The sequence below is a fragment of the Hemitrygon akajei genome, chromosome 8 (assembly GCF_048418815.1).
Source record: "Hemitrygon akajei chromosome 8, sHemAka1.3, whole genome shotgun sequence".
Taxonomy (NCBI): Eukaryota; Metazoa; Chordata; class Chondrichthyes; order Myliobatiformes; family Dasyatidae; genus Hemitrygon; species Hemitrygon akajei.
In genome coordinates this window covers 95489638-95561726 of record NC_133131.1, presented here as the reverse complement: position 1 = coordinate 95561726, position 72089 = coordinate 95489638, and the positions used below count along the sequence as shown (strand labels likewise).

The following is a 72089-nucleotide window of genomic DNA, read 5'->3' as shown; positions in this document are numbered from 1 at the left end:
GTGACACAGTCATGGGTTTACAGGGAGTAAAGGGAGGTCTTAGTATATAGCCCTGCAGGCTCCTGTGTTGAGGGTCAGAGGGAGGGAGCCCAGTCTTACCATCTGCCAGCAATTCAGGATCAAGCTGCACAAGGCAGGGTGAAGGCCAAGGTCTCTGAGCTTCTTGTCAAGCCTAGAGGGAATTATGATATTGAACGCTGAACTGTAGTCCAAGAATAGCATTCTCACAAGGTGTGTAGAGCTGTGGCTATTGCGTCATCTGTCAACCGGTTATGTCGGCAGGCGAATTGTAGGGGATCCATTGTAGGTGGTAGCAAGCTGCAGATGTAATCTTAGGACAGCCTCTAAAAGCTTTTGCTTATTATTGAGGTGAGCGAGACAGAACGCCAGTCATTCGGATATGTCACCTTGGTATTTTTAGGTACAGGGATAATGGTGGATGTTTTGTAGCAGAAGGGTACTTGGAGAGGGAGAGGGAGAGATTAAAAATGTCTGCAAACACACCAGCAAAGACACAATTGTTAAAATTTTATTCTCGTAATTTATAGTAACTTTATTATATAAATGGTAAAGACATTCTTTCCCCTAGGGGCCATTCTGGAGTTAATGTATTCTTTATTCATGACAAAGAACATCACATTTGCAGCTTTGGAAGCTTTGACTTCCTCAGAATGTTAGATTTCCGTGTGTCTCAAAAAACTTTATATGTACATACTGTTTTGAAAGAGCTGATAGCTTATTTTCTTGAGCACATAACTGGAAAAATACAAAAGTAATGATAAGTTAATTTTATACCTTGTAATTAAAGGATGTTAACTGTGGTATGAAGAGATTATAAGACTGTAAGACCTTAAGATATGGGAGCTGAGTTAGGCCAATTGGTCCATTGAGTCTGTTCCACTATTCCATCATGGCTGATTTATTATTCTTCTCAACCCTATTCCCTGCCTTCTCCGCATAACCTTTGATGTCCCTATTAATCAAGAAGCTATCAACATCTGCCATAATTATACTCAATAACGTAGTCTGCACAGTCATTTGTGGCAATGAATTCCACTGATTTACCACACTCTAGCTAAAGAAATTTTTCCTCACCTCTGTTCTAAATTGAAATCCTATATATCCTCCTGAGGCTCTGCCCTCTGGTGCTAGACTCCCACACTATCAGAAAAATTCTCTCCCCATACCTCTAGGCCTTTCAAAATTTGGTAGATTTCAATGAAATCCCCTTCATTCTTCTAAACTCCAGTGAGTACAGGTCCAGAGCCATCAATCGCTCCTCATATGATAAGCATTTCATGCCTGGAATCATTCTCATGAATCTCCTCTGGACCCTCTCCAATGTCAGCACTTCCTTTTAGATAAGGGGCCCAAAACTGCTCACAACACTCCAAGTGCAATCTGGCCAATGCCATCTAAAGTCTCAGCATTATATTGTTGCTTTTATATTCTAGTCCTCTCTAAATGAATGCTAAAATTGTATTTGCCTTCCTTATCACCAACTCAACCTGCTGGTTATTCTTTAGGAAATCCTGCATCAGAACTCCTGAGTCCCTTTGCACCTCTGATTTTTAAATTTTCTCCCCAGTTAGAAAAAAATCCATTTTTTATTCATTCTACTAAAGTGCATGGCCATGCACCTCCCTACATTATATTACTTCTGCCACTTCTTTACCCATTCCACCAATCTGTTTAAGTCCTTCTGCAGACACCCTGCTTCATCAACACAACCTGCCCTTCTACCTATCTTTGTATCATCTGCAAACGTGGCCACAAAGCCATCAATTCCTTCATCCAAACCATTGACATATAGCATGAAAAGAATACTCTTCACACCGACGCCTCTGTGGTGAACTACATATACCTGTCTGGACATGTCCCCCCAGCTGACTGCTCCTGTGGCTCCTCCCACTGACCATGGCTCCTCCCACTGACCCCGGTATAAAGGCGATTGGAGACACCGCCCCGGCCTCAGTCTCCAGGATGTAATGTGGTGGTCAATTGCTGCTTGTTCTTTCTTCCAGCCAATAAAAGCCTATATCTCGCCTCACGTCTCCGAGAGTTATTGATGGTGCATCAGCCTCTGGAACACCTCTGGTCATTGGCAGCCAACCAGAAAAGTGCACCTTTATTCCCACTTCTTGCCTCCTGCCAATCTTCTGTCCATGCTAGTATCTTTCCTGTAAATCATCGGCTCTTATCTTGTTAAGCAGCCTCATGTGTAGCACCTTGTCAAAGGCCTTCTGAAAATCCAATTAAGCAACATTCACTTACTCTCCTTTGTCTATCCAGCCTGCAAAGAATTCCAACAGATCAGTCAGGCAAGATTTCCCCTTTCAAAAACCATGCTGACTTAGGCCTATTTGTCATGTGTCTACAAGTAACCCTCCACCTCACCCATAGTAATAGACTCCAATGTCTTTCCAACCATTAAAGTCAGGTTAATCAAACTATAATTTCTTTTTTACTGTCTCCCTCCCTTCTTGAACAGTGGAGTGACACTTGCAATTTTCCAGTCCTCTACATCTATTCCAGAATCTCATGATTCTTAAAAGTTAATCATTAATTTTTCACAAATTCTTCAGCTAACTCTTTCAGAGCGCCGGAGTGTTCGTCAACTCTGATCCAGTTGTCTGATCTGCCTTCAGACCTTTCAGCCTCACAGGCACCTTCTGCTTAGTAATAGCAATGTCACTCACTTCTGCCTCCTGACTCACTCGATCTTCTGGCATTCTGCTCGTGTCTTCCACAGTGAAGAATGGCTCTAAGTACTTATTAAGTTCGCCTGCCATTTCTTTGTCCTCTGTTACTACCTCTCCAGCGTCATTTTCCAACAGTCCAATATCCACTCTCATCTCCCTTTTACACTTCATATATCAGAGAGAAAAACTTTTTTACATCCTTTTTTATAGTATTGGCTAGCTTACCTTCATATTTCATCTTTTTTCTCCTTATGGCTTTTTTAGTTGCTGCCTTTTGATTTTTAAAACCTTCTCATTCCTCTAACTTCCCACAGATGTTTACAATATTTATATGCCCTTTATTTAGCTTCTATGCTGTCTTTGACTTTCCTTGTCAACCACAATTGCCTCATCCTTCCTTTAAAATACTTCTTCATCCTTGGGATGTATCTCTCCTGTGCCTTCCAAATTTCTCCTCAGAATTCCAGCTGTTGCTGTTCTGCCAACATCCCTGCTAATGTCCCCTTGCAGCCAACTTTGTCCAGCTCCACTCTTGGGGAATACCTCTGTGATTTATTTTACTTTTCTGTAACAATGATACGTCTTATTTTAGTTCCTACCTCTCAAATTGCAGGGTGAATTCTATTATATTATGATCACTGCATTCTAATGTTTCCTTTACCTTAATTTCAGTGACCAAATCTGGGTCATTACGTAACACCCAATCCAGAATTGCCATTCCCCTGGTGGGCTCAAGCACAAGCTGCTCGTAGCCATTCTACAAATTCTCTCTCTTGGGAAATGGCATCAACCTGATTTTCCCTATCTACCTGAAATTCGCCGTGACTATTGAATATTGCCCTTTTTACATGCCTTTTCTATCTCCAGTTGTAATTTGTAGCCTGCATCCTGGCTACTACTTCGGGGCCTGTATACGTATAACTCCTATCAGGGTCCTTTTACCCATGCAGTTTCTATCCACAAGGATTCTACATCTTCCAATCCTATATTACCTCTTTCTAAGGATTTGTTTTCATTTTTTACTAATAGCGCCACCCCACACCCTTTACCTACCTGCCTGTCATTTCGATACGATGTGTATCCTTGTGCTAACCTCCCAAGTATGATCTTTTTTTCAGCCATGACTCAGCCAATCTCTAGTTGCACCATAAGATCAACTATATTATTCCATATACTGGGTGCGTTCAAATACCATCATCACCCTTTACAATTTTGGCCCCTGTTACACTTTAACTAACTGTAATTTCTCCCTGTCATCTGCCTGTCCTTCCTTGCAGTCTCAATACACGCTGTATCTGGTATACCGACTGTCCCATCCTCAGCCCTAACACTCTGGTTCCCATCCGCATGCCGGATTAGATTAAACCCTCCCAAACAGCCAGCAAGCCTAAGAACAATGATACTTGTCCCCCTTGGGTTCAAGTGTAACCCATGCCAGTCATTCCTTCTCCAGAAGAGATCCCAATGATCTGAACCCCTGCTCCTTGCACCAATTCCTTCGGCATGCATTCATCTGCCAAATCATCCGTCAATGGCTCGTGGCCCAGGCAGTAATCCAAAGGTTACTACCCGGAAGGTCCTGCTTTTCAGCTTTCTAACTGACTCCATGTACTCTCTCTTCAGACCATCCTCCCTTCTCCTACTGATGTCATTGGTATCAATATGTACAACTTCCAGCTGTTCACTTCCACCCTCCCCCCTTTGGAATACTGGGACCTGATGCAAGACATCCCTAATCCTAGCACTTGGGGGGCAACATACCATCCAGGTGTCTCTTTCAACTCTACAGAATCTGCTGTCTGCTCCTCCAATTATGGAATCTCCTGTCACTGCTGCACTCCTCTTCTCCTCTCCCCCCCCCCCCCCACCTTTCCTTTCTGATCCACAGATCAGGCTCAATGCCAGAGATCAGATCTGTGCAGTTACCCCCGGTAGGTCATCCTCCCAACAGTGTCCACTGCTGGTAATGGTCACAGGGGTTCTCTGCACTGGCTGCCTATTCTCCTTCCCTCTTCTGACGGTCACCCAGGTAGTGGCCTTCTGCAACTTCGGGATGATTACCTACCAATCACCTCCTTGCTCTCCCAGATGAGCTGATGATCATCCAGCTGCAGTTCCAGTTCCTTAACATGATCTCTAAGGAGCTGAAGTTTGGTGCACTTCATGCAGATGAAGTTATCACGGAAAATGGAGGTCTTGCAAAGTTCCCACATCTTACACAAGGAGCATACCACTAGATCTGGACCCATTCCCAGGACACTAGCTATTACTAACAGGAAAAAAAAACTTACTGGAAACTTACTTACAACCACTGCCTGTGCTTGCCTAAGTCTGTTGAGCCAAAGCCTGGCCACTTTAACACTGTTCACTCACACAATGGCCACTCTGCTTCCACCTGGCTCCTTTTCATTGACCCCTGCCAAGTGCGTAATAGACTGTTATAACTGCAGCCCACTGTAAATTCCTGAAGGCACCCAGGTTCTTCTCAACCCTCGCACTGGGTCACCAATAAACGACCTTTCATGGTGATTGCAGCCTGCTGAAAAGTCCCAAAAGTCCCTAAGCTCTTTTTATATAGTACTTTGCACTGTCTCACCAACATGCTGCCTCTCAGGTTGATTCCAGCCCGCTGAAAAGTCTCGAGTAGCCTTGAGTTACTTTTATACCTCAAGCTTCCTCACCAGTGAATTACCTCTAGCGCTGATTGACGCCTGCCAGCAAGTCCCAGAAGCGCCCGAGCTCTTTGTAATCCTTGTGCTGCATCACCAACGAGCGACCTCTCAGAATGATTGCAGCCTGCCAGACTTATTTTGGATTCTGTAAATACTTGCCACATAAAATATGAATAAAGCACTGTAGCAATCAAAAGTCAACTGACATGGACTAGTTCTGAATGTCTGGAGCATTATCTCAAAGTTATTGCTATCAAATAATTTCAAAGCTTTTATGGCTAAATAAAGCTGTTAAATACTTGACTATGATGTAATTGACACAAAATAATGTCATACAGGAAAATATTTTTAGAGTCTTGCAGTATCTGCGCTGCACTATGGGACTGTCTTTACAGACGTCAGTTCAGAAACGCTATTTGCTTGCGTTTACTGTTTGCATGATGTTTCTTTTTAGAAACATAGAAACATAGAAATCCTACAGCATAATACAGGCCCTTTGGCCCACAAAGCTGTGCCAAACATGTCCTTACCTTAGAAATTACCTAACGTTACCCATAGCCCTCTACTTTCCTAAGCTCCATGTACCTATATTTTTCATTGCTCATTGGATGTTTGACAGTCTTCTTTTATGGGTTATTTTTTGTTTTATTTTTATAGGCTTGATGCAGTTTTTATTCTCTGCATAATGGGTGTTTACATATATATGGGATTTGTTTTGGGGTTTCTTTACTTCTTGGCTGCCTCTTAGGAGATGAATCTCAAGGTTGTGTAATGGATACATAGTTATATAATAAATGTACTTTGACCTTTGAACTCGTACAGAGGTTTAAAATATTTTCTGGTTTATTCTAAGAACTTTGTCTCTCTACCTCTCCATTTTAAAGTGGTGCTACTGTGTACCATTGAAAGAATCACTGCTCATAGAGAAAAAATCATCCAAACAGACAGATCAGCCCTAGTCCATGCTGATCGTCAAATACCCATTTACAGGATACTAATCCTACACAAATCCCATTTGCATTAATATTTTACTTTTTCCACAGAAAACATATATCTTATGTGAATATAAATGCTATGTTATTATATGATTAGTATACAATAGTGGCCACTTCATTTAGTGCACCTGCACATTTGTTTGTTCATGCAAATACCTAATCAGCCAATTGACGCAATACATAAAATCATGCAGACATGGCAAGAAGTTCAGTTGTTGTTCAGACCAAACAGCAAAAAGAGGAAGAAATGTGATCTTTGTGACTTTGACTGCGAATGACCGTTGGTGCCAGATGGGGTGGCCTAGAGACAGCAGTTTCTCGAGTTTACAGAGAATAAATAATGCCATAAACTAAAAACATCCAGTGAGTGACACTTTTCATTAACATGTCTTGTTAATGAGAGAGGTCAGAGGAGAATGGCCAGACTTGTTTAAGCTGATGGGAAGGCGACAGTACCTCAGATACCCATACATTACGACAGTTGTGTGCAGAAGAGTGACTCTGTGAACGCAGATCAGGTCAAACCTTGATGTGGCTGGGCTACAGCAGCAAAAGACCACCATTAAGTACAGGAGGTACCTAATAAAGTAGTCACCAAGTTTATATTTTATGTTTACCCTTAGAAGAGCCAAACAGCTTTAATAATTGCAGAAAGTAACATTTATTTTCTCCATTAATTGTATGTCATTGTGTGCTAGAATTACAGTTTACTACAAGCACCTCCTAAACACAATCAAATTCAATGGAAAGGAAAGTCTTTAACAAGGAAGGTATTCTATGTGAGCTTTATTTTTGCCTCTTGGACTTATCTGGGAGGATGTGGTGGACCTTGGGTAAAAATAAATTGGCCTGTATTTTGTTAGCTTTGGCCAGAAATTGTTCTGCCCAGGAATGGATCGAAGTGAAGCCCAGTCCATCTAAAATGTGGCTTCAGTTAATTTGCAAAGCCCTCAATATAACAAATTATACCCTACTTTTCCAGTTCAAAATATTGATTTATCTAATAACCCCTGTGTAGTGTATTTAATATCTCAGTAATATTGAAGTAATACTGCAAATATGCTGTTAGATTGAGCATTCCTTGTTGTTTACATAATTCATCATGGTTTACATGTAAGATGTACATGAATGGTCCACATCATTACGCCACCACGCCTCATGTGAACACCTCACTAAAGGAAAGGAAAGTAAACTAAGTAGGCACATTTCACGGCTCCCATGTTTTACTTTCAATTAGTTTTTGGAGTTACAAAACATAACAGTGGCAACATGTAAGTTTTTAAACAAACCCGAGATGATTACCTACCTGTTGAAGTGCAATACGTTTTTCTTCACAAGGTAAGAGTTTTTAAAAAGCGCAGCACACTTTCATTGGAAGGGCAGCAAGGTGTTCAAGTTTTTAAAAAAAGGGCAGAAAACAGATGAAACTCATGGGTTCATAAACAGTGTGTACCAGGTGATATTAATAATAATAAATAAATAAAAAGCAAAAATGTCTGGCTACATTGGAGAGATCAAAATGTTTGATTGCACAACAGATAACTGGATGACATATACTGAACAATTTGAGCTGTATTTTGAAGCAAGCGAAATAGCCAATAAAAAGCAAGTGCCAGTGTTACTGAATGCAATAGGTGGAAAAACATACATTTTGCTTAGAAGTTTACCTGTTCCAATCAAACCAGCCAAAATGAGCTTTACCGATATCATGAACATAATGTAGGAACATTTAGGACTGAAATCATTGTTGGTTGCAGAACATTTTAGGTTTCATAAGTGGAATCAGAAAGAAGGGGAATCCACTTCAGCTTAAGTGGCTGAATTGAATAAATTGACTGAGCATTGTCAGTTCAATAATGGACTTAATGATGCACTGAGAGATTGTTTAGTTTGTGGAATCTTACAAGAAAGCATTCAAATATGGCTTCTAACTGAAGCACAACTCATGTTTAAAAGAGCAGTTGAAATTGCTGTATCAATGGAAACAGCAGGTCATCTCCCTCCTAAACAGATATACTGTTTTGGATACTGTTGGGGGAGATGTCTCATCAGGGGAAGGCAGCAGCAGCTGAGTTCATGGCACCATGGGTGGCTCTGCAGCACAGGACGGAAGGAAAAGGAGTGGGAGAGCTATAGTAATAGGGGATTCGATTGTAAGGGGAATAGATAGGCGTTTCTGCGGCCGCAAAAGAGACTCCAGGATGGTATGTTGCCTCCCTGGTGCAAGGGTCAAGGATGTCTCTGAGCGGCTGCAGGACATTCTGGAATGGGAGGGTGAACAGCCAGTGGTCGTAGTGCACATAGGTACCAACGATATAGGTACAATATGGGATGAGGTCCTACAAGGTGAATTTAGGGAGTTAGAGATAAACTAAAAAGTAGGACCACAAAGGTAATAATCTCTGGATTACTACCAGTGCCATGTGCTAGTCAGAGTAGAAATAGGAGGTTATTTCAGGTGAATACGTGGCTTGAAAAATGGTGCAAGGGGGAGGGATTCAAATTTCTGGGGCATTGGAACCAGTTCTGGGAGAGGTGGGACCGGTATAAACAGGACGGTCTGCACCTGGGCTGGACTGGAACCAATGTCCTCGGGGGAGCGTTTGCTACTGCTGTTCAGGAGGATTTAAACTAATGTGGCAGGGGGATGGGAACAAGTGCAGAGAGACAGAGGGGTGTAAAATGAGGGTAGAAGCAAAAAGTAGGAAGGTGAAAAGTAAAAGTGGCAGGCAGGCAAATCCAGGGCAAAAAGCAAAATGGGCCACTTTTCAACATAATTGTGTAAGGGCTAAGAGTGTTGTAAAAACAAGCCTGAAGGCTTTGTGTGTCAATGTGAGGAGCATTCGTAACAAGGTGGATGAATTGAATGTGCAGATAGTTATTAATGAATATGATATAGTTGGGATCACAGAGACATGGCTCCAGGGTGACCAAGGATGGGAGCTCAACATCCAGGGATATTCAATATTCAGGAGGGATAAACAGGAAAGAAAAGGAGGTGGGGTAGCATTGCTGGTTAGAGAGGAGATTAAGGCAAGAGAAAAGAAGGACATTAGCCTGGAGGATGTGGAATCGATACGGGTAGAGCTGCATAACACTAAGGGGCAGAAAACGCTGGTGGGAGTTGTGTACAGACCACCTAACAGTAGTAGTGAGGTTGGGGATGGCATTAAACAGGAAATTAGAAATGCATGCAATAAAGGAACAGTAGTTATAATGGGTGACTTCAATCTACATATAGATTGAGTGAACCAAATTGGTAAGGGTGCTGAGGAAGAGGATTTCTTGGAATGTATGCGGGATGGTTTTCTGAACCAACATGTCGAGAAACCAACTAGAGAGCAGGCCATTCTAGATTGCGTATTGAGCAATGAGGAAGGGTTAGTTATCAATCTTGTTGTGCAAGGCCCCTTGGGTAAGAGTGACCATAATATGGTGGAATTCTTCATTATGATGGGGAGTGACATAGTTAATTCAGAAACAAAGGTTCTGAACTTAAAGAAGGGTAACTTTGAAGCTATGAGACGTGAATTAGCTAAGATAGACTAGCAAATGATACTTAAAGGGTTGACGGTGGATATGCAATGGCAAGCATTTAAAGATCACATGTATGAACTACAACAATTGTTCATCCCAGTTTGGCAAAAGAATAAACCAAGGAAGGTAGTGCACCCGTGGCTGACAAGGGAAATTAGAGATAGTATCAAGTCCAAAGAAGAAACATATAAATTAGCAAAAAAAAGCAGCACACCTGAGGACTGGGAGAAATTCAGAGACCAGCAGAGGAGGACAAAGGGCTTAATTAGGAAAGGGAAAAAAGATTATGAGAGAAAGCTGACAGGGAACATAAAAACTGACTGTAAAAGCTTTTATAGATATGTGAAAAGAAAAAGATTGGTCAAGATAAATGTAGGTCCCTTACAGTCAGAAACAGGTGAATTGATCATAGGGACCAAGAACATGGCAGACCAGTTGAATAACTACTTTGGTTCTGTCTTCACTAAGGAGGACATAAATAAACTTCCGGAAATAGTAGGGGACCGAGGGTCTAGTGAGATGGAGGAACTGAGGGAAATACATGTTAGTAGGGAAGTGGTGTCAGGTAAATTGAATGGATTAAAGGCAGATAAATCCCCAGGGCCAGATGGTCTGCATCCCAGAGTGCTTAAGGAAGTAGCCCAAGAAATAGTGGATGCATTAGTGATAATTTTTCAAAACTCCTTAGATTCTGGATTAGTTCCTGAGGATTGGAGGGTGGCTAATGTAACCCCACTTTTTAAAAAAGGAGGGAGAGAAAAACCGGGGAATTATAGACCGGTGAGTCTGACATCGGTGGTAGGGAAAATGCTAGAGTCGGTTATCAAAGATGTGATAACAGCACATTTGGAAAGAGGTGAAATCATTGGACAAAGTCAGCAGTGGATTTGTGAAAGGAAAATCATGTCTGATGAATCTTATAGAATTTTTTGAAGATGTAACTAGTAGAGTGGATAGGGGAGAGCCAGTGGATGTGGTATATTTAGATTTTCAAAAGGCTTTTGACAAGGCCCCACACAGGAGATTATTGTGCATACTTAAAGCACATGGTATTGGGGGTATGGTATTGATGTGGATAGAGAATTGGTTGGCAGACAGGAAGCAAAGGGTGGGAGTAAATGGGACCTTTTCAGAATGGCAGGCAGTGACTAGTGGGGTACCGCAAGGCTCAGTGCTGGGACCCCAGTTGTTTATAATATATATTAATGATTTAGACGAGGGAATTAAATGCAGCATCTCCAAGTTTGCGGATGACACGAAGCTGGGCAGTGGTGCTAGCTGTGAGGAGGATGCTAAGAGGATGCAGGGTGACTTGGATAGGTTAGGTGAGTGGGCAAATTCATGGCAGATGCAATTTAATGTGGATAAATGTGAGGTTATCCACTTTGGTTGCAAGAACAGGAAAACAGATTATTATTTGAACGGTGGCCGATTAGGAAAAGGGGAGATGCAACGAGACCTGGGTGTCATTGTACACCAGTCATTGAAGGTGGGCATGCAGGTACAGCAGGCGGTGAAAAAGGCAAATGGTATGTTGGCATTCATAGCAAAAGGATTTGAGTACAGGAGCAGGGAGGTTCTACTGCAGTTGTACAAGGCCTTGGTGAGACCGCACCTAGAGTACTGTGTGCAGTTTTGGTCCCCTAATCTGAGGAAAGACATTCTTGCCATAGAGGGAGTACAAAGAAGGTTTACCAGATTGATTCCTGGGATGGCAGGACTTTCATATGAAGAAAGACTGGATCGACTAGGCTTACACTCACTGGAATTTAGAAGATTGAGTGGGGATCTTATTGAAACGTATAAAATTCTAAAGGGATTGGACAGGCTAGATGCAGGAAGATTGTTTCCAATGTTGGGGAAGTCCAGAATGAGGGGTCACAGTTTAAGGATAAAGGGGAAGCCTTTTAGGACCGAGATGAGGAAAAACTTCTTCACACAGAGAGTGGTGAATCTGTGGAATTCTCTGCCACAGGAAACAGTTGAGGCCGGTTCATTGTCTATATTTAAGAGGAAGTTAGATATGGCCCTTGTGGCTAAAGGGATCGGGGGTATGGAGAGAAAGCAGGTACAGGGTTCTGAGTTGGATGATCAGCCATGATCATACTGAATGGCGGTGCAGGCTCGAAGGGCCAAATGGCCTACTCCTGCACCTATTTTCTATGTTTCTATGTAGCAGACAGAGATGCAACTGAGTTGCTCTCAGGAATGAAAGTGAACATGAACAAAGTTGCAGTGTCTAAACAGAAACCTGCCTGGCCAAACAAATTGTGCTACCATTGTGGCAGGGCCCCATATACACCAGAATAATGCAGGTTTAAAGGCAAAATTCGCAGAAAATGCCAGAAGTGGGACACATACAAAGAGTATGTTGGACAGACAAAAATAAATGTACTGCACAGGGAAGAGATAAAAATAATAAGTCAAGTTGCAGTTTCAAAAAGAGCACTAATCTGCATGCAGTTGATAAAAATTCTGATATAATGAGAGTGATACAGGATTGAGTAGCCTTCAGATTTACATTGTGAAAAGTAACAGGAGACAAGCAATATGGCTTACACCAGAAGTGTTCCCAGTGTCCTCCACTACAACCTCGCACACAGTTGATGCGTTGAGAAACCTCTTCTCAAGGACTGGTGTTCCAGAACAATTAGTCAATGACAATGGACCACAGTTTGTACCATCCAGCTCCAAATAGCTTGGTGGAAAGGTTCATCCAGAGTCTAAAGAATGCACTGTGAGCGATGTCAGCAGGGCACACTATAGTAGCTTACCAATTTCCTCTTTGCGTATCGCAGTGCAGCACAATCCACATCAAGCAACTTGCCAACGATGCTGTTCCTGGGTCATTCCTTGCACCCACGCTTGTATCCCCTAAAACCCAGACTCAGAAGAAGTATCCAGGACCAACAGCTGAGACAAATTGAGGTCTTCTCAAACAAAAGCATTTGAAGTTTCACTCCTGGACAGGCAAGATTAGGGACAAAACTGGACCACTCTCCTATACAGTGGAGATTATCTCTAATGTCATCTGGCAATGACACACCAGCCAGTTGAGGAGAGCGAAGTCAAATGTTAGAGAAGAAAGGTAGCCAGAGCAGTCAGAACCACTTCCTGCAGTTCTAGAGTCAACTCCTACAATCACGACTGAGGAGGCCCCAGAATCTGAGATTGTTTCATGGCCACAATCTCGCGTGACAAACAGTGTGATATCCCTTGTCAGGAAAGATGCTATCCCATAAGAGTAAGAAATCCTCCACAGCGATTAAATCTTTAGGCCTGAATGGGACAGTTTAAAATTTACTGTGCCATGGATGTCTATAGCAGTTGTATATAAATATATATAAAATGACTAGAGAGCAATAAGTTACATATGTGAGTTGAGATGCTTTATATATTAAGTCGGTGACTATAGCTAAGCAGGGAAGAAGGTAGTGGATTAAATATGTCAGGTAATATTTGAGTAATATTGTAAATATATTGTCTCATTAAGAATTCTTTGTTGCATCATTCATGATGGGTTATATGTAAGACGTACATGAATGATCTACGTCATTACTCCACCACGTCTCACGTGAGCACCTTACTAAAGAAATGGAAAATAAAAACTAATTAGTCACTTTTTCCCGACTTCTGTGTTTTTCTTTCAATTAGTTTCTGGAGTTACAAAACTTAACACCCTGCAGTCCAATTAAGTTTTAATAATGTAGGTATGATGAGATATGTATAATGTGAAATGCATGAGACATGGAGTATGTGCCCTTTAAAAGGCATAAACCAGAAGAAACTACAATTTAGTTCAGCCTTTTTAATTCTCCTTCTCATGAGGAAGGAGGATTGAGTTACCTCTGAGGAACTATGAGAAAGACCACCTCGTCATCCACCTGAGAAACCTGCAGTCTGGTGACATGAACAGTGAATTACCCAATGAAGAATGGAGAATTCTTAAGAGGAAATGAGACAGTGAAAGGCACAGATATTCTGCTGCCTTCCATCACATCTTTATCCATGATGCCATCCTGGTTGAATACTTACTACCCTGAGAGACCACTTGTAGACATGTGGATCAGGTACTGTGTGTGTGTGATGGGTATGCACTGTAACATTAACTGCCATGAATGCTCATTTCAATGTCACTTCTATAAAGTTCTCTCCAGCTTATGAAGCCCACAGATGCTGCAGGCCTTGAATAATGAAGAAGGTTTCTGAGACTTTGTGTTAAGTTAAAGGACCTAGCTCTACCTGACCTTTGGTGGGGAACCCATAGAATGGATCTTCCTCTAAGTAGGTTTTTAACTTTTCAAAGTTAGTACTTGCCCTTCCCTGCTTCCCTGCTGATGTTTCCTGACCTCTCCATTTATTTTTTAGTGCCCCCTCCTCTCATAATCAAATTCTAGTCCTCTAAATGATCATCAACCCATATTGTCAAGCATTCCACAATTCAGCATCTAATTGACTGACACTGTTAATCATTTCTTTCCTGCTCATCTCTCCCAATCACAGCACCTTCCCATCTGTCAGCTTCCTAATCACCCCTACCCCAATGTTTCCAATCCCAAGACTCTTCCCCTGAGATTTCCACTCTATCTAATGATGAGAGTTCATATAGGAGAACACCTGGCATGTATAACATGAGAAGGAGGCTCCGGCATAGCTTCCATCACCATTTCCTGTTCAGTTCCATAATTATTTTGGAATTGATCATTACTATCCCCTGGCCATTAACACTGATAAGCTGATTTTTGAAGCAATATTATTCCTTTGCTTCTTGTCAATTTTGTGTAGAACTTTCACAGCAATGAGGATGCAGTGTATGAATCCTTACAGCACTGGAAATTTTCCTCACTTATTCTTCCCCCAAAGAGAATGATATCAAATCTCCTCAAGCAGAGGTCCACCATATCCTCCCTAAGCGACCAGCAACCATGCCTGCAGTACCAGTATGACCAGAACAAAAGCACTAATGCAATTTCTTTCACTGCATCAGCTGGTTGGTTTTGGTCCTGTTGCACAAGTGCAAATGTGACAACAGCAAGTGCCATCTATTTGTAAGCACCTCCTTGGACTGGCAACATCTCCTGAATCATTGCTCTACCACTATAGAGTAGTGTTTGCAGAAAGCCTATTATGATTGTCCCTCTTGCTCCTCCTCTCTCAGGATATGACTAAAGACTTTAAATTTTTGATCAGATTCTCAAATCCTCATAGTATTATACCCAGCATACTTGTTTGACTTCCTTATTATCTCCTGTAACTACATTTAGAGATGGGAGCTTGATTGCCTTCAGTATGAGTGATAGGAAGAGGAAAGAGAGGAGGAACAAGAGTTCTGAGCAGTAGGGTTAATCACAAGACTTTCTAAAACCACAATTCTATAGCATAGAGCTCAGCCGTCAGCCACAACAACACTCAGGTGTTCTGAAAATCCAATGTTGAAAATAAACCCCAAAAGAAACAAAATGCTGGAGGAAGTCACTGAATTATGCAGCATCGATGGAGGCAATGAGATAGTCAATTGTTTCACGCCGACTCCCTGCACTAACTTCCTGTGTTCCTGCAGTCAATGGGAAGCAACTGGAAAATGCAATTCAGTCAGAAGCCCAAAGTTCGTGATTGTCTCTACACAGGCCTTACACTGACTGGAAACTGTTCATCAGGCTCAATATCATTTTGGAGACTGAAGCTAATTTGGCAACCTTTCTTAGATTTATGGAAGGAACATTGTTACATGATGGTGTGAACTTTCGTTCCTAATGATGGGGGGGTGAGGGTGTTGCCCTGATGTCATCGTTAGTAGTTGGAATGGAAGAATCCTTAGACATTGCCTGGCTAAGGTTGGTGAAAAAAAACTTCAATGGGCAAAAGTACCTTTGAAACAAGATCCACCTCAAGCTTGATTCCCCTAATATTCAAAATTTTTTATTTCTATGATGAATGCTCAGTGATTGAGCCTCATTAATCGTCTTGGATAAAGAATTCCAAAAGCTCACTACCCTCTGGGTGAAGAAACCTTTTCTTATCTCAATCCTGAATGGCCAACCTCTTAATTTGAGGTTGTGACCTTTGGTTCTAGATATCTCCTCCAGGTGAAGATTTGTTTCTGCATTAATTTTGTCATTAAAAACAGACAATGCTGGAAGCATCTGTGGGAAGGGGAATAGAGTAAACATATCAGTTTGAGGACAGAAAGATGAGGGACCAGGGACCTGAAATGTTCTGTTGCACTTTCCATAGATGCCACCTGACCTGCTGAAGATTTCTAGTTTTTCCTATTCTTCAATGTCCGGTATCGGTAGTACTTTTTTCTTTTGATTTTCAATTCATGTAAGAATTGTATATTTCAATGAGACTCCACCAAAGTAAAATACATCATATGGACAACTTGGTAAAGTCACATTCCTTTTTCTCTTACTCGCTGATTTCCATTAAATGTTTTACTTCACGTATCCAACTCCCTTTTGAAATCTACAATTAAATAAGCTTCCACCAGGCTTTGAGCTAGTGAAATTCAGATCTTAACCAATAGCCACTTTAGTAAGATTTCCTCTGTGTCCATTTGATAATTTGCAAATCACTTTAATCTACAGCTTGAATCCTTTCTTCCAGTAGATATAGAACATAGAACATAGGAATTTGCAGCACATTACAGGCCATTCGGCCCACAATGTGGTGCCGACCATGTAACCTACTCTACAGACTGCCTAGAATTTCCCTAGTGCGTAGCCCTCTATTTTTCTAAGCTCCGTGTACCTATCCAAGAGTCTCTTAAAAGATTCTATTGTATCTGCTCCCACCACCATTGCTGGCAGTGCATTTCATCCACCCAACACTCTCTGTGTGAAAAACTTACCCCTTAAAACTATGCCCCCTCATGCTAGCCATTTCAGCCCTGAGAAAAAAACCTCTGCCTATCCTTATATAACCTCTGGCACAACCTTATATACCTCATCAGGTCACCTCTCATCCTCCGTCACTCCAAGGAGAAAAGGTCAAGTTCACTCAACCTGTTCTCATAAGGTACACCCTCCAATGCAGGCAACATCCTTGTAAATCTCCTCTGCACTCTCTCTATAGTATAACCCCAACACCTAGAATCAATCCTACAGAGTTTCTCTGGGCCAATAATGTGCTCCAACCATCAAGCATCCTACAGTTTTCTATTTTATACCCAATATTCTCATTAATTTCTCGCACATTCCACTCACTAAAGCGATTTACCTTGGCCGCTTTACCTACCAACCCCCGTGTTACTGTGAGGTGGGAGGAAATCAGAGCATAAGAAATGTATTAAAAATTAAACAGGTAGTGCAAAAATAGAGCAAAAATAATGAGGCACTCTTTGTGGGTTCCTTGTCTGTTCAGAAATCTGATGGGGGGGTTGAAAGAAGCTATTCCTAAAACCTTGAATGTGTGTCTTCAGGCGCCCGTACCTCCTCTTGTCCTTGGGGGTAGTGAGGGTAGACACCATGATGGACTTGCAATAACGATGTGGAAAGTGCAGATGGACCATCTTGACTACATACATTCTTGAGATCATTAAACTTCTCACGGCACTATGAATGCTTCCTGGAGGGTTGGTAACTTCTGCAGCATCAAGGCAGAGGAAGAATTTGTAAAAGGTTCCTTCCCAGAGTGTCTTATTGCTCACATTGTAATGAAGGAAGAAATAATAATTTGATTGTAACCTTAAATATCACTGTAATATTATTGATTTGAGACATTACTGGCAGGTTTAGCAACAGTCTGTAAACGGTAATGTTATATTGAATAGAAATGCTTCTTTCTTTTTGCATTGCTTCAACTACATTTTTGCTTGGGTCTTTCCTGCCTGGTGAGATACATTACATTAACATGCACTAAAATTCAAATGCCAGCTTAGCATTTACAGTTCTTAATGCAGTGCCATTCTCATAAGCATTAGCTTATATTAAAATAGATTTCCTATAGTTCCAGTCAAGGTCTATTATAAGTTTGAAAAGATTTCACATAATACAGCCATCAACTACAACAACTCGCTCTTTATGGAGAAAAGAATAATTCTCAAAGTAAAAGTTGCCCTTTAAAGAATTCCGTTTTAAGCTTTATTTGGAAGAGCAGCAAGATATAAGTGGTGGATGATCTTTCCCTGTAGGTCGATGTCATTCTGAAATCATATCCATATGTATAAAAAGAAAGAAATGCTGACTCGAGCAGGGACTGAGGAAAAAAACGACGACTGTTCCCATTGTGTCCGGCTTCGGAATCTATCGTAAGATATAGCGGCCGTTCGGCCCGTCGAGTCTGCTCCGCTATTCAATCATGAGCTGATCCAATTCTTCCAGTCATCCCCACTCCCCTGCCTTCTCCCCACACCCTTTGATGCCCTGGCCAATCAAGAACCCTCCATCTGGTTGAAAACTAATTACAATTAACAGCACCTCAATACTAATTATTGCTGGAACCCATGCCTTGCCATCAGTGAAAGTGACTCAACCCTATATCTTTACTTTAATCTTCAGGAACGATAAGAAATCTAGCTGGCAACAAGGAGCGGATGGGGGGTGATTTCTGTTGCTTTATCTACTTGTCCGGACATGATTTTTCTTGCCCGGTTTCTCTCTTGTTTAAGTAAAATAGATCTCTGGTCGTTGTTTCCATTAGGCTCAGGTCCCGTGTGAAGAATTCGCAGATAAAGCGGAGGATCTCCAGACCAAAGCCAGGCTGTAGACCTGCCTCAGAGAACCGCAAAGCTGCCGATGTTAAACACTGCGTTTTTAACTAGAAAACTCACTTCAGGGCGATTTTCAACTAAGACATGCAATACCAGAGACGAACAAAATATTACAAATACACCAATGTGTGATATTGATGTTGTATCTGATACCTCAATAGACAGAAAGGTCTGTAGCCTTCAGGTCCCGTTAAGGAGCCGTATTGACATCTCAGACACGGGTGCGGAAAACGCCGTAATCTATATAGATATATATATCAATATATATATATATATTGCAAATCCAGACAAGTCACAGCTTAGAATTACTGGTTCTCTCATAATAATATATACTTCAAACGAATTTGCATTGCTAGTAAAATCCCTACGCAGAGGACAGGCTGCATTCGATTTTAAAACATTTTGGACATTTCCCTTTGGAAGTTGCAGCGAAACCTCCACAACGCGGCACTCCCTCCCCCTCCCCCTCCCCCCCGCACACAAATATAATTGGGTTCATGTGGTGTAACTTGAATTTAGGTCTGTAGTCACAACTCGATAACTTTATTAAAAATGCTGAGAATTAAATGATAAACACAAGAGATTCGGCAGATGTCCATGAAGGATTTCCGATGAAGGGTCTCGGCCCGAAGCGTCGACTGTTTATTCCTCTCCATAGACCCCACCTGACCTGATAAATTGCTCCAGCACTTTGCTCGTGTTCCTAACAATTAAATGCACTTCCGCCAAGCCACGAGTACAGTTTGGATGTAGTCTGTCTGACGAGAGCGAAAGGGTTACCTTTTACGAATGCAGTTTAAAAGATAACACTTGCCACACCATCAAAACGAGGGCAACACCAAGAGCCGCTGGTTTTTCAATTATAAGTACACCCGGACAATTTTAGCAGCAACATTATTTTTAAAGAGAAATATGTGAGCTGTTCAGGAGACTATGTGCGTTAACCACACTGAAAGAATTTAGTTGTTTTCCGAGAAAATCGACAGAACTTTGGATTAATTAATGTTGTCGACATTTTGATAGAAGGACGAAATGTTTCTCATCTCATCGAGACTGATGAAAGGATTTTGTTGGTTATAGTCCTGTGTAGTATTGCAATCAGGATGTATCAAAACGATAATGGTGTAAATTAAAAAGGAGATTCAAAATTAACCGCGTGTGTATATTTCTTGTGATTTTATGTAGGTTTTGCCTCCTTTTGTTTTAAGATACACTTAATATCTAATCCGCTCCAGGCTGCAGATCATTTGTTGCCGATTTGGTGACAGCGAGAGAGAACGAGAATGTCCTTTTACAATGCACCCATATAAATCTTTGTCAACTGTTCTGTACAGAATCCGTTCCTGTATCGTGCTGGTTTGTAATTTTAGCTGTGGGCACCTGCCATTCAAGATCTATAGATATGCAATTAATACAATGTAAGAATTAAAAAGTTAAAGTTGTTAAGACTATAAAACTGAATGCCACACAGATTGAGATCAAGGAGCCGCTGGAACTCTTGGGATAAGGGCGTGAGTCTATGTTTGGCATCGTCTGAAGCCGTTGTTCTTTCTCCCCACTAATAAGTCGAAGCTTCGACCAAATCCGCTGGAATTTGGAGACTGGCAAGCCGCTCCCACAAACACCCGCTCTTTCCGATGCAGGTTGTTGTCGAGACGCCGATGAACATAACTAACATGCACACAGAGCGAACAATGGGACTCTCAGTTCCTCGGGTTCACACGAGAAGATGCCCCTGATTTCTAGTCTTGCTCGGATACTGCAAGTCCCGGCACTTTGTTGACATGGTCTCCCTCTTTAGAAAGTGGGACAAGTATTAAATACCCCACCACAGCCCCCTAGCGAAGTGAAGCCCGAAATGGCAATACTGAGGACTGGATTCAATTAAGTGTTTCTGGAATCGTCAATCCAATGATGCTGTGCCAGTAATCTTCTGGCAGGCAGTGCGCATTGGAACATTCTCCTCCAGTGGATTTGTTGGGGTTGAAAGTGCTGGGCCATTGGGTTTCTATTGGTTAGGGGGATGTCCTGACACGCAGACAGAGATCCTCCTGTACTATAAGAAGGGTGCATCACGCTTGAGATTCGACAGGAGGGGTCTGTAAAGTCTGGAGTTATCATCGCCTCTGTTTTATGCTTGCTGGGTAAAAGTCTGGGCTATTTTTCACAAGGAGTCTGCATGTCTATCATTTAGACATGCTCAGCTTTGTGGATACACGGATTTTGTTGCTGCTTGCAGTAACGACGTTCGTAACAAGAGGCCAAACTGGCGGCGAACGTAAGTGCCCCTTTTAAATCTGACAATGTAATGTATGTATTTGTTTGGAGGCTTCAGCCCAGTAAGATAAAGCATGCCAGATTCTTTCGGAAACCCTAAGTTCAAACTAATCAAAGCGTATAGCCTTGAAACAAGAATAATAAAAAGTTTTAAATCCCGTTATAAATCCTGTAATTTGCAACGAACAATCTCTCTTGGACAAGTAACCAATACAATTGCAATGTATTCGTCAAACGCATCCGCACCTTGCTTACTTCGGACATACTTTTTTTTTCTTTTTAAAAGTTCGGAACTATATGTGTAAAATGTAGTTCGTAACGAAGTACTCAGAAGCGGGTGAGATAGATTTTGGAAATCCATTGAATGAGCTCTGCGGGGGGTACTTTTGCTGCTGCATTGAGCCCAAGTGATAGAAAATTATGAAGTTAACTTCAGACAGAAAAATAAGTCGGGCTTTGAAAAGGATCTGTTCTGGGCTGGGTGGAAGGGAGAAATTAAATGACAACAGATGTAAGAAATGTTTTTTCCATCACAACGTTGAGTTGGGCAGAGGGAGCGAGTAGTTTGCGGACAGCGCCACCTCGATGTAATGTGTTCACTGTGTTGCTTCCCCGTCGCGGTCGAATTTCAGAGGTTTCAGCAGTGCAAAGGGGCCAAGCAGTGTTTCGCGCGGGTGGGTTTTCATTTCTTTGATTCCGCCCATATGATGTGGCTACATTGCCCCTTGGAATTATTGCAGAGCGACCTGCGATGTGTCCGGTCACGACTTTTGAATAGTTAGTTTCGAGCAGTACTTTTGTAAATCTTAAGAAGGCGTGGCCTCTGCGTGGAGGAATTCTGGGCGATTGGTAGAGAGAATGAGGGAACATCTGGAGAATCTCAGTACAGATCCACTTCAATATTTCCCTAAACTGTTTAGATACAAAACGTGTGGTGACTTTTTCTTCGATTGAATATAGTCGGCAGATAATGCCTTAATATACAAAGTATAGTACAATGGAACTAATTTTGACTGTCTACGTATACTTGTACCTTTGTACCCAACCTTGGCACGATGCAAAGATCTAAAATTCAACACTTTGGAGCCTCCTGCTGGTGGTTTGAAGTAGTTGCCTCGTTGGCCCTTGTTGAAGATGAATTTTGTAAAAGTGGTGGGAAAAAGGAATCTTCACGATTGTGAATTGGACAAATTAGCTAAGCAGATATAACATTACAATTTTTGACGTTTTCATAGGAATCATATTTTTTCTATTTTAACCAGATTGGGATACTACCCCATTTTTTAATATATTTTGTGCCACATTTTTACAATCCAAGAAATTTATTTCTATTTATTTCTAAAATTAATCTAATTGTTGTCCAATCTTTAATATTATTACTAGTCATAACCTTCTGGTGTGCAATGTGTCCATGCTGTTTAGTGCATCTTGAAGTGCCATTTACTTATATCAGTGCAAAGCCGATCCACATATTCAAAACCAGATTAGCAGAGCAAGCTCAGCTCATGTTCCTGTATGAGTAAATCTTTCATGAGACATCTATTTCAATGAACTTGGCACAGAAACTCTTTAAACCATTATTTGGCATAGTTGCGAGTATGTGGTTGAACAGTTAAAATCATTCCGACCACTAACCAAGTAGGTATATCCTGTTAAGCAGCTAATATTTGTGTACTGTTAAGCCTTTTTAGAATTAACTTGGTATTATTCCATTGAAATTGTTTGTGTGTGTATATATGTACATGTGGTTTGTGGCCTTTTGCCATTGTCGTCCTGTTGCAGGGCAGACCTAGGAATGGAGCAGGGTGAATCAAAGTGCAGGAAATTAAAGGCAAGGAGGTGTGGAAGCCTCAGCTTGGTTGACTGTGTTTGCCTGTCAGCAAACCTCCTGGCAACAGCATTGTTGAGTCAGCAAGGTCACTGCCAGAATCAGGGGGCAGAACTGCCACCCAGGTGGCAACTTGACCCAGCAGCTCAAGTTTTGGTTCATGTTCCAAACAATACATTGTTCGTCCTTCTCCCATTTATTAGATAATTAATGTCAACATTTAAGCTGACTCTAAGCTAAATGTACTTAATTGTTAAAATAATTTGCTACTCAAATTTAATTGTTTGCATTTAGTTTAACTACTACTAAATATGAACAAATCTAATTCAATAAAAATGTGGAAGATTTGGTGCCCATTTAAATGCTCTTTATAGTCTTACAATAACCATACAAGAATTAAAGTCCATTGGCTAATGTAAGTTGTTTCCTGTAATTGCAACTTTTGAAATGAATTCTGAAGAAAATGGTTGGACTTGCTTTTCAAAAAATGAACTTAAGAAAGAGGATGGTCAGTAAAAATTAAATTTATATTGTATTTAAAAATTAACTTTATTTGGACTCATATAGTTTCAAATCAAGATATATATACACCATCTGTTAACTTGTATCAAATAATACAATCAAAAATAAATAAATATTTAATTGATTTCCCGGAACATTCAGATAATTAGGTTGAAAATGTATTTGCTCTTTCATTAATTTGATAGAAATGATGACATCAGCTTCAGTTAAAAATGAATTTATCTTATATATGATATTGTTTATCCAAATTCATGGTTGATCCAAATCTTAGTTATAATAGAATCTAAAAGAATATCTGTTTTACCATAGTCTGCTTTAGAGGTACTTTAGGTCCCTGCATTCAACTTTAATGAAATGAGTTCATAATAGTCAAAAGAACTAGCAAAGTTCATTTCCTTTCAACTATATTGTCTTTGTTATTCTCTTGGCCCCATTGTCAGTAAGAACACTATGGTAATTAAATTTAAATACTTCCAATTTGGATGCAGATAACACAATCGTCAAGTCTTATCGACAAACTGCATTGTTATCGAAAGCACAATTAATTATGAGAAGGATCTATGTGTGGAATTCAGTCATATCGAATAAAGTCTGTCTTCACCTGTAACAAACTTGATCTCTGAGAACTCAATGTAGGTGCCAGAAAGGAGGAAATATTTTATTCTTCTCTAAATTCACCAAAAATATATTTTTTAATAATATACAGTACTTGGGATTCCAAAAGTTGCTTCCTACAATTGTTCCATTGTCAAGCAGTTAGTTTAGCCTTTGTCCAAATTACAGTTCAATTATTCATTATCAAATTTTGGCTAAATTCAGACATTTCCTCACCAATATAACAGTAAGAATGATTTTTTTGTTTATTTACTGAGCTTGAAAGTTTAGCTACATTTTTATATATTTGAAAAGGATCACAACAGATTTCTCAAAATTTTAAATCAAGTAAATCAAGGATGTATTTTCCATATAATCACATAGCAACATCCACTATGTAAATTCTACTGATTAAATCAAAAGGGTTCACAACAGGTCATGAGTATTTTTTTATAAATCTGGTATGTTGTGTGTACACAATGTATTATTAAGTATGCAGATTTTTATGGAGCAAATTCCTAATTAATGTTTCTTGTTGTTCTTTTTCTTCAGTCAATGGAAGTGATGTAAGTGGTGAAATGATTACATTTTAATTCTCAGAAATTCAATTATGTTTTGACAAGGTAAGGTAATTAAATTTATTTATTCTTTCTTATTGCAGTATTACCCAGATGACGTAATGGTATGTATAATGATATAATCATATTATTAATATTGTGTGCTCTATATATCATACCAAATGCAAACATGAATATTCTCACCTTGTTTATATCATTCACTATATATGGTCCAATCAAGCTAACTCCATACCTTCCCCCACTTAAACATAATTCCACACATCAGTTCCAATTTGTTTTCATAAGATTATGGTTACTGTCAAGTCAATTTCTTGGAAGTTCAAAGGAGTATCTCCATTATTTGTGATCAGATGCACTGTGTACTTTTGTCTGCTAAGGACTACTATGCTCCTTTAGAGACCTTTAAGTGTTTTATTTTAAAACTCATCCTTTTAATGGAAAGCATATGTTGATCCATGAGAAATGATTGATGCTTGTCTTGTCACAATAGTTAATCGTATCAATTTCATGCATGAGTTCATTGAAGTCAGATAAATAATAAGCCACAGATTCTTATGCTCTGCCATCTATATAGTGTGTTTTGCCAGTTTGTTATAAACAAAAAAGAAGAAAAAAGTAAGTTAAAAAGACTAAATAACAAGAATAGGCTGTTTTCCCCTTAGAATATGCCCAGTACACTATTTGAGGGTTTGCTCATAGTGTCAAAAGCACTGCAATTCCCTCCAGTAATTACAGCAATGTAAAACATGAATCTCCATGTTTTCCGTTGTCTGTTTTTGCTTCTGCCTCCTTCATATGACTCTCCTCTCTCACGTATCTTCTCTGGCCTGGATTGCAAGACTGTCTGCATTACAGCCTTGTGGATGGTGTCTTCCAGAGACAGGAGACCCATTGGATGAGATCACTTTGTTTTCCTATTTCTGCAAAACAAAAGTCCTCATACAGGGATAGGCCTCTGCCTTTTCTGACATACACTGAATCTTACCTTAAGGATTTATGTTCTGGTACAAGAACAGACTCTGGTATTGAGCCTCCTCAGTCAAGCATTTGCTGGGCAATTAAGAAGTGCTGGTGTAATGAATTACAGTATATTATCACACTTACCCAGTTTGTTCTATTACTTATCCTAATATTTGGGAAGTTTTATTTTTTGCTGCTAATCACATTATTTCCACACAATGTAAGTTAGAGACAACGAACAATACGGGACATCAGAAACAATTTGTTAGTCTATTTATGCTCCTTTAGATCTCTTTATTTTAAACACATTATTTCTATTTTATGTGAAACAAACAACATTGCAAAAAATGCCTGTGAATGCCTTTCAACATGTCTGTATGCACCTGTTTCAATGTAAAATAATTATCTACTTTTGACTTCACGGTTAGTTTACATTAATATTCTTGCTCTGAGCTTCTCTGAGGATAGCCTTTGTAAAATTCTTCAGCTTCTCATGCTCGTTAAGACTCTGTAATAACACTGCTATCTCAGATCCAGTGAATGGCCCAAACCTCAATCAACTGACTTGATAGTATGATTTACAATGACATTTCAGTGCATTTCAAGGGAGTATTGAACTGTCAGAAGAGTTTAAGTTTGAATTATCATAAACTGAGATCCATCTACCCTCATATAAATGTAAAAGATCCAATTTTATTATTCAGATATGTTCAGAGAAGTTTCTCAATTGTCCTACTCGCGACGAGCAGCACTAAAACTAAGGTGGAGAATCTTTTTATCATAGTTGTTTACAAAACGGGACAAAATAACTGCTTGTTTCCTGATTTGGAAACCATTTATATAGTGCCTTTCATGTTCTTTTCAGGCTGTACAAATGTACTTCAGAAGTTGAAATGCTTGACTTATATATATTGACTGATAGATAGGTTTTGGTCAGGTAAGAACAAGATTAGCTTTCCCATGATTCTTGGAAAAAGTGGTATGACATCTTATAAACCTGCCTAAGAAGCTGGATGGGCCTTGACTTAACATCTTGCCTGAATTTCTGGCAGTTCCAGTTGAGACTGGTGTGTTGAAACCAGAACTTGCTGACTCAGAGATGAGAGAGCTACTTACTGAGCCTTCCAAAGTCCACATGTGACTGTAAAGAGTTCTAGGATATCTTGCAGATTTGAAAAAAATGTTATATAAGTGCTGGTTTTACATTCTACCTTTCTCATTCAGAATGTTGATTTAGTAAACATATGAACAGCAGAACCGTAATACATCAAAGTGGTAATTATGTGAATGAATAACATTCCAGAACAGTATGAATTATGCTGCAATTTTATCTGCTTAACCTGATCCAAACGTTTTCTTCTTTAGGGACCGCAAGGACCCCCTGGCAACCAAGGCCCATCTGGAGACAGGGTATGTTTACATTCTGATTAGTTTTATTTTCTTCATTTTTTTTGTAATTAAACTTAATTGAACTTGGTTTTGAGTAAACCTTTCTGCTCTAGAACATTATTTGACACTTCTTCATTTAGTTAACATTTGGCATCCATTCAACACCATGTTGTGTACCACGTTAATGAAATTATTTATCCTCAACATTCATGTTGTATTTATTGGGCCTCCCAGTGAATAATCACAGTCTACATTTTGTCTATCATAGGGTCCACGAGGACCAGACGGTAATGATGGACTCCCAGGCAAGCCGGGCCTTCCTGGACCACCTGGACCGCCTGGCTTAGTAAGTTACTACTGATTAAATTCAATATGGTGATGATTTTTAATTACAATCGATTGTTGGGCAATTCAGTAAGCTGAAGTTATATATGGAATCAAGTAATGCCAAGCAATTTCTACTACCTTATTACTGAAAAGGGTCAACGAAGTGAGCTAAATACTTCACTTTTGTTTTCTCTGTACATTGTAATGATATAAATCAAGAGTTATCAAAAGAAATAAAGTGTGTTTATTATTGTCCAAGCCATATTCAGAGATCAATCCTTCCAAGTTATGGGGTAAATTATAGGGTAAGAAGTCTCCTAAACCATTTACAATATTGGGCATTTGTGCATTGTACTGTACTTTCAAAATCCCATTTCACTGAACTGAATGGAGACAAAGTTTGGAAGTGGAGTGCAATGTTTGGTGCTACTGTATTGAGCATTTAGAGCTAGTGACTGAGGACAAATTCCTCCCTTACTGGTGGAAAGTAGAACTATCCCAGCCAAGCCACACCTTGTCATTGCCTGAAATAGAGAAGGCATGGAATACAGGAGTTGAGACATTACATTGCAACTTCATGAAATACTGGTTAAGCTTCACCTGGAGTATTGCAAAATATACAAAATGCTGGAGGGACACAGCAAGTCAGGCAGCACCCATGGAAAGAGATGCTTCAGATCAAGACCCATCATCAGGACCTGATGAAAGGTCTCAGCGTGATACTTTCCTTTCGATAGATACCGCCTGACCCATTGAGTTCCTCCAGCATTACTCTGTATGCGTTACTCTGGATTTCCAGCATCTGCAGAATCTCTTGTGTTTATGACTTGAAACATTGTGTTGCATTCTGATAAGCCCAGTGCAGTTAGATGTGATTGCACTTGAAAGGGGTCAGAGGAGATTCACCAGGATCTTACCTGGTTGGAGGCCATTAGTTATCGGAGAGATTGGGTAGGTCTGCATCCCTGGAGTGAAGGAGACTGAGGGTGACCTGATAGAGTATATAAGATTATAAAAGACATTGATAGGGTAATTTATCGAATTTTTTTCCTACGTTAGGGTTATCAGAAACCTGAGGCCATAAGTTTAAGGTAAGAGTGTAGAGGTTTAAGGGATGTGAAGGGTATTCATTTAACACAGGGTGGTTGATATCTGGAACCCAATACTAGAGGAGGTGGTAGAATCAGATGCAATTGCTTCACTTAAAAAAAACATTCAGACAAGGTATAGAAGGATCAGGTCTAAAGCCGCCAAATAGGTTTACTATAAATGCGCAAAAAGGTCAGCATAGATGCAATGGCCTAAAGGGCCAGTTTCTGTGCTGAACAACTCTATATGTCCATGAAAGGAAATTACATACTGTATGTCTCCAGATATTCAGTGTAGAGATGGGAATTGATCACACTGATTCCATCCTATTGTATATTAGTTCTCCTTTACCAAGCAAGCAATTAATTTTTGCCTCCACCAATTTTAATCTAAGGATGAATGTTTAGTTAACTACATTTTTTTATTTTGTTTGATAGTTATTGATTATCTTGAAATTGACCCTCATGAAAACAAGAAGAGATTATTTCTCTCTTTAACTAATACCCTGCCCCCTATTCTATACCTTCAAGAATCTGGTTAGTGGGAATGTTAGTTTTGCTTTGTATGTAAGAATATTTTATATTTATATTTTAACTGTTAATTCTAAATGTATATGTGCATGTGTTTGAAGCATTCTGCAACAATGTAGCTACTATGTTCTTAAGATGGCACATATTCCTGAGACTTAAACTCATAATATTGAGGCTTTCAAGTAGTAACATATTTCTGTTTTCTTTTCAGAGCTTTGCTGCTCAATATAAGCGTGATGACCAAACCCCAGGAATAATGGTACGTACTTACAACCTCTTCTATAATCATTATAAAAAACTTTATGCCATCTTTGAAGATCCAATTCCCCCAGCAGAGAAGCACAATGATATAAAATGTGAGGCCCAGAAAAAAAAAACCTAAGTTCATTGTTATGATTATTCAAATCAAAGGTCCTGTAGGTGTGGTTACCCTGATAGATTGTGATTTTATAGATCAAGCTTTCACATAACTCGGTTTCTGCATGTGTTCACCTTAATGTCCTGAAATGAATATTGTTTTAAGGCTTTCTTGCTAAAAGTGAAATCATTCACAGCTTTTCAGCAGAAACAAAGCTCCCAGAGAATTAACTATCGCAAGAAATGTTTACAACACAACTTGAATCGGTGAACTGCCAGACTATACCAGAGCATGTGATTTTAAAGCTCTAAAGCTATTACCGTACCTTATTATTTTAGAAGTGATAAATAGCCCATGTGTTATACAGAAACATTATTGCTGCTGTATCAGATGTTCCACGTAGTCAAGTCACTTTAAAATACCGTCCTAAAAATGACTATATTGAGAACACATTCAGTATTCCCCAGCTATGTAGGTTCAAGGCTTATAGAAATGTCTTTCAATTTACATAAAATCCTTGTTTTGTCACTGTGTTATCCTTGGATGCATTTCTGCTGATTAGTTCTCCATATATTCTAACTCCCACTCAATGTAACAAATTCAGTGAAATAGATTACAGTCACCTCAAAGATTAACAGCCCATGTAAAGAAGAATTCTGAAACATGAACCAGACTGGATGCTGATTCAATGTGGTACTTGAGCAAGCAAATGTAAGTAGAATCCAAAGTGCATCCTTGTGCTAACTCTGTCCAAGTATTAATAATCTGCCCCGTTAGTCCATATCCTATCAGTCCCTTTCCAAATAAACGTTAAGCAATAATGTCCAATAAAAGTTGCCCAGTAGAATGCTTAATTTTCGTAGTATGGTTAGTTGGCTGGCTGGTGGCATAATGGCATCAGTGCCGGACTCCGGAGCGAAGGCTCCCGAGTTCGAATCCAAGTTGGGCCACCCCCTGAGCACGCTTTCCATCCGTGCTGGGTTAAGCGTTGAGCTAGCCACTCGGCCTCATAAAAAAACACAAGGGTTGAGTCCGGAACATTCATATCGTGACCTGGTTAATCCAAAAAGGAGACCAATCCTGACACTACGCACCAGACAAGAATGGCTGACTGTCTGGTGCGACACGCAAAAAAAAGTATGGTTAGTAGAATGCATAATTTAAATTAAATTTATAATTCAAACGCAACTAAAAATATGACTAATAATGAAAGTCTCATGTGTAACCTCTCTATTATCAGAAAATCTGATTCTATTTTCATTGAGACTCATTGGAACAACGGAAGAAATTTTGGTCACTCTAACTTCACAGCAAATTGTTTTGCTCTGTTTTAAGCCTCTTCAACATATATTTGTTATGGAAAACATAGCTTGGCAGGTAGCTTTCCCCTCAGAGGATTTGAGCTGCACTGCAGGACTTCCTCAAAGTATCTAACCTCACACTTCATGCAGTTCTCAGGAGTGTTGTGTTGTCAGAGATGCTGTGCGTCTGGTGGGACCCAGCTATCAGTTTCCTTTTCTCAGGGCAAAAGTTCTAGGTATTGTTTATCTTGAACAGAGAGCTCTATCAATGTTCTGGCCGATCTTTCCTTCAACCTACAATATCAAAAACCAATTAACTAGTCCAAAAGCAAATATTGCAAACACTGGAAAGCAAATTTTATTTAAAATCCTAAAATACTCAGCAGATCATACAGCAGCTCTCAAGAAAGAGACAGACTTAACATTTCAGGTCAGGATCTCTCATCAGAACTCAAGAACTTCTCAAACTCTGTTTCTTTCTCTGCCAGGCAAACTGAGCATTTCCAGAATGTTCTGTTTTATTACAGATTAACTAGTCATTTATTCTATTGCATTACTTGGGGAAGATAATTGGGTGCAATTCTTATCAATGTAAAAATCTCGCTGATCTCCAATTTCTGGCAAGGTTTGAACTTGTGAAACATGATAAAGTCCCTGAATTAAATAACACATTTATATTTATCTTTAATTGTGAGAAAATACAACATGCAAACATTGATTACATTGAATGAAATTTTACCAGTTAACGTTCTTTCATTAACTTTTATTTGTCAACTTATAATCATTAGTGAGTTACTGTTTGATGGCTGAGATTTTAAATAGGGGCCATCTGCTTTTAAGTGCTAAACCTACAGACAGATAAAAAGATAACACCATACTATCTATTATTTCAATAATCAGTCTAGCCTTCTCTGCAGAATTGTCCTTCTTTACAGAGTTTATTTAATTAAATATGCACTTTTAATCATGATTATGTATTGTGTACTAATATAGGCATATTGTATATTTTTCAGGGCCCAATGGGAATGAAAGGCCCACAGGGAGCCCCTGGAGCTCCTGTAAGTGTAACATACTGTTGGTATTTTAATCTTTATCAATTTATAGCTGAAACTATGCAACACCTTGTACTACCTCCTTTTGACTTTTTCATGTTTAAAGTTACTTTTGAATAGTTCATGCTAGAACAGTTATAATCAAAAACGTGCCTTCTCTTTCAGGGTTCCCCTGGCTCTCCAGGTCTTCCAGGCATTCCAGGTGAAGCCGGTTCTTCTGTAAGTGCACTTCAAAGCCAAATTTTTCTTTAGTCTAAATTAAGTAATGGATCCTTTACTTAGTATTAATTTTGATTGTCTTTCTGTCCTTTTATCCTCTAGGGTCCATCTGGCCCTCGTGGTCCTCAAGGTGTAGCTGGCAAGCCTGGTGAAGATGTAAGTATTCATCATGAATGCAGAAAATGTGAATCGTGATATCGTCCTTAAAGTGATCACTTCTCAACTGCAAACATTTAGCTGATATGATAAGGAGAAGGAACAGGAGAAGACAATGTAACCTGTTGACCCTTCATAGATAGCCATCTCAGTTTTGTATTAGGGATTCCGCTGAAAATTTTAATAGTCATGACTGATCTGGTCTTTGTATTGTTCCCACTTTCCTCTCTATTCCTCATAACGTTTGGTTCTCTTGTGACCAACAATTTGTCTGTCTCAGCCAGGAACTCAACATCCAGAGCTCCCTTGGGTGGAGAATTCTAAAGATTCACACCCCATTAGTGAAGTAGTTCCGCTTCATCTCGTTTAAGTGGTTGTCTCCTAATTCTGAAAACACAAACCCTTGATCTAGTTTCCTCCTTAAGGATCCTTAGCAACCACCCAGTTAAGTCCTCTCAGATCCCTTATTTTCCAATTATATCACCTCTCATTTGTGTAAATGCCAATGAGACACAACCTGCTCAACTTTCCTTTCTAAAGCACCTTTTTCATGTTTACCTTTATTTGCAAACTTGGAATGTCCTGCAGTCTTACCTTATCAGAAACATGTCAGAATCTCTGGTCCAAAACTGAGGTCACTACTGTGAAAGGAGAAAATATTTTTAAATACTGTGTATGTAGTCTTAGATTGATATTATGTGGAACTAAGTTAGAATTACCTAGTTTTTATTGCCTTGGTGTTGTAGCTTTTCACTTAAGAAAAATTTTCATGGATTTTAGGGGTCAAAATGACATTAAGATGGAGTAACAACATTGTCAACACAAAGATAATATAGCACCTATGAGATTAAAGTCCTTTTCGGCAAGCATCTGATTTTGTAATATGATAGAATATTGACACAAAAGCCACTGGAAGAACTCAGCGTGAAGGGTCTTATCTCAAAATGTCAACTATCAGTATCCCTTTACAGATGCTATCTGATCTGTTGAGTTCGTCTAGTGCTTTTTGTAAAGAACAGAAGGCCATTTATGTCCTCTTTCCTGATCTGCTGCTCAACAAGATCGTACCAGATTTTTCACTTCAGTGCTCCACAGTCCTATCCTTTCTGAAACAATTGTCTACATACTTTTGAAGTGCTAGTGTTTTTTTAAATTACGGTTAATTACGTTAAAATTCTTCATGGATTGCATATGCCAAGCCATGTGCATTCTTTATTTGACTCCAGTGCATTTAAAAAATAGTAATGTAAATATGCAACTGTGCACTAAAAAACAATAACACATTACCAGAATAGTATGCCCTTCTAAAATGCACACAATTAAGAATCTGTTTCAATTAGAATATCTTCCATTTATTGTCTAGTTGTATGGTATTAGATTCCTACTAGAGAACTTTCATTAGTAGAAGGTTAAATATCTAGCATCTCCCTTACAGTGCAAATCTTTCCAGCCCTGGGAGTCAAGTCAGGCCTTGGTGCAGGGGGTATCCCTCGAAGCAGAGTAGTCCATAAGCAGTGACTAGGCCACAGCTGATAGATCTGACACTTGAGACTTGGCCCCAGAGTACCTGAATGTGCTTTCAAAATTCTTTCCTGCTACTTTTAAACATTGGCTAATCAAAACTATTTATAACCAGGGAACCAGAGTATATTTAAATAAGTTTTTTTAAATTATTATTATTAAAACAAAAAAATGTATTTTGAATTTCTTTAAAGTAATATAAATTAATTAAAATATTGATAGTAAGTTCAATAAAAATAATCAAATTATTTGCACTTGCTATCCAGGTCAGTGACTTCAGTTAAATTAATGAAGTTGTGCCACACATGCTAGACATGGCTGGATTAAAGCTTGTAAATGGCTCCTCAGCTGGGCACAGCTAATTCCATCCTGGAATTGTTGTTGAGTGCAGAGTTGGATTAGAAGCTCATATGAACCGGTCTCTGACCTTCAGCCTCCTTCCTGAACTATGTGCTGCAAAGTCCAAACAAGGAAATTGGGAATGTATGAGAATCAAAGTTTCCCATTAAACTATTAGAGAAGCAGAGTGGACACAAGTCAGTCCTCTCAGTGAGGGGGCTAACGTTAGTTGTTCTCCATGTCTCTGCAAATAGGCATGGATGGCAGCAGAGGTGTCTGTGAAGCTGTTCTGAATCCATCTGCCAGGCAATAGTTCTAATGTTTCCTATTACAATATAACAGTTTATTGTAAAATGCTTCTTTCATTGGCATTGTTCTAATACCAAGATATCATCTTTCTTTGTAGGGTGGAAATGGCAAGCCTGGCAAACCAGGTGATCGTGGTAATATTGGATCTCAGGTAAGTCATGCTACTGCATGAAGTTTATCACTATTGGCTATGAAGACACGGGGCCATCAATCAAGTGCAATTGTTTACTTTTTTCTTTCCTTAATAGGAAGCCGTTACAACGTCTTTCCACATTGATAATTTTGTTGTATTCCCTTTCAGGGAGCTCGTGGCTTCCCAGGAACTCCTGGTCTTCCTGGCAGAAAGGGACACCGCGTAAGTTGAATATTATCTTTTTCATATTCTTTATTGCAGTAAATAATTAGCATCATTCTGAGTAACTGACATTCATTTTATAATATTTTTCATTGGCATACAGGGTTTCAATGGTTTGGATGGAGTTAAGGGAGAGGCAGGAGCTATGGGTTTAAAGGTAAGCCCTTAGCAATGATCACAGTTAAGTCAGTTGAAACTACCGTAGATTCTGGACTACAGAGCGCACCTGATTAAAAGCCGCTGGCTCTAATTTTAGAAATAAAATCAATTTTTTAATTGTAAAGGCCGCACCGGATTTTAGGCCGCACCGGATTTTCGGCCGCAGGTGTCCCACGTTGTAATATGAGATATTTACACAGAAAGATATTACACGTGAGGATTTTTTAACTTTTAATTAAATCCATATGGTAACAAAAACAAATACATATTGCAAATGCTTTTTTTCGAACCGTGCCCGTAATGCGGCTACTTTTAAATATACGTTGCGTATACTTCTTTACTGAACAACATTCCAATATCTCCTAACGACTGGTAAAAAATATATATACTGCAGCCTACCAGGAAAAATTATTGATCGCCTTTAACTTAAAAGCAGCGTTCGCTCAGATCCAAAGCCGCTCGCGTAATGTGCTCCCCCCCTCCTTTCCGTTTATCGCAAACGGCATTTTTCCCACAAGACACCGCGAAACCGGGTGTGACGTCATAGCATCCCGCGATGTAGTACAGAAAACAAATATAGTTAAAACTCTTCTAACTTTAACTAGAAAATGAATTACTAAGCGAAAATATTATAAACTAAATAACTGCCATAAGGCAGCACAATGCTTCGAGTGTTTTCCATGTTGATGAGGGTGAGTACAAATGACTGATTTACAATAATTTAATTGTGAAAGTGCGCTTGATTTATCGTACAATTTCATTGGACCTCTGTGAACTACTCATCAATTTTATTGGTCTACTGTTACGAGGCAAAATGTTTACGAGGCGGCATGAAAAAAATCATGTATTAGCCGCTCCGTATTAAAGGCCGCAAAGTTCAAAGCTGTTCAAAATGTGGGAAAAAAGTAGCGGCTTAAGATCCGGAATCTACGGTAATATTCTTTTCCCACTAGAAATATTAGTTTTTACCTCACTTCTTCCCTGAGCTTTCCATTACATTTCTGACATTTGTCTCTGGTCCATTTTCTTCAGTCATACATTAAATAATGAAAACTAATTATGGATAACATATATACTGCTAACAAATTTGGGCCTGTTTTGAAATTTTATGCACAATGGGTGTACAGGAGAAGCAGTTCATCAATAAAATTCATGGAAAAATCAAAATATAGCACCAAAAGTTCTGTTGCTTGCATACATGCCTTAATCATGAAGTGACTTATGAAATGTAAGTACAAACCAGATGTAAAATGTGACCATTTTATGAGTCATGATTCACTCTGTCAATGAAAACTCAATTAGGCTTCATAGTCATATGTGACCCAGTACTGAAATTAGAAGCAGATTTATAATTTTAGGTCCAATAATTGTTTCTATGACAGAATACAACCCATTTATACAAATTATCTGTTAGCTGCTTCATCATATCGTAAAGGAAAGGTAAGTTGCCTTGCGATTTTTGAAGTTGCACTGAATAGTTAAACGTAGACTTTCTCAAAACTGATGAACATGAGAAAACAGCAGATGCTGGAAATCCAAAGCAACACTAACAAAATGCTGGAGGAGCTCAGCAGGCCAGGCAGCATCGATGGTAAAGAGTAAACACTGGGCATTTTGGGCTGAGTCCTGATGGAGGCCTTCTGAGTTCCTCCAACATTTTGTGTGTGTTGCCTTGTCAAGATTAGCCTCAGCTTATCTTAAATAAATATTGAAGTTCATCATAAACCACTAAGACAGGGCTAGGACTTCCCAAACTTTTTTATTCAACAGACCAGTGCCATAAAGTAAGGGGTCCATGGATTCCAGGTTGGGAACTATTGCACTGAAACAACTTCTCAAGCAGACATGTCAGGTATTGGTTCTGAGTACAAATGAAGTGGTTTACATTTTTTAATTTAACCATTTCAGTTTTATAGATACAACTGTATCTCACAAGAAAAAAACTTGCATTTTCTATTGTAAACATAACTCACTTATGAAGGATAAATAATGTGGCTCCATTGAAAAGTCCAAAGACAACACAACTTTATCAAAGGTAGTGGCAGATCATATTTCCTAATATCAACCACACAAAAATCTCTACATCCACTTAAATCTCTTTGGTAAAAACAAATCTATTTCTCTTCCCCATCTTCCACCACATCAGCAGTTCCCTACTGTCCTTCCACTCCAAAAGATGGCTGTCAAGACCTTCTGTCAAGTTTCCAGTCTCTTTCTCTAATGACTATTCAGTATGAATGAATTGAGAAATTAACTTCTAATAATGATTAGAACATACGTAGTTATTTTGAAATAGTCTCCAACCTAAGTCTACAATATTTCTACAAAACTGTCTAGTGTCACCCATAATCCTACACCCAAACTCCAAAAATAATTATTATTTTATCTTGAATTGTTCATCACAGAAATGTTTGGCAAACATTAACTGAAAGTTATCGCAGAAAATTTAACAGCCTTTTATAACTGCATGCTTTTGACACTTAAATCATTTCCTTATAGACATTGCTGATTTCTATTACTTTATTATGCAGGGTGAACTCAAGAGTATTTGTTAGATATCATTAGACTCTGAGTTTGAGCTTTCATTTTGAGGTTTGTTTTTGTCTGCAATCCATAAGTTAATCACTTAAAACACTTGATAATATGAAAAAAAAACATAGCTACCACAAAATGCACCTTGAAATAGGCTGGCACATGTTTTCACATCTTCAGATTTTGAAATTTAGTGCAAAATTAGGAGAGCATTTTAATTCTGTAACTAACTTTTGTAAGGTTTTTTATTGTAATTCTGTCATTTGTTTGTGATGCTCCAGATTAAATAAGAATCAGTACAAAAGCTTAACCACATATGTCCAGTTTGTTGTGTTCACAAGAAATAATCCATGCAAATTTCAGCCAAGTCATTATTTTTCTTTTCTTTTAATTGTTCATCTCAAATTATCTGATGATTCTATTTCTATTGGTATTGAAAGTAGTACTTTGGTTGCTAAAACTCATTGGCACTCATTAAGCTGTGAGATCTTTGTTATAAGGTTAAGTGGAATTGTCACAGATTATATACTGTTATACATGCTATGGAAAGCAAATATTAGACTTCACATTGTTTTATTTTATCCCAGGGTGAAACAGGCAACCCAGGAGCAAATGGCAGCCCTGGACTCATGGTACGTATCATCTGTTCTAAATGAGGAATGGTTTTATTTTGCTTTGTATGTCATGACAGCTTAGTTTTACAAATTATAGATTATTAAAAAAAGTTTTAAAAAATTCGCTTGCAATATCTCAAATTGCAAGAAATCAAAAAAAAGGTAATATAAACATAGCAAACCTACAGCACAACACAGGCCCTTCAGCTCACAAAGTTGTGCCAAACATGTCCCCACCTTAGAAATTACTAGGCTTACCCATAGCCCTCTATTTCTCTAAGCTCCATGTACCTATCCAGGAGTCTCCTAAAAGACCCTATCGTATCCACCTCCACCACTGTTACCGGCAGCCCATTCCACGCATTTACCACTCTCTGCATAATAAACTTGCCCCTGACATCTCCTCTGTACTTACTTCCAAGCACCTTAAAACTGTGCCCTCTCGTGTTAGCCATTTCAGCCACACAATCAATGCCTCTCATCATCTTGTACACCTCTATCAGGTCACATCTCATCCTCCGTTGCTCCAAGGAGAAAAGCCCGAGTTCACTCAACCAATTCTCATAAGGCATGTTCCCCAATCTCTGTAAACATCCCTGTAAATCTCCTCTGTACCCTTTCTAAGTGTTTCCACATCCTTTCTGTGGTGAGGTGACCAGAACTGAGCACAGTACTGTATGTACTGTTATTTTACAATTTAGAATAATGAGAAATGATAAGCTGTTTACCTGTGTGTGCTTAACTGTCCAATCATGGCTTAAATGATGTGTTGGGTGTGTTGCCCATGACTGGTGTTAAGATCAGGAGCTGGATGTGAAGTGCTGCCAGTGCTGATTCCAGCAGCAGAGTGGATAATCAGACAACCTGGCAGTTGACATCCTACTACTCCCTGCCTTCCACATTTCGATGTATAAGCATCGAAAGCAAATTAAAAGTGAGCTGTTCAGAAACCAGTATGTTTCTTGCATTTGTGTTTACAGGGAAAAAAAAGCACTCTTAGCGAAAATAAGCTCATATTTTCTCTTTCGTATACAGGGTCTTCGTGGTTCAACAGGTGAAAGAGGTAGTCCTGGACTTCCTGGTGCAACTGTGAGTTTCCATTTTCTGACACTCTTTCCGTTTGGTCATTGGTAATCGGTTTATTTTTGTCACCTGAACCAAGATACAGTGAAATACTTTTGTTTGCATGCCATCCATTCCATAAGCACATCAAGGCAGTACAAAGGGAAAAAGAAAACATCAGAAACAATGGTGTTACAGACAATTTGCAAAGCAAGTAGACAAGTATCTTGTATTATTTTTTGTAAATAAAATGCAAAAGCCATGACAAGGTAAACAGAGATCAGGAGTTCATCTTTAGAATTTCCTGTATTATTACTCTTGGTGGAGAGCCTTATTTATTGGGTCTGGTGGACAGTCATCCGATCCAATTGGAAGATTTTCCAATTACTGTTTGAAAATCTTCCTTCCCAGTAATTGAGGCCCTGTACCAAATCTTCATCATATATTTGTACTAAATGAAAATGGGGCTTTAAATCCGATTGTTAATTTTACTTTAGAGGAGTCAGTAACGCACACAAGTGATTTGTTTCTGTAGTGTTGTGCTATGGTATTCCATTTTGTTACTTTTATGGAAGAATCTATGTCAGTGTTTTAATATAATTGATATCTCATAATGATCTCTCGTTTGATGTTGTACAACCTCGGGTTTTGGTACATTTATTAACGAAGGTTTTTGTGCTTTATTGAAGGGGAGTAGAGGAAGTGATGGAATGTCAGGACCTGTAGGCCCTCCTGTAAGTATGCATCTTGCATAGTCAGAGAGAGAGAGCATAAAAACCAGCCTTTCACCCTACTGAGCCCATGTGGACCATCAACTACCCAATTGCACAAATCCTACTTTAATTCTATGCATTTCTTATTCTCCCCATATTCCCATCAACTACTCCACAGACACCAGAGAATATATAAACTCCATGCCGACGGTGCCCGAGATCCAGAATGAATCTGAGACTCTGGGGCTATGTAGCCAGTTGTACCTCACACTGATCTTTGGGTTATCATGTATTTAACATTATGCAGATATCTTTAAGTGGAAAATTATGTAAGAATTCTGCAGTTCAGTGGCTCCTGTGGAGAGCTATTCTCTTTGAGAGTTCAGTTTGGAAAGACTAAGCTATAATTGTTTCAGCTAACATAAACTATAGCAAGTGGAACTTCTTCAACTGGAATGTGATTGTGGTTCATATACTTCCCTGTACCCACAAGAATAACAGGAAACCCTGATATTCAGTTAAAGATATGGTATATGGGAGGAAAAAAATAGCCTTAAGTGTTAAGCATAGTGTTTGTGCTTACCCACTGTTGTTTATACTCACCTCTTATACATTCAATTTTTGTTTTCTATAGAGTGAAATGGAGGGAGATGGTTGTAACTGTCTCCTATCCTCACACTGAAGCATTTCTGCAACAGGTTGCACATTATTAACATAAAAGTATAATATCAAATGATGTTAGCTGATAAATAACTTTGATTTAAATTATTATTCATGGTCATCCATTAAATGATTGATGGCATAATTTGGGATAGGAGAAGGACTATCTCTGGAATATTATCTCTCTAGGCACATACATCTGATCTGAATTTCTGACCTTAAATGGATTTAACTATCTTCTCCATTGTAACAGTCTTTAGCAACTTTGCTCAGGAAGATATTTGAGAAATAATGAGTTGCTTGGCATATTGCATTTGTAAAATGATTAGAAGGTAAATGTGTTTTGTTGTTGTTGGTTTCTAGGGACCCATTGGTTTAGCTGGTCCTCCAGGTTTCCCAGGCATTGCTGGTCTCAAGGTAATTCAATATTTTATATTCTCACAAATTGTGAATTTCTGAGTGATGTTATTTGAAAGTGAAATTTAATGGTACATAATTATAATGATTGAGGGATAGGTTAAATTTTTATATATAAATATTAGAAACCATATCTTAAATAAGTTATTTACAAATCTATTAGTCACCACTATAAAATAGTACGTCTTTTAAACATTCTTTAAATCATATCTTGATTAGAGTTCACACAGTACTGTTGTAAAGCAGATGGTTCTTAATAAATTACAATAACTGATTCTATTACTCGAATAGAATGTTACACAGACCAAACGTTTAACTTTTTACTACACAAATGTAAAAGTTGTTGCATTCAATATTGTGTTAAGGTACATAAAGTACAATACTAAGTTGTAAATTCCTTAAGTAAGGTAATTATGAACATTTTATCTCAAGAACGCTTTCTAGAAAGGCTAGTGCAAACAAGAATAATTATTTGAGTTTAATTTTCGGTGAGCCACATGGGAACCAATATGACGTATACCACTACAATCCGAGGAGCAATACTCAGAAGCTGTAATGTGGCCTCTGTTTATTAATTAGGTTTCTCAGCTGCACCAAGTGTTCTTTCTGTGCTTCCCTTTTCGATGATTCTGAGGTTACATAGCTGCTTTGCATCACTGGTGCATCACTATATACACTAATATATACACAGACACGCCATTTTAGTGTCATAATTGTAAGTTAACATGTGTGTAAGATAGACTCTCATAAAATGTTAAGTCACGACCATCCTTCAATTGGTAACTGTTACAATATGTTAGGAAATAGATATTAATAATGCAAATCTTACACTTTTATTAACATTCTTGGGAAAACTTGTTGAAACAACAAAACAAAAAGTGATTATTTCTTGGTGTGGGTATTCAAAATTAAATTAGTTATCATGTTCATGTAGAAATTGACCAAAAAAATTATTACTGCTATACACACAAAATGCTGGTGGAACACAGCAGGCCAGGCAGCATCTATAGGGAGAAGCGCTGTCGACGTTTTGGGCCGAGACCCTTCGTCAGGACTGCTATACTGCTATAGCTTATTTCATGTTGTGAATTATCAAGGCTAGCTCTCCATAAAATTATTGTGTTTCTCAGCTAGTCGCTGTAGAAGTTACAGATTTAATTTTCTACTACTACAGATTTGACTTTTTTCAATACTCAGAACCACAATTAGTCAATAAAGTGAAGGATTCATATATGATTGTCCATATATAAACCAAGGAAAGGAGACTTTATACATTAATAAATTAAATTATTGAACTTGAGCAACATAAATGTATAATTCTATGTCATTGCCCTGATAATTAGGTTTCAAATAATTCGGATTGCTAAATAAAACCAAAGGGACACCTTTAATGAATTGGATTAAATGTTCTTCTAATGTTTTGAAACTTGCAGTTTGGTGGCTAAAAAGACTAACAGTAACAATATAATTTATTCCAGCTGTAAAACATTTTAAGTTTTAGGCCATTTTCTGGATGCTGGTGAAATAAGTGTTATGTACTGATTTATATTTTTATTAGGTACATGAGATCCACTGTATTTATCATTCTAGTTGCTTTGGAGTTTTAATAAAAACAAATTGAGTAAACACGATAGGAAATAGTAATGCCCTTTGGAAAGCAGAAATGGTGAGTAGTGTTCAGAAGTCATATTACAGATAGAGGAGCTTATTGTATAGCAGACAAGCCAAGTACTTTGTGAATTAGCAGTTAATAAATACTTTATACCTGTGATTACAATCTACAATGAATTCACAATCTGACTTGCTTTTATTTCTGTGTAATATAGGGTGAGGTTGGCCCGGTAGGTCCAACTGGTCCATCTGGTGCTCAGGGGGTGAGAGGAGAACCTGGTGTTGCAGGTCCTGTTGGCCCAATGGGTCTTCCTGTAAGTACTTGTCATTGCAATACCATTATTGCGTTTTGAGACTTGACTTGATGCAAATGAAATTATTCCTCTTGCTATATTCATTTTTTTTAAATCCTAGGGCAATGCAGGTAACAACGGTCTCGCTGGATCAAAGGGTGCAATGGTAGGTTTACATTGGGCACACATCTTCAATGACTCTTCAATTGCTTTCTCATGTATGCAATATTGTTCTTGTGTTTTCTTTACACATAGGGTGCTCCAGGTATCGCAGGTGCTCCCGGCTTTCCAGGAGCCCGTGGTCTGCCCGGCCCTGCAGGTGCTATGGGTCCCGCAGGTCTTAGAGGGCTCCCTGTAAGTAAAATATGCAAAGTAACTGTATAAGTACTTCACCCAACTGGAGGCAATAACTGTATTTGTAATAACCCTTTTCTTTTATTCTCCTTAGGGTGATCCCGGTCCTCAAGGTATCAAGGGTGTGACTGGTAATAAAGGCGAGCCTGTAAGCATTTTTTGTCTTATGTGTTCATTCTCATATAGTTGGATATTTTATTCTGTAATTTTGATTGCCTTGAAATTCCCTGCCGACTGCCAGTAACGTCTGCACTTTTCTGTGAAAATCAGGGTGAAGCTGGACCTGCAGGTCACCATGGTCCATCTGGTGAACAAGGCAAGCTGGGTATCCGTGGTGAAGTTGGTCTTCGGGGACTACCAGGAATTCCCGGTGAAAGGGTACAGTTCACTTTAAACTTTAAAGACTAAACTATAATATATTCAGATCTTTAATTTTATAAACTAATCAACAGTTTGATACTGTAATTCAATAGTTTTAGTTACGTAACAATATAGTTGAGCTTCTATTTTCTGTTTTCAGTGAGCAAAATGTTTCTGACCTATTGAACCTAGCATTGTTAAGAATTTCAGAATTCTCACAATGTATTTTTAATTTTTTTAATACTATTGATTGTTTTAATTTTTAACTCTTCATGGGACTCTTTAAGAAAGACTGAAGGGTTTTGTTTATGCTGATCACAGAATGTGTTGTAATTTTTGCCTGCCCAACATGAGGCTATGCAATTTGTAATGATTTCACGCACTATAACTAAAAAAAATTAAGGTAAATGGGAAAATATTTCTGGATTATTGCTGTTTATTGGCAACTTCCGAGTAAGTTAACACTTGTAAAGTTCAAAAAGAGATATGGTTAAGTAGATAACAACACACACAAAATGCTGCCTGGCCTGCTGTGTTCCACCAGCATTTTGTGTGTGTTGTTGTTTGAATTTCCAACATCTGCAGATTTCCTCATGTTTGCTGGTTAAGTAGGTTTTCATTCTCGCTTTGAATTTTATTTTCAGGGTGCCGCTGGTAGCCGTGGTCCTTCAGGTCGTGATGGAGCAGCTGGTTCCATGGTAAACTTTGCTTTGTTAATACTAACAAATCAAGTAAAAATGAGAAATGTATTTTCTACAAAGTGATACTTCTTTCTTCTTATTAAATAATTAGATAGGTACATTTACAAAAGGCATTCAGAATAATTCCATTCTTCTTTGTCATTTCTAGGGTGCGGCTGGCAGACGTGGTGAAACTGGTCCTGCTGGTGTCAGAGGGCCTCCTGGTGACCAGGGTCGTCCTGGTGAAAGTGGTCTGCCTGGTCTACGGGTAGGAATCAACTAGAACCGTTAATACTTTACTAAGCAACTGCAGTATTAAGAGGCTCAGTAGAAATCAATAGAACTAAAAGATTATGGAATAATATTTCCTTTTATTTATATACTTAATATAAAAAAGTCTTCCTTTGATATGATTGTAGTTTATAATATCTTAAATTGATGACAGCATGTTTGTAGCCACTTTCAAATTTCTACTGAAAAGAAGAACAGGAAAATATTTCTATTAAAATCTGTTTTATAATTTAGATGTTTTAACTCGTGTTATAATTTTTTTCTGCACGATTATCTATTTCTTATCTTGGACAGGTATTCGATTGTGTTTTACATTTTTATATCTTAAACAGTCTTTGGAGTATCCAACTTCTGTTTTTGCCGATGAGTTATCTTCATTCTAAATTGAATTTAACTCTTGAAGGATTTTCATAGTTTCTTTAAATGAACAGATAAATTCAATGAAAACTTAAAATAATATATCTTAATTGTATATGTGATGGAATGAGATATAAAAGATCTTTGCCTTTCCTCACTATTTATAGGGTCGTATGGGACAAGCTGGTAGAACTGGTAGTATGGGGAATCCAGGTGTTCCAGTAAGTTTTCTCACCTTACAGTAATGTGTTATTTTTCAGGGTCTCGTAGGTAGTACTGGCAATATAGGTGCTCCAGGCAAATCAGGTCCTGCTGTAAGTTGGTTTTAGGTTTTATGCTCCCCATTCTTGACAGCTTATTCAATCTAATAGATTTGAATAAAGCATGGCAAATTGCATGGGAATATTACACTCGAATTATTCCCAGACATTTAAATAATAATTGGGCATTAATTATTAGGTTTTGCTAACCTTTAATGTAACATTATTTTATAAAAATTCCATTTGAATAACGTAATTTAGTTTTGGTGCAGTAACGGCAACTTCTGTGCCATTTAGTTCTACTAACGATTACTTATTTATAATACAATAACATTGTATACTCATCACTACTTAACCAAACTAAGCCCCTGTAACTTGAAACAATTTAATCATTGTTCAGCACAACAATTACAATTCTTAATTAAGTCAAAAAGGTGACTGTATTGTATCAGTAATTTTACAAAATATTAAGAACATGCAAATCATAAATATTTAGATTTGTAGATGACCTTTTAAAATGTTTTCAACAGCACAGCAAGAAATTATCTACGACTGGCAGTAAACAAGACAATTAAATTTCAGAAATACCTGAGGCAAAGCTTTAGAAAAGTCTTTTTAAGAATGTTTTGCCATTTTGGCGATTAGATCCTAATTATGCTGCAAACACAAGGAATTTAAAGTCACAATAATGATTGCTATTAGCTATCTCATTTTCTTTGATTCAGTCACAATGCTTATGTGCATTTCTGTCTGGTCATAATTAAGGTACTATTATCATCACAGTAACCCAAACCAAACCCCTCTGTTTCAGTCCAATATACTTTATAGATTAAAATACAAATCTGCTGACATTTATATATAATTGCAGGTAATATCAATAGATAATTAATGTGGATAGCTTCCTAAATTGATTTTCATATTTTGTTGACTAAATTATATTTTCATACAACATATAATTTGGCTCTCAGAATACTAAAGCCTACTAATGTTTTTGGTTTATGCATTTTACCTTGTACTACAATACCAACTACTATGTAATTACAAATTAATAACAAATAGAGAGTTTTTATTCAAATACCTTTGCATTTAGCAATAACATGCATGGAAGTAAAACCATAAACATTATAATTAATAAAACCATTGCAAGAAAAATTCATAAAGACTTGTGAAGAGCATTGTTTCATCGTCTAAGATTGTATGTTTCAGGGTGCAGTTGGTGAGGAAGGTCGCACTGGTCCCATTGGTCCTGTTGGCCCAAGAGGTCAGGCTGGTATGATGGGCTTCCCCGGTCCAAAAGGTGCTTCTGTAAGTAATAAAATCATTAACCTATCAGCAAGTATACTGATTGTCAAACATCATATCATGACGTTTTCTGAGTGGTTTTTACAATTGTGCTACTAATAAACCCTTTCCAAATCCAAATTTTTCAATATTACTGCTTACCTTAATGTCTAAATATATACTGCATAAAATTGGTTATAACTATACTGCAGGAAAGACAGCTTGATATTTAGGATCAATAAACAATGATTGGTGATTATTTATATATATATATCAACTGTTATAATCAGAATTAAGTAGTGCTCAGTATAGCCTTTTGTATTTACATCATAAAAACCAGCTTGTTGATCCAAATATATGCATTGATATTTCAGTCATTTTTAACAATGTCATCTGTGTGTGCGTGTGTGTGTAAAAGTAATAATATAATCCATATGTGTCTGTACTACATATCTGTGTGTGAATGTGAGTGTGTGCATGTGTGTGAGTGTGTGTGTGAGTGTGTGCGTGTGTGTGTGTGTGTGTGTGTGTTTGAGTGTGTATATGTTTCCGTTGTATGTGTGCATATTTGTTCATGCATGTGTGTGTGTGTGTGTGTTTGAGTGTGTATATGTTTCCGTTGTATGTGTGCATATTTGTTCATGCATGTGTGTGTGTGTGTGTGTTTGAGTGTGTATATGTTTCCGTTGTATGTGTGCATATTTGTTCATGCATGTGTGTGTGTAATGCTTGTTTGTGGGGGAATGTGTTCGTGTGTAGTGTTTTTCTGTGTGTGTGTGAATGTGTGTATGTGTGTTTACCAACCAGACTTAGTGTTGACCATATCCTAACATGGCCTGTGGGCTTTTCTCTGGCATTGTGGTCCCTGTCCTATTTAGTTCAGCTGAATTACAGAAGTGCTGGATGTTAAAAACACTTATTGATCGTCACCTGCTCTGTGACCATCAAATGTCTCAGAATTAAATTGTGAATTTTCATTCAGAAACAAATCTTGTTAGTTATGTCAGATAATTAGAGAGTCAGAATAATTGGTAGAAGTTTGCTTTTGAAAAAGCTAAAGATTAATGAAAACAATTTGTCTTATTATCCAGGGAGCACCTGGTAAACCTGGTGACAGAGGAGCTGTTGGTTCTGCTGGTGAAAGGGTATGTTTAATGACATAAATATCTCTGATGATTAGTTGCATGAACAATGCATAAACTAAAACACATTGTTTAATATATGCACTGTGTAAAGCTTATACACAATACAGTCAAATGTCATTGTTCCTGTTTATCTACTTTAAGTGTAGTAGCATATAAGGATATAAGCTACTCTTCTGATACTAAATGCCTTTATTTTCTCTTAAGTTTCTCAGTCTATATATAAAGCAGAATATTAACATATTTTAATTAGATGGACTTATTTAATTATTAGCATAGAGTTATTGACAAGATCGATACAGGTGACTTCTGACCATTAAAGTTTGAAATATTTAGACAACTTCACAAATTTCTCCAGAATTTATGTTTTTACTTTAAAAGAATTTAATCACATTTGCCGGAAATGCAACATATCGACTTCTACAGAAATAAAATTGACCATCAAAGTAGGAGAGGGTAGACTTTCAGTCATGTGAATCAGGATTTATATGTCATTATTTCATGGCATAAATCAAGTGATTTTCTTAATTTCCCAAAAAAGTGAGTAATTCCTTGGAAGCATAGGGAGTAATTTCCATTTCATGCATTGAGGTTGCAGCTGCTGCCTCCCTGAGTCACTAAGCACCTATTATTTCCAGCTTTGCACCTTATTTGATCTTTGCTGCTCAGAAGGGATTCTGTAGATGCTGGAACCATTGAGCAACACAACACACACTAAGTGCTGGAGGAACACAGCAGACGAGGCAGCATCTATGAAGGGAAATGAACAGTCAGAATTTTGGTTCAACACCCTTCTTCAGGACTTTCCATGAGTATTGATGAAGGATCTTGGTCCAAAATGTAAAGAGGTGAATGAACCCCCGCCCCCCCAAACATCATAAGAACCTCAGAACTGAAAATGTATTTATTACAAGTCTCTCTGTGCAAATAGATTAAGCTGCCTAATGCTTGTCATATCTGGGGCATATTCCATTCATATTTTATTCAACATAGCAATCATCCTCCTAAATCTCTAATTTACATATATAAATAAACTCTTTTTACTTAGGGGAAGAAATGCTAGAGACTACTGGGCCACAATCCTTCAAGGCAATGGACAATGATTGAAAATTGTCTCCAAAGCGTAGGAGAAAGGGAAATCATTCCCATTATCTTAAAAAATTGTTCTTAAAAATAAAGTTGCTGAAGCTCCTAAACCAAAGAATAAAAAAAGACTGAAAGTACATTTACAAAAATGCAGAAAAGAATGTTAATCAGTTATACCTCAGGAAGATCAGTCATAGAATATAGTAGCAGGGAGATCTCCAACAGTGACAACATTAATTTTACCAATTCATTCTGACATTTAAACAGCAGCACTAAACATATATACAATAAGGAGTGACAATAAAGAATGTTTAGTGATATAATAATTGCACTAACAACATTTTCCTCTGGTTACTTTGTGCTTCAGGGTGCTCCTGGCAAAGATGGTGAGACTGGAGCCCAAGGTGCTACTGGTGTTGTAGTAAGTAAATCATTACTGATCTGAAAACTGTCCTGATTTTAGGTGGAATGTAAACATTGAAATCATAGAGCATGAAAGATGTTGTTTTAAAATTTGTTTTTAGTTGCACATTATGTTTATTTAATATATATGTTCAAGCAAATAGACATTGATAGTAATGAACATCAAATTTGATGTTGATTTTTAATTACAACAAAATGACAGATTTTGTTAATGACAACATAATTACAAAATTGATTCATTTAATTTTTAACTTATTACATGCATATATAGATGTCACAATAAAAATTTAGCCAATACTTAACTACTTTGTAATGCAAACGGTTTTATTGTTGCTACCCTTAGGGTCTTACTGGTTCTAGAGGTGAACAAGGACCCTCAGGCAGTGCTGGATTCCAGGTTTGTTTCTGAATATGGATTTCTTCCTACTGACAAGGGTAAAGATAGAATGTTGTTATAAATAACACTTTCATATAATGAGCATAGAATAGGCAAAAAGATTTTATCATAGATGTATTGTAAATATTTAAATGAAAATAAAGACTTGTAGGTCTTTGCCCAAGTAAAAGGCAACAGATGATGATGTGTGTTCCTAACTGAACATGGCTTGATTTTCTGTAGCAAATGCAACAACACTATTTGAATCATTTTCATAGTTCTTTTGTTTTGCTTTGCAGTAGACATTAGATTAATACTGTCAATTATAATATCATTTTGTAAATTCTGAAACTGCAAGTTCCAAATAGGTAAACAAATGATTACCAAGTCTGAATCTACTCAGCTAGTTGCAGGCTGTAGTTAGCTAAAGGTATAACCTCTGCTACCCACTTGGATTCCACCTAAAATATATTAACTAACTCTTCATTTCATTAGAATGCAATAGGTTTTTAAATGAAACAGATATTCCTGAGAAACAGCACTAATGAATTAATTAGTTCTTGAAATGACAAAAAGGAATATTTGAGATTAAATATTTGCAAAATGTTAAATATAGCTGAAGGGCAAATGACTGGTGACAAAGATGAAGAATATCTGCATTGATTAATACTAATGATGGGCTGCATGCTCAATAATATCATTGTATCATGCTCAGTTTCCTCTTTGTTTAGATTTTTGTTCCACTGACAGTATTAGAGAGTTGGATCTGATTCCATAACTTATGTATTTTCATCTTTAGCTATATTTCTGATAATTTACAGCCTTCAAAATTTAGTACAGCTTTTTAGAAAGATCTGACATGAGGCAATTTCTCATTTTTCAATTCTTAAATGAAAAGTAAGTTAAAATATTTTATAAATGTAGACTACTAAATGATGTTTAAATATTAAAATCTTTAGTATTTGGAGTTAATCTCAGCAAATATTAATGTCTAGTTTTTATTTCCTCTTTCACTTTAGGGTCTCCCTGGTCCTTCTGGTGCAGCTGGAGAACCTGGTAAACCCGGTGATAGGGTAAGAAAACAACTAACTGACTAATCTATGAAACACAAATATAACACTTATTATTTGAAGCTGAATGATTTGAAAGAGCGTACAAAGTACTAAAGTAATGAACTTTGACAAATACCGCACAAAATCAAGCAACAAGCATTCACCACACTCATTATTGGACCAGGCACCCAAATCCTGAGAAGAAATATTTTAAAATTCACAGGTAGCCGCCTTTAAAATATTATTGGTAAACTACCTACAGATTTATTCACTTGGTCCTCACAATCTAAGTTAAGCAAATGTCAGTATAATTTTTTAAGCACCTCTAAAGTCAAAGTAAATTATTGTAAGTACTCACATATCACAATATACTACACGAGATTCATTTTTACAGGCATTTATAGGAAAATAAAGAAATACAATAAAATTTGTCAAAGACTATACATATGTAAAACTGACAATTACCCAATGTGCAAAAGAAGACATATTTGTAGATATATTTGCACATTATTTGCATATATAAATAATACTGAGCACATGAATTGTAGAGTGCTTGAAAGTGTGTCTGTAGGTTGTGAAATCATTTTGGAAATGAAGCGAGTGAAGTTATTCAGGAAGCTGATATTTCTAGAGTAATGATTGTTTCTGAACCTGGTGGTTGTGACTTTTATACCTCCTTCCCAATGGCATGGCCTGAATGGCTTGAAGATAGATGCTGTTTTCTTGTGGAAGACCTCTTTGTAAGTGTGCTCAACAGTAATATCATAAAAGCTTAGTGGACTGACCAGTTTATAGAAAGTTCCCCTGGGAGCGGTTGCATAGCAACTTCATCACCGACTATAGAATTTAGAGTGCATTTGCTCCAAGTATGCTGTAGGGCCCCTAAGTGCTAATAAGGCTGTAATGGTACACAAAATTCCAATGGAGCAAATGTCAGTTTATAAATCTGAGGTTCTGATCTTATTAAGATTAATTTCATATACAAAAATATTGAAGACAGAATTTATCCTGTTACATCTAACTAGCAATCATGTATCAATTAACCTTTCCTGTTAGCCTTTCACCACTCATTTACAGTCAATGCACTATAACACTACTTAAAATTATACAAAGTAAATTCTGATAAAGAAATTTAGTTTAGATTTTTATGATCACTCTCCATGTGATTCAATAGAATAGAATAGAACCTGTCTAATTTTCAGTGCTTTATGTCAATAGATTGAAAGTCAGATGCTTTGCATAATCTACACTCTATATGCTCTGCTGGATTCCAATTCCAACTCTCGGAGTTAAAATTTGCCTTTTATATTTGTGATATTCACACCAAAGACTGACCACTTTCTATATTATTCTTCACTATACCCTTTTAAGGGTATGGTTTCCTTCTCGAACCACCTCTCATAAATTTAAATTGCTCGTAGTAATTCAAGAGGAAAAACATTGTAATGGACGAGTTTGTTTATTTTTTAATATGAAATTGAATTTTACCATGTAAAGTGATACTTAAAAAAATTCATACATATTCTCCCCTTTTCGTTTCATCACAGGGTATCCGTGGTGACCCTGGGAGTCAAGGCACTTCTGGCTCAAGGGTAAATTGAACACTCTTCTGTGATTTTGAGCCTTGAGTTTAGCTAAGATTACAAATCATGACTTAAGTGCATACTTCATGTTTCCCTTTTTTAGGGTGAGCGAGGTGCTCCGGGTGAACGAGGCCATCAGGGTGCTGCAGGTCCTGCTGGGCCTCGTGGTGCCCCAGGTTCCCCTGGCAATGATGGTGCTAAGGTATGTTGAAAGTGAAACAATTCCACTGTTGCCTGTTTTCCAAAAGATTCTGAATAACATGAGAGATTTTACATTTTGTGTTATGAAATCTAAACATGGATATCACAACTATTCATATGATGTGAGACAAATCCACAAAACAGCTAATTAGTGATTTGAGTTGCTAAATTATTTTTTAAGAACTTTCACAATTTGATAGTTTCATTGATAGTTCACTTTGATGAAGGTTCAACTGCAATTTGATACAATGTTTAGTTAATCTAAATCTGTAGTATGGATCAATATTAGGCCATCATAATTTGAAGCTTTTTTCCTTCAGTCTAAGAATCATGATAAACATATTTGACATAGTAGTTTACAGAAAGTTGAAAAAGTTATTTGAGTAAATACATATCTGCATAACAGAAGAGAACTACTTAGCAGAACATTATACTTACATCCAATCAGAGATTACTGCATTTTGAAAAGTCCTGATATTTAAGGCACTTGTCAATTTAGTTGAGTGATATTCCTTCATTAACATCATATCAGACTAATTTGATCAAGGAAGCATAACCTTAAATATATGGAAAATATTGAAAGAAAAATAATTTATATTCATTGCAAATTCAGTTTCAGCAAACACATGTATAAATCATGTATAACTTGATTAAATCATGCATCAAACAAAAAAAAACTGGCTCCCGAATGAAGACTGACAAACTCATCACTCTCGCCTTTGTTTTTAGGGGTTATGCCACCCCTCATGGAATTGAAGCTGCATTCCCAGCATATCTGTATGAAGTCAAATACATTCCAGTGAGCTCATAACTTAACACCCTTTACTGCCAGGGAAAGTTAGAATATAAACATTGTGCTTATGAAAAATACCTGCAGGTTAATTTTAATATTTTCTAAAAAAAAAATTCCCATATTTTATACACACTTTATCAAAGGGAGAGAATGTTCACATCTTTCAGTTTCTCTGGCTTTCATTGGCCAGATCTTGTGGGGAAATCATGGCAGGCTCAAGATATGCGATCACAAATGCAGAATTCCCAAACCTTTCTCTGCTCTTCTGAGAGTCTAGAACTGAGTTTACTGATGAAGTTCAAAGTTGTAGTGATTATACGTGGTGCAGGACATTAAATCAGTGCAGTAGGATGTCTTCAAGGGGATAAGCAATGTATATATACTTAAGACCTCTTTAATTGTTTTAAATAATTTGATTATTTATAATTTATCATTTTTAATTTATTCAAATATTTAATTTTTTTTTCAACTTTGGGGTGGGGATGGGGGAACATCATACAATATGGATACAAGCCCTTTGATGTAGTGGGCTAACCATCAACCACCAATTTAAAATTAATTCCATTTTATTCATCCCTCATCCCCACTGACAGATTCTACCACTCACCCAAATTGTGGGGGCAATTTGTAGAGACCAAATAACTTATGAAAATACATAAGCACCTGGGGAAAATCCATATGCAGTCACAGGGAGACCGTGTAGATTCAACACAGAGATCAGGACTGAAACCGATTCTACTAGTTGAGCCACGTGCCAACTAACTGTTTAATACTTCACTGAGAGTTTGAAATGGCTTCAATTTTTAATTTTAATTCATTTAATGTTAATATAATTATTAAATAGTTTCATTTTTATTTATTTACTTATTGAGATACAGAATGGAACAGGTCCTTCTGGCCATTTGAGCTACACCACTCAGCAATCCACCAAGTTAATCCTAGCTAATCTCGCCACAATTTCAATGAGCAATTAACCTACCAACCAGTATATCTTTAGACTGTGGAAGGAAACCGGAGCACCCGGAGGAAACTCGCGTGGTCACGGAAAGAACGTACAAACTTCCTGCGGGCAGCAGTGGGAATTGAACCCGGGTTGCCCATACTGTAATTGTTGTACTAACCACTAACCTTTTTAACAATTAATGTTTTCAAATACGTAGTTCTTAAAAGCCAGCAAGATTCATAGCTTTTGATTACTTTGACAGTCAGATAAGTTCAGGGCATATCTTTGCTGCCTATTACTGTTTTAGTCAGTAATTCTGATACTAGCTTTGCCCTCCACTCTCACTCTGAGTGATCTGACACCTGTGCAGAAGGTATAGCCTCACCACTGAAGTGGGAAACTGCATCTTCCAGCAAAAGATCTACAAAAGTATGTGTGGACTTGATCACTGGATAGCAGAAAATGTAGCAGGCTCATTATTCTCTGCAAGGCTAGGGCCCATGCTTCAATCTTCCATGTGCAAATTGCATTTAGTTTTGTCTGACTTGATCATACTGATTGGACTAATTTTTAATCAGCCAGAACACTAATAGCTTTTCAAATACCTAATTTGCATTTCAAATGCCTTTGTGAGAAGAAGAAAGTGGGCTGTAGTGATTGGAGTACAAGATACCAACTAACGCTCAGCAAAATTGGTTTCTTGTTTCTGATTAGGGTGAAGTTGGTGCTGCTGGTCATGCTGGTGCTCCAGGTCCTCAAGGTTCTATGGGTATGCCAGGTGAGAGAGGTGCTGGTGGAACTCCTGGTGTTAAAGGTGAAAAGGTAATTCTTTTTCCATATTTGAAGTTTTTTTCCCTAAAACTTTACAATGTTCTTCATTTCTTTTATTTCTTCCTGGCTATAGTACACAGCATGTTATTCACTATTCTGAATGATAACTCTTGCAACCTCTTCTATGCTTGCTATTGTTTGTTTTGTGACTACGCCTCATTCAATAGGCGGATTAAAAAATCAATAATACCAAGCTGTCCATATTGTGTTGGCAACACTTTGTACTTCACATCTGAAATTCCATTCTACTAGCTTTAAAAGAGGCAAGTTTCGAAGGCAGGACACAAGCACTGCTGTTTCTCTATAGCATTACCAACCAGAGATGGATTATTTTGTCTAGACACAGTTCTGACATATAGTTTTGTTTTTCTTTAAGATTTTAAAATATTTTCTAAGATGGACATGTAAATCCAGACAAGTGTAGCTCATGGCTAATTCATATTGTCCAAAACTATGCAGAACTATTCACATTCTTGAAAGCAATTTATTAAAGAAATCGTAGATATTAAGATGCAATAATGTGTGTTGTCATTTCTTATTTCTGTATTATCCTACGTTCAGCCTAACTCATCATGCATTTATTTTTAGGGTGAGCTTGGTCCAAGAGGTGCACAAGGAAATCCAGGCATGGATGGCCCACGGGTATGTGGTAGTCGACAATTCTTTGCCATAAGTTTGGGTTTTTTTTTGTTTTTCATATCACTCCTATGGCTTATTCGCTGTCCTATTTTATAGGGTGCTCCTGGTTCTGCTGGTGCTCCTGGTCCCGCTGGACCCCCTGGTGACAGGGTAAGTTTCTGAAAAACGTTATTCATTGCTGATGATCTTTACTGTACCCGTTTCTCTTGACAAGTTCTCATATAACTTTGCAAATATTTGCAAAAATTTGTCAGGCATACCCTGACAAACCTAAATTTAATTTGGGAAACTGCACTTTATTTTGTGAGATTTATTTAAAATGTCCAAGAAATGTGTGTGGTGGATTATAAATGAAAAATAAATTAAGATGGATTGAGAACTGACATTATTGAGGGGTGGTCTGCAGGCCCTTGCAAGTAACAAGGCAGGTGAATAAGGCGATTAAGATGGCAAAAGAGATACTTGCCTTAATATGTCAGGGTATAGAATACAAAAATAGGAAGGGCATAATAGAACTCTACAACACACTAATTGGCTACAATTAGAGTACTCTATACAGATCTGATCAATATATTACAGATAACACAGAAGATACACATAGTGGCCAATCAAGAATAGTACAGCAGTATAGCAATATCTTACATGGTACAGCACTACCTCTCAGCTGCAGGGACATGGGTTCAGAATTGACCTGGGTGCTGTCTGTGTGATTGTCTGCATATTCTCCTTTTGACAACCGGGGTTTCCACCAGGTTTTGAGGTTTCTCCCCACATCCTAAAGATGAGCTAGTAGGTTAATTGACTGTTGTAAATACAACGCTTATAATGGCAAAACACTAATGGGAAGTTGATATGAGAGAGAGAATAAGCTGAAGGGAAAATTGAAAGGGGAATGGAACTGTTGGGAGCCAGTATAGACCAATGGCTAGGGAATGTTCGCTATGACTAAAATTGCCTAAACCGAGAGGTTTAAGTGAGAGATATAAAATTATGGAGATTTCTAGACAGGTGAATTCCAATACATGATGAACAGAAAGATCAAAAACAGATTTAATTTCCCTAGTGAAAAAATTTGTCAGTATTTTGGGAAAGTTTCTTTCACCTAGTGTAGCAGGGGTCTAGAAATTACTTCTTGTAAGTGTGGTGGGGAGAAAGTCAGAGGGATTATGAATCTCCAAAATTTACTAACCCAGAGATCTAATTTATTAAATGAATGGAGATATAATATTAAGTTTTAGTAGATCAAGGAGTCTGTGGAACCTATAGGAATATGGACCCCAAGACCAGATCAGCGATGAACCTCTGGAATAGTGCAATATTTACTTGCGCCCTTATAAACCAAGAGCTGAAAAGAAAGAGTAACCTAAAGGCTTCTTTTATTAGGCAGAATGAACACAGTGAGCTTAATGGCTTTCTTCTAATTTCTTAAATTTATATTATTATTCAACTGATGGTTCTTCCATAACTGCTGACATAAATATCACTCTTCATTTGAACTGTAGTCAAGATTTCCTGTGCATGATAGTTTTCATTCTGTAACCATTTACTACAGTGATCAGCTGACCTCTGTTTTTATGTTCTTCAGGGTGAAGCTGGTGCTTCTGGCCTAGCTGGCTTACCTGGTGAACGTGGTGCTCCTGTAAGTAAATAACAGAACGAGTGGTGAAAATAATGTAGACTGTGTTCTTGTATTACTCCGTGTTTAGTGCTGTGGCTTAGAGCTTCCTTGGGGCAAATTAAATGACTGGGTCAGGTGCACCCAAGACTTGTGCTTTCCTTTGCAACCTGGACTGGAGCAGAACACACAAAGGCAGTTAGGCAGGTCTGATGCCTTGACTGATGCTGATAAGCATGGGCTGAGAGGCCCAGAGTTGGGTGAGGTCCTGGATCACAAGGAGGACTCGAGATAACTGGCTACTGATGATAACTAATGGTGGCTGGAAAGATGCCTGTGTTTAGGAAGACTGTCTAAATGGGTAGGAAAGCATTTTAGCTGAATGATTGGTGGGTGTGATGTTGCAGCAAACAGTTCCTAGTTGGGTAATTTGTGCATAGGGATGATTCGTAGTCCTTGGGCTGCATCAGTGTGAAGGGTTAGATGATCTGTGATCAGTAGACATTAATGAGTGTGGATTGGGTCACATAGGACATAAAATTGGGAGGGATTTGAGGAGTAGGTATATTTGGTAGAGTTGGTGAGATCCAAAAGGAGAACTGGTAACTTTGGATTCCAAACCACAAATAGAAGCTTCACATTGAGGATTACTTTTCTGGAAGCAGACACAGGTCTGGCAGAGCGTTGGAAGCCTGTTTCTGCAAAGGTATCTTGAACGTGAATTAAAATTCCTGAGGTGGTATCTAAGCATATGTTGCCTGCCTTTGGACACCCAAGATGCTTTAGACACCACTTGTCTGAAGCAAGAGAAAACTCTGAACATACATTATATATTTCATGGTTCGTACATTATGCACTTGATTTTCTTTTTTTTAAGTAGATCATGTAGACCACAAAGTTCCAGTTATAAGTTTTTATCCAAATGATGCAAGTGTAAAAAATGTAACTGGATTGTAATTAGCAACATTAGTAATTAGCAACGTTTTATTCATGCTGCTCTTTGAGATGGCAATAATAATAACACTGGTTTGCTCTTCCTCTGCCCAGGGTGAACGTGGAGAAGCTGGACGTGCTGGTCCCACCGGATTTGTTGGACCTCCTGTATGTCTGAAAACTTTTCTCTAACTTATTTATTTATGTTTGCTTCTTTTAAAACCAGGCTCCCACATTTTAAATTTTATTTATTCTTTCTACTGTATAGGGTGCAGATGGACACGCTGGAGCTAAAGGAGAGAAAGGTGTTACTGGTTCCAAAGGAGATGGCGGTTCTCCTGGTGCTATGGGTCCTGCTGGTCCTACTGGTCCTGCGGTAAGCCTCCAAACACAAAGTCATTTGACTGTAGGGAAATCCTAACCTTATTAATTGCCAATTATGGAATATCTCTTCTTACATGCAGATGATTATTTCAAATGATAAACATTTGTTCTAAAAAAAATGGGCAATGATGTGGTTTGATGCTTTCAGATCCAGTTTCCTGTAGCTAGCAACTTCTGTTGCAGTTACTAAAACTATGATAAAATGGGAAAGCATTCCCATCCTCTTGTCACTGATGTGATGCCTACAGTTCTGAGATTGAATGACTACCAGAATCTGAGTTTCCCTGCATTAATTTACATTGAGATAAATTGTTGAGATGAGGAAAGGCAAAGTTATCCATGTGACTTCATATCTGTTTATCAAATAATGAAAGATGATATTCCACCAAACATTTAAATTTTATGCATGCCTCAACACACTATCCACAGATCTTACCTGGTCATTGTTAGACATCCATGCATGGCATAGATAGAACAGACTAGTATCTTCTTCCCCAGGATCGAAACAGTGAGGTGAGAGGGGGAATCTATACAGATGAATGAGGATTGATTTTGTATTTAGAGAATTTGGGGGCTTGAAATGCAATTGTGAGGAGTGGTGGTAGAGGCACAAAGCATAGGAGCATTTAAGAGACTCTTGGACACATGAACATGCAGAGAAGGGAAGGATATTGTTAATGGGTGGAGACAAGGGATTAGATTAATTAGGAGTAATTGGTTTAATTAGTTCTGCACAATATTATAAAGCAAAAGGTTCAACCTGTGCTGCACTAAAGATTTTGTGATATGATCTTGACAGTAACACTCTTGGCATTGAAGAAGAATTAGATGAACGCTGTTTTAGCATTGTTTAGTGCATTAAACAGTGCAGAGCACTCATCAGAGGTACTAATGGAAAATTAGCTGCATTTTCTGTCCAGCTCCTGTGTAAAATCCTAAGTACCCAGTTACAGCTATAAAAATTACACCTGTCATCTCACTGCAGCAGTTTTCTGAATTATTCCATTGGATTCATCAATTACCCTGTTGCAAGAAATTAGTGAACAAATGGATAGCATCCAGCACAAGGAATATATTCCTGTACAGATGCGCTGGAAGTTTTCCAGCCATTGAAAATTACACCTAAATCTTTGTCAAAGTATCTTGAATTCTAGAGTAAGCTACATTGCAGCCCACCACACATTGTGTTCCTTGTAAATGGCAGTTGTTTCTCATAACAAAGCAGCTCGTGTCAACTTATGTCTGTGGCTATGGCTGTTAGAATAGTGTCATGAGCAATATTGATTTAAGAGGAATCTACAGCATTCTTCAAACATTAGCATTACAGTGAACTAACTTAACCTATATGTATTTTGTGACTAGCCTGAGAAAAGACCATTTTCTGGTAAATTTCTGCATTGGTGATGTCTTGCCAGTTGCAGATCTATTCAGGAAAAAAAGGATGTATAGCATTCAATTGTGCACTGTATTGACTCCAACACCATTGTTGGAAATGGTTGGAAACAAGAAAGGAATAAAATTGCCGGTGGGCAGAGGACATTAGATAGGTTTAGCAGGCCGGTGCTTTTCTCTGTGGATAGGTGGATAAGGGTGAGTTAATAGAAGTGTACAAGATGCTAAAAGGCATATATAGAGTATAGATAGCCAGTGACTTTTTCCAAAGGCAGAAATGGCTAATATAAGAGGGGATAACTTTAAAGTGTTTTGAGCAAAGTATCGGGGGGATGTCAGAAATAGGATTGTTTTTTACTCATTGAACGCACTCCGAAGGGTGGTGGTAGAGATCATACAGTAGGGACTTTTAAGAGACGCAGGCATATCGATGAAATAAGAATGGTGGGCCATGTAGGAGGGAAAGGTTAGATTGAACTTGGAGTAGGTTAAAGAGTCGGCATAACATTGGGGGCTGAAGGCCCTGCACTGTACTGTTCACACTGAATACATGAATGTGGTTGTCCTGGTAAGTCACTGGCTACAGATATTTACATTAACAGTGATTGCAAGAGACTTTTCCATGTATATAATTATTTGCCTGTCTCTCTTTAGGGTGCTACTGGAGAACCTGGTCTACAAGGAGCTATGGGTTCAAGTGGTGCACCAGTAAGTTCAATATTAATTGCACTGCAAGTATTCAATTGAGTTAAAAGGTTTATATTGCATGCAGTTAGAAAGGATGTGGTTTATCTCAGTAAAGATTATTAGTATCTGAAAGAATTTGTTAGAATGGATGCTATTATGACTGAAATATTGAGAACTTGTGTCTTAATCGAAATGTTTAGGACGGACATGGTTGTGAATGTTCAGTTAGTGGGTGTATTTAAGCTAAAGCTTGTACACAAGGGAAATATAAAGTTCTAAAGATGAGGCATGGAAGTAGTGTACAGCTATGATCTCAGTGAATTGCAGAACAATTTCAATGCTTGTATAACCCAATTCTTCTGCTACCTCTATTATGCTTGAATAATGTTAGTTTATTTACAAATAGATAGTTTCAAAAACTGTTTTACTATTTCTAGGGTATGACTGGCTTCCCAGGTCCTGCTGGCTTAATGGGTGCTGTAGGCCCAGCTGTAAGTAATATTTATGCTTAATAATTAACTTCAACAGTTTGATAAATCTGGTATGCAGTATTCAGGTGCCTAGTGTCAATGTTAGAAGTAATAGCTCCCTTACCTGTACGTAGAGCAATGTGGTTTTACATAGAGTCAGTGCGATGGTTAGCAAATCCAAACCAAATTTCAGTATTGGTGTTATTATTTCCTAAATCACAGATAATTTATTTTTACATTTAATTACCAAAGATTGGATTAATGATAATTAGAAATATAATTGGATGGATTCTTTCACTTCATTTCTTTATTCTGGTTGACCTGTAATTCTCAGCTGCCTTCAGCAAAAGCTGATCTTTGTGTTTACTCCATTCATTGTTTTCTCAATTCCCAAACAAATGGGTGAAAATTAATATCATTCTAGTATTCAGCTCCAGCGGGCAAGCAGAATCACAGTTCCTTGAACCGCAACCCAGAAAATATTTGCACATAATAAACAGTATGTACTTTACAGGTTGTCCCTGAAAAATGTATCAACCATAGCTTAAACTGCTGGCTTAATTGTAATCAAGTAGGAAACTCACTATTAAGTGAAAGGGGGAATAAAAAGTGAGGAACTGGATGCAGAGAAGGATGCCCTATCCAGTTCTTTTTGACAAAAAGCAAAACTCTACAGATGCTGGAAACCTGTATTAAAGCAGAAAGTACTAAGAATGAACTTATAGGCAAGTTCAAACAATTCAATGTTTCAATTTCATGACCTTTTTCTAAACATTATCAAAATGTCAGAAACCTAAAACATTCCTTCTTCCATGTAGCATATGATGGGGTGGATGCTTCACACATCTGCAGTTATTATTTCAAGCTTGTTGCCCATGAACTGTTTTTTTTCATTTGCAAGGCAAACAAAGTCAAAGTAAAAATCTTTGATAAATACCTTCTAAAGTTATTATATCCTTGGAGACATCAGTAGGAATGCATCCTGCCAAAATATGTACAATAGCAGAGGAGGCATCTGTATGTTTTCTAGAATAGATATCAGAATCATTGAAAGGTACAGCATAGGAACAGGCCTTTTGGCCCATTTAGTCTGTGCCCAACCATTTAAACTGCCTACTCCCATCGACTTGCACAGGGACCATAGCCCTCCAAACTCCTTCATCAATGTACCTATTCAAACTTCTCTTAAACATTGAAATCAAGCTTAGATGCACCACTTGTGCTGACAGCTCATTCCACACTCTCATGACCCTCTGAGTGACGAAGTTTCCCCTCATGTTCCCCTAAAACTTTTTCAGCTTTCACCTTTAACTTATGATATCTAGTTGTAGTTCCACACAACCTCAGTGGAAAAAGGCTGCTTGCATTATCCTATCTATACTCCTCATAATTTTGTATACCTGTAGATGTTGATCAATCTCAGTTTATGAAATATTGCTTTTTTTGAAACATATGTTAAGTGTACATTTCTTATAAATTTTCTATTAATGTGGAAATAAATAAGCATCAAAATTGTGCTTAAGAATATCATTGTATGCTGTTAATTCTTTTGTGCTTTTTTTAGGGTCCTCAAGGTCCAGTGGGGCCTGTTGGTGCAGCTGGTAATTCAGGCCCACAAGGTGCAAGAGGTGACACCGGCTCACAAGGCATCTCAGGATCAACAGGTCCTACAGGTCCACGTGGTTACCCTGGAGAAAGGGGTGCAACTGGTGACACAGGGGCTGTTGTAAGTAACTTTAAAATTGTTTCAAAATACTTTTTTTTAGGACTATAGCATTTGATTTATCTATTCTGTTGATCCTTCTTTGCAGGGAATTCCAGGAGGTCAAGGTCCTCAAGGTTTACTTGGTCACATTGGTTTAATTGGTCTACCGGGAACAAGAGGTGAATCAGGTCCCCTAGGTATCACAGGTCCAAACGTAAGTGTAATGCTTTTATCAAGCCGTTAACAAATATACGTCATAATCACAATACGTTCATATCTTCCACAGATCTGTTTGAACAAATACCATTTAAAATATTATAAAATTAGACTAAACATTCAAAAACATTGCATAAGGTGGCATTGTGTTTAGTCTTAATGTCAATTAATCCTTAATGTTATTCAGAAAGTTGGGTGAAAGTTGAAAACCATAAGAAAGGAAAAGAAATGAAGCTATAATTAGGTGCTAAAAATTTGGACTTAAAAGACAGTAGACTGTATTAGAGAGCAAATGTTTGGAGAACTGTCATGATGTTTGAGGCCAAACAAAAAATTAATTTGAAATAAAGAAGAGATTGCATTTTCTATTCGGATGTGATAAGAGGTTTGTAATTTAAATTTTAAAAAAAGAGCAGTAAGCCTTTGGATTGGAAATGTGTTTAAAAACTAGCTAAGTATGACAAAATTGATAAAGGCAAGAAAATAGAATAATTTATTAAATAATATAAAAAATGTTAGAATTTGGACACATGCTTATAAAGAACTGGAATTAAAATAAACAAAGGTCCTTAGAGCAAAGATTGGAGTCAAATCTCAGGAGGAATATGAAAATGAACAAGTTGCTAAACTCATTTTGCATTTTTCTTTGCATGAGAATTCAAACAATACATCAGAAGTTTCAGGGAACCAAGTGGGCAAATGAGTATGCAAAACTGAAAATCATTACTGTAAAGGGCAGTACAGCAGATGTGATGTGGGACGTAGAATAGAGACGTAGAGCCTTTCACTTAGGATTCTATAAAAATAGCTGTAGAGATAATGGATCAGTGGTGATCTTCTTAAATTCTTTAGATTCAGTACAGTTTCTATGGTGTAGAAGGTAACTCAAGAATAGGATGGAAAAAAGGAGCTACTGTCTATTGGTTAAAGGAAACCAAATGATTTTTAAAATGTACTTAATAAGGTAACAGGCATAAGATTATTACATAACCCAAGATCAAAGAGGGTAACTAGCTTGGCTGAAGGACTGGTATAAACACAGTAAGCAGAAACTAGACTATATGGACCTCTGTGAATTACTTTTTGGTTGATAAACAGTTAACTCATGGAAAACTTTCAGATATTTACAATTCAAAAGAAAGGACCCTGATTTATCTATCTAATTGTCCGATAATACAAAGCTAAAAGAGAAAGTGAACAAAGCAGATACTACGGGGAACAGGTTGTGTTAGAGGGCAGAGTGTGTATAATGTGGAGAAATAAAAGATTATTCACTTTACTAGTCAGAGTAGCAAAATATGGTTTTGTGAGAATTTAATTAACATTCAGACATAGGAAACGATTAGGAAGGCAAATAGCACACAGTTCATTATTCTGCAGAGATTAAATTAGAAGAGGAAGGATTCTATTAGGCACATGAATAAAAGATAAATGAAGAGATATGTAGGAAAGAAGAGTTAGAATGATGTTAGAGAAAGTTAAAAGTTCCATACAACATCATGGGCCGAAGGATCTGTACTGTGCTGTTATGCTCTATGTTCTATGAAATCTTGTTGTGACTCTACAAGGTGTATATGATAACATCTCACAGCAACTGTGTGCCAATTTAGTCTCTGTAGCAATCAGAGTAAACCAAAGAATCATTAGATTGATTCCAGGATGAAGGAGACCTATGATGAGAAATCTGTATAGGAGATCAATGCTCATTCACATTTAAAAGTCCAAAGGAAATCCTGTTGAAATATTAGATTTTTAGTGGGACTTAAGGGAAAATGGAGAGTTTATTCCTTTAATCAGAGGAGTCTAAAGCTTTGGACATTATCTAATGATAAGCCACCAAACATTTAGAACTGAGCTGATGAAATCTTCTTTTCATCTGAGATTGTAACTCATAAAAATTCCCAATGCCAGGGTAGTAATGTGATGGTATTGGGCTTGTTGTCCATGAAGTGCTGTAGTCAAAGATCTTAAGCCCTATCTGATATAGATAGCTGCAGGTATGTTGGCTAAAGGGAGGTTATACTGTAGCCACCCACTCTTCAAAGGCTATATTACTTCCCAGTTTATCCTCCACAGTGAGATTAGCTGCAATCCGCACTACTTGAGCAGCCCCCTCCCTACCAAGGTTGAGATACTTTCAGCTAACGTAATAGTATAAAAACAGTTAATTTATTTTTAGTGATACACATTTAAATTTATATAAAACACATTTAAAACTCAGAGGTTTTCTACCTCATAAAAGATTTCCAAATTACAAACGATTTCTAAAACACAAAGGATTTCCAAAGCACAAGTACAATTCCTATAAGCTAAAAAGGCATACCAATGAATTGCATACAAACAAGTCCTCTGCCACAGAAGTCAAAAGCAGAGGAATGGATTCCAGTCGTCCAGTTTTTTCTATCATTCTTCTTGTCATTCTTTGACAATTCCTAACGAGCCTGACAGCTCTCAAACATTTGTACTGTTTTTTACTACTTGATTGACTGACAATTTTAAGTTACATTCATCAGGCCAGGTGAATGCATTGTTTAGTTAAGCTAAAGTGGCCCCTATTGTTTTCTCTTGATTAAATAATGGGCCAACAACGACCCTATAGTTCATTTGTTTAGGACAAGAGGCTGAGCAACAAACATTTGTTGAAAGTTTAGCTTACTCAAAAACAACTATTTGGCCCCTGGAAGGGTCAGCTGCTGTGTTAGAAAGGATGGTGAATATCCATCATAATAGACACTCACTTGTTGGGTATTATTGAAGACTGAGACAGACAGATGGACTGTTGGACAGCAGGACCCTCAAGCCATGTATGGATTACTTAGGGTTGTAGGTATTATTGGTAAAAGGAATAAGGTCAGCAGCTGATATTTAGGGATATTCCCTATCTGGTAATATTTGAAGTTGTAATTATACTCCATAATTTATCAAATGAAGGAAGCTTTTAGTGCAAGAGTATATTTCCCAAGAGATAATGACATTTTGCAGCTATTTATAAGGGGTATAGAGGTACATTGGTTGTTATTAGCCTAAATTCCAGAAGCTTACACTATTGATCCAGAGATCTGTTTGAGCCCAGAAAGCTAGCTGGAAATTTAAGTTCAACTACTAAAATTAATCTGGAAATTTAAAAGAGCCAATTAGTGTGGACAACAAATGTCAGTGTTGCTAGTGATGTACACAGACCCTGAATGAGAAAATTAAAAATCTCCCCTTCAAAAAATAATGGTACTGAAATTTCAGAGAGGAACGACTGATCACCAACTGTAACTCGACATGCAAATTGGCAGAACCCTCAGAGAAATGCCATAAACACATCTTTACAGCAGCATGTTGTATTTTGCTGGACCTTCCAGTTACTTGGTGAAGGAATGCTGTCACCTCAACTGAATTCCTGTGGAACCCTTCTATGCTTTTGAAATGATCAGTTTGCTGTCACCCATACATTCCTTTGGGATTTAACCTTTCTTCTTTGTTATTTATTTCCAGGGTAGTCCTGGTCCAACTGGTCCTGCAGGTGCTCCAGGTCTTCGTGGTAAAGCTGGTTCTGTTGGTCCAGTTGGTCTGGTTGGTCAACCAGGTGAAGCTGGCCGTGATGTAAGTACATGACTAACTCACTATTGCTTGTGCTGCATTACGTATCTTATAACACAAAACAATAGACAATTTCCTGCACATCATGTCATCTTTTTTTCTTTCTTCATGTTTTGCTTTCCAGGGAAATCCTGGTAATGATGGTGCTCCTGGTCGTGCTGGATTCCCTGGGTCCAAGGTAAGTGCAGTCCTGATGACTACTCTCAGAAAGCCTTTACCTCCTACCACAATGTTTCTTTGATAGTATAACTGGATCATTTTTCTTTCTCCAATATTCAGGGTGAGCGTGGTGAACCTGGCAGGTCTGGTAATCCTGGGTCACTTGGTGCACCTGGTGCTCCCGGTCACGTAGGTCCAGCTGGCAAGACTGGCAACCGTGGTGAGGCTGTACGTTTGCAGTTCAGTTCTTAAATAATGGAATCATTTGTTAATTAATTTAATTTTTCATTTTATCAAATGCACAGGAAAGTAATTCTTTGTTCCCTTTACCTTAGGGTCCATCTGGTGCAGTTGGTGTTACTGGTCGAATGGGTCCCAGAGGTCTTGCTGTGAGTACATCTTTAATATTCATATTTAGCCATTATTAGGCTGACTTAGACTTCAGCATCTCCTCAAATGCCCAAGGAGCAGTTATTTCATCAGAAAGGGTTAGGGAATCCGTAAAAGCACTTGGGGATCTCTGGACCTTCCCCAAGCTTGCATCTAGGTTGAGGCCTGGGTTCTTTCTAGCCCCTGTGCTAATGTGAGTAAAAGCGGTTTCAGCTCTTTCTCCTCCATTCTTTAGATAATCTTCAAGATATAGCCACCTATAGTTATATCTAAACACCCTGCTACTTGCTCTCATTCCTGAATCTCACTTAGACCAAAGCGTCTGAGGTAAAGAATCTCCTGGTAAAGAAGTATCAAAAGAGAAGTTTTCTTTAATTTGTAGGGACGTTGGGCTGTGCCTCCAACATCCCTACTGCTTTGTTCCTGTAGCAATTGGAAGACTTCTAGACCAAAGCCCGCAAGCCTATCAGCTTTGCAAGCCAATTAGTTTCTCATTGTAATTTAATTTGTCCCTTTCTTACATGATATAATCAATTTTAAAAATATTTATTGGTCAATTTGTAGGGTCCACAAGGTCCACGTGGAGAAAAAGGTGAAACTGGTAACCCTGGTTCCAGAGGTCTGAAAGGATTAAGAGGACCTGGTGGCCTACAAGGGCTCCCTGGTGTTTCTGTAAGTAACCATAATGAATTTTGATTCTTTGTTTTCCCCTCTTCCCCCCAACTCTTTTTCCCCATTGTTCTAGACAACAGAAGTTCCTCATTGATTTCCTTTTCTTAACAGGGAATTTCTGGTGAACCTGGTGGTCATGGCCCTGCTGGACCTTCTGGCCCAAGAGTAAGTAAAGAACTATTGTTTCATAATTCTGCTGATCTGTTGTTTGAATAAATACGCTATCCAAAGAATAATCTGCTCTACTTGTTGCTTCCAGGGTCCATCCGGTCCTTCTGGTCCTCCTGGCAAAGACGGTTCCCCTGGACATAATGGTCCAATGGGTCCTGTTGGTCCACGTGGTAGAGATGGTGAACGTGGTGCCCAAGTAAGTTGATGTTTAGAACTTAGACAATATTTTTCATACACAGGAAAGTATTTGAATACTAATGTTGCCTTTCACAAATTCTTAATTTACCAAAATGGTTTACAGTTAAAAAATTACTTATGAAGTGTAGTCACAACCGCAATGTAAAAGAGGGGCCAGCTTTCTACAAGCATTTCCCTACACAATGAAAATCATGTAAAACTTCTGAGGAGGAATAATATGCACCATGATATGAGTTGGCAGGAAACGGACAAATAATTTCTGAACCTTCCCCTTTCTCAGGGTCCTCCAGGTCTTCCTGGCCCTGCTGGATTTGCTGGTGTTGCTGGCGGTCACTATGAAGTGAGCTATGACCATGAATATTACAGAGCTGATCAACCTGCTGCAAGAGAGAAGGATCTCGAAGTTGATGCCAAACTGAAAGTTTTGACCAGGCAGATTGAGAACATCCGCAGCCCTGAAGGCTCAAAGAAAAACCCTGCTCGCTCATGCCGTGACCTGAGACTCAGCCATCCTGAATGGATTTCAGGTATGCCTCTGCAGAAAGAAATTACTATTGTCAGTTTTCTTTAAGATCAAAAGCACTGAAGATACCATGTAGGTTGTCTGACGCAGGCCATGAAGCTCAATTACTGATCCCTCTGAGTGAACCATTGTGGAGAAGGGAAAAAAAGAAAAGTTGCTCAATATTGCAGCTCCTGTCTGGTGATCCCCAGTGAACAGATAGAGACCCCTGATTAAGTGTATTGTTATCCTCTAGCTTAGATAGCAATCATTATGTAGATCTCACATAAAAGTCAGTCAGTAAAGCAAAGTATCAAGAGTCTGCCAATACCTAGAAATTGAAATAAGCAATTAAGAACAGAAAAATTACCATAGACACCACTGTTAACATCGCTTATGGAACTTGAATAATACAGTATAGAAATTGGATTGTGTCCATTGTTTGGTGTGCCTATGCACATCTTTGCTTAGTGCAAAAGCACACAAAAATGGCAAATTCAGATGAAGTCCAATATGAATTGGTGTAAGCTTGGCTTATATCCTGAAACAAGCACTAAATCAGGATCTGCACCATTCCCTGTGGATCTTTTGTACAGCTTCCAACACTGCGACATTCAGAGAGAGGCACACCACATTCCCTCTGCAGGCACCCGGTAGCAACATATTCTCTGGCTTCCTTGGAGACTACAGAGCAGTAGGAGACGGCCCCTAAAATCATTCTGAGGAAAATTCACCTTAAAACCATGTGCAGTATAGTTGTACCTTGATCACATGACATTCAAGAAATGGATGCTGCATGATCCAGCATCTAGGTCAAGGATTTATGTGTTTATTCCTGATTAATACAAAGAACATTTTCACACATTGCATGAACACAGACAGATTTCATAAAAAGCAATGCTATTAAATGATGCATTTGGATTGCTAACCAAATTTAATGTCCGAACTATAACTCTGATTTGTTATCAGATTTATAGTCACTTTTTGTTTGTATAGAGATTGCTCTGATCTAAGTGGCTGCAGCAATGAGACCATTTGACTTAATGCTATAAATTTATTGTTTGCTTTAGGTTACTACTGGATTGATCCCAACCAAGGATGCATCATGGATGCCATCAGAGTTTACTGCGACTTTGTATCTCAAGAGACTTGTGTACATGCTAACCCAGACATCATTGAACGTAGGAACTGGTGGAATAGCAATAACCAAGAACAAAAACACATCTGGTTTGGTGAAACTATTAAAGATGGTGTGCAGGTAACTAACACAGATGTAGCATGTTGCAGATTATTTTACAGCATTGCCATGAAGTTCACACAGAACAAAATATACTTAAAATCTTCAAAACAAATATCTTACTCTGAATTTCTTTAATCTAGTTCACTTACAATGATGAACACATTACTCCATTTGTCATGGGGACCCAACTGACCTTCCTGCAGCTTCTCTCGAATGAAGCCTCCCAGAATATCACCTACCACTGTAAGAACAGTGTAGCATACATGGATGAGACTGGAAGTCTGAAAAAGTCAGTTATCCTTCTTGGTTCCAATGATGTTGAGCTCCGAGCTGAAGGTAACAGCAGATTCACTTACAGCGTTCTGGAAGATGGCTGCACGGTAGGTTATGGGATTTTGTTCAAAGCTAACCATGCCGAAGTGTAATAATTGTGCATTATTTGAAAACCTAGCGATTATCAAATGGATGATTTCCTAGCACATTTCGTTTAGACTGTAGGCAAAATAGTGAATCTTCTGAAATCCACTGAAGAAAATTTTAAATTCTGATCTGTTCTTTGTTAACAGCTGGTATTTCTTCAGTACTCCAACCTTAATCCTTGTAAAATTTTCTCAAAATGTACCACTCTTTTATTCTGCCATAATGTACCTTTTATGTTTCTTTCCATATATTTTTCCGTTAGAGTTTCAATTATACAGAAGAGCTTTAGCCCAAAATGGCACAATAATTTCTTAATTGATTTCAACCATATTCAACATTTTATAATATATCTATCTTCTACTTGTGTTCCTAAGTATTCATACTGACATTAAATTGTTTACTTACAGTCAAATCTATCTTATAAATTTCACTTCCATCACTATCGTTTTTGTCCTATAAAAACAATAACTGCTCTCAGTGCTTCACCAGTAGAGTTAAATGAGATGGGACATACGATATATTCTATATTGTTGGTGATCTTGCCTGTGAAGCAAAATTTAAAACAAACAGATTTGTTAAACTTTTAACTAGGTACTGCTTCCTTCAAGTACAAGAACATTTTAAGAATTTCCACGCACATGTTCATATATTTTCTAGATCTGCAATGCATAGGTAATCCTCAGTAATTTCTGCAAGAGCATTTTAAGTAGAAAATCTTACATTTCCTTATAAATATTGAATTGGGGACCCTATGATTTAAAGCAACTTATAAGTGGAATTCTATCTAAAAAAAAAGTTGTTTTGTGTGCTTATCTAAAGTTGGTAACACTGGATTAAAATTGGGTAAGAAATGAGCCAGGAGACTGTAATCCAATTTTAGATCCCAAATGTTGTCGACATGCTCTTGACCAGTTACTTGTGCAGGAAGCAGCATTTAGCTAATGGCAAATACAGAGTCTTGAATGAATCATTAAAAATGATTTTTTGTGTCCTCTTTGGAATAAAAATCTTTTTGTTCCAATCATAATTAGATTTCATGCTATGGTTCTTACCAAATTTATGTATTTATTTTGCTTTGTCTTTAACAGAGACACACCGGTGAATGGAGTAAGACAGTCTTTGAATTCAGATCACAGAAAACAACTCGCTTGCCATTTATGGACATTGCACCTATGGATATTGGTGGCCCAGAACAAGAATTTGGTTTGGACATTGGCCCAGTCTGTTACAAATAAATGAACTTGAGCTAAATTAGAATACTCTGCATTTTTTCTTTTATTTTTTACATTGCTGACTCATTCCATGTCTTCTGCTCATCCACTTGCTTAAGTTCTGGGCTTAAAGAGAAGTAGGAAATCCAGGAAAAGGAAAATTGTTTTCTTCATGCAGTTCTAATGCAGTCCCTGACAACTTAAAAAATTGAAGAAATTATTGCAGGTGAAACCTTGCCCTGAAGGTTAAAATCAAAACAATGGAAAGTAAATAAAGGAACGTGAAAAAGAGTGTTATTTGTAGTCTTTGAATATTTTTCAAAGAGGAAGTTTAAAACCATAGCTTCCCAAGGTTTAAACTACCTCATATACTTGTATTAAACACATAATTTCTTTCTCAAAATTAACTGTGGTACTTGGGGTTCACATCATTTTGTAAAGGTGCTAAGTGGTATTGGACTGTGCAGATGCCGTACTTGAAGTACTGACTGTGGTGCTAACTGAATGTCCCGTGCCTTCACTGATTCTATCACTATGTGAGACCTTATTTCCAGTGCTGTATTAAGATGTACAGTGGTTTTTATTTCTCAGTAAATTCCATTGAATATTGCCTTGGAATCCTCTTGTCTATTCCCAAATTAAACATGTGGATATCTTCCTTGCCATTTCCATCTCATTACTTCAGGTGATCATGCTTTCAGCCATGCACTTTCACTCCAACTGAATGGAAAAAGGAGGCGACAATTCTAAAATCAAAACAATGACAACTAAAAATGTTCCTATTTTGTATATGTGACAAGTGAGATGTTTTAATAATTGTGAAATAAAGCATGAAAATGTTCTAAAGTAACTTGTTTCATGACTCTAGTTCATGTTACAACTTCTTAAAAGAGTATTAACTCACCACAGCCCCAACCCCCAATCTTCCAAATAGAGAGGAGTTCAAGATGTCGCCACCTTTCTCACATGGAAATCTAAATTTGTTTCTTATTAAATAGCCACTAATACCAGTCCTTTATCATGAATACTTATGTGATCTTGCAAGTTACTCAAATTAATTCATAATCTCACTGTAGTGTTTAATGTAATTTAAACAGAAGGGA

The 72089-nt window shown here is 37.9% G+C and overlaps 1 protein-coding gene across 2 annotated transcripts; it reads left to right on the top strand.

The window, feature by feature from the left end:
* Positions 1–20699: 20699 nt before the first annotated feature.
* Positions 20700–71836, top strand: col1a2 (collagen, type I, alpha 2). 2 transcript variants are annotated; one of them, XM_073054211.1, is made up of 52 exons: positions 20700–20894; positions 24390–24403; positions 24499–24519; positions 26741–26785; positions 27033–27110; positions 28922–28969; positions 31383–31427; positions 31587–31640; positions 31743–31796; positions 34063–34116; positions 34267–34320; positions 34424–34477; positions 37599–37643; positions 38661–38714; positions 39377–39421; positions 40424–40477; positions 42304–42402; positions 42503–42547; positions 42637–42735; positions 42830–42883; positions 43006–43113; positions 43740–43793; positions 43945–44043; positions 44684–44737; positions 45890–45988; positions 47056–47109; positions 48560–48613; positions 48959–49012; positions 50011–50064; positions 51591–51635; positions 51730–51828; positions 54278–54385; positions 54983–55036; positions 55130–55183; positions 56619–56672; positions 57696–57749; positions 57850–57957; positions 60012–60065; positions 60482–60535; positions 62079–62240; positions 62326–62433; positions 65919–66026; positions 66148–66201; positions 66303–66410; positions 66518–66571; positions 67137–67244; positions 67356–67409; positions 67504–67611; positions 67894–68140; positions 69186–69373; positions 69496–69735; positions 70864–71836. In XM_073054211.1, exons 1-52 carry the CDS (start codon positions 20813–20815, stop codon positions 71008–71010), a joined length of 4098 nt encoding a protein of 1365 aa, XP_072910312.1. In that variant the 5' UTR covers positions 20700–20812; the 3' UTR covers positions 71011–71836. The 2 variants fall into 2 exon arrangements, with proteins under 2 accessions (XP_072910312.1, XP_072910311.1); XM_073054210.1 differs by lacking the exon at positions 44684–44737 and adding an exon at positions 44591–44644.
* Positions 71837–72089: the final 253 nt, after the last annotated feature.

Coding starts and splice junctions, on each gene's coding strand:
- col1a2 (XM_073054211.1), top strand. CDS start 20,813: ATGCTCAGCTTTGTGGATACACGGATTTTGTTGCTGCTTGCAGTAACG. Junction 28,970..31,382: donor ACCAAACCCCAGGAATAATG/GTACGTACTTAC, acceptor TATATTTTTCAG/GGCCCAATGGGAATGAAAGG. Junction 43,794..43,944: donor ATGGAGCAGCTGGTTCCATG/GTAAACTTTGCT, acceptor TGTCATTTCTAG/GGTGCGGCTGGCAGACGTGG.